The sequence below is a fragment of the Narcine bancroftii genome, chromosome 1 (assembly GCF_036971445.1).
Source record: "Narcine bancroftii isolate sNarBan1 chromosome 1, sNarBan1.hap1, whole genome shotgun sequence".
Taxonomy (NCBI): Eukaryota; Metazoa; Chordata; class Chondrichthyes; order Torpediniformes; family Narcinidae; genus Narcine; species Narcine bancroftii.
The window spans coordinates 111,046,057-111,118,145 of record NC_091469.1 but is presented as its reverse complement, the minus strand read 5'-3'; positions in this window follow the sequence as shown (position 1 = coordinate 111,118,145).

Below are 72,089 nucleotides of genomic sequence, written 5' to 3'. Positions count from 1 at the left end.
TCGAAGGGGATATGAGAAGGCCTTGACAAGAAGTATTAATGAGAACCTAGGGTATTCTATGTGTATGTGAAGAACAGAAGGATGAAGTGAATGAAGGTGGGTCCGCTAAAGGATAAAGGAGGCAACGTGTGCCTGGAGCAGGAGGTTGGAGAAATGAATACTTTGCTTCAGTATTTACAAGAGAGAAAGACTTTGATCAAGGTGAGGTTGGAATAGAACAGGCTTGTGTGCTTGGTGATGTTGAGATTATGAAAGAGGAAATGTTGGATCTTTTTCAAACCATTAAGATTGATAAATCCCTTGGGCTGGACACGATATACCCCAGGTTTGGTGAGGGAAGAGATAACTGCGGCAGTGGCTATGACCTTTTCGCCCTCTTTGGCCACAGGGGAGATGCCAGAGGATTGGAGAATGGCAAATGTGGTGCCCTTGTTTAAAAAGGTAATAGGGAGAATCTTGGGAATTATAGTCCGATTAGTCTAACATTTGTACTGTGCAAAATATTGGAGATGATTCTTAAGGATAGGATCTATGAGCATTTGGGAAAGTACTATCTACTCAGCATGGCTTTGTGAAGGGAAGGTCGTGCCTCACGAGCCTAATTGAGATTTTTTTTGAGGAGGTTAAAAAATGAAATTGATGAGGGAAGGATATAGTACATTTGTTTAGAAGGAATATATAGGTCATCACAACATCACAACATCAAGGTCCAAAGTGCCTGTATTGTGCTGTGTTATTCTATGTTATTTTTAATGAGCTTGATTCAACTGACTGGCCTGTCAACTAATTGCCACAATAGTGGATCCCTATCCAACTACAATTTCTTTCTGTTGATGTAAACTCATGCTCTGCACTCCATTTGCATTCCACAATAAGAAGTGGGGTCTGTAGCATGCATAATCCTGATGGGTCTCGATAGGATCGGTGAGGTGAAGATGTTTCTTGGGTGTTGGAGGGAGTGGGGGTGTTACTGTTTAAAAAAAATAAGGATTTCCCATTTCAGAGATGAGATAGAAGAACTTTTTTTCTCCCAGATGTTAGCAAAGCTTTAAAACTCTCTTCCTCAAATTCCAATAGAGATTTCGGGTTTCAGATTCATTGTCGGTGTACATACATGACATCACATACAACCCTGAGATTCTTTTTTCCTTCTGGCGAGGCAGCATTACTACTTATTGGCACTGCAAAATAAAACCATACATAACATATGCATGTAAACAAATAAAGGAGTGTAAACAAACTGATTGTGGAATACAGAGAGAAAAAAAAATCAATAAAGTGCACTAAAACTGTATACAATTTTCCAGGTATCATCTCACCAGTGTCCAGTGTTCCATGCATTAAATATTCTTAATTTTATTACTCTAAGTCTTTTGCTAAAAGTTCAAAGATCAGCTTTCCTATTTATTTGTCATGGCTGTATGTTAATTATTTGTACTTCATGCTCCAGGATCTTCATTTCCCTTCACAGTTCAATGGCCTCGCTCAGTTTAAATAATTATTTCCTTTTTCATTCTTTTCTTTAAAGTTGCTGATCTCATTTTCCAACATAATTCTCACCAATCCTCTTGCCCATGCAATCTATCTCCATCCATTGCAGGGATCTTTGTATCCTTCTCAAAACTTGTGGACCCACCTATCTTTTTATCATCAGAAAATCTAGCCACAGAGTATTTGGTAACTTCACAAGACAGTAATATAGATTATAAATAATTGAGGCTTTTAACACCAAATCTTGCAATACTAGAATGTATCGCAAGTTATTGATTGCCAGCTTGGAAATAAGTTGCATTCCTAGAGTTATACAGCTATACAATAGGAAACAGGCCCTTCAGCTCAATTTGTCCATGCTGACCAGATTGCCCATCTGAACTAATTCCCTTTCCATGTGTTTGGCCAATATGATCTTTATCACCTAACCCTCTTTTTTTTTGGTTATTCACTCTCTTCATGGCAATATATTGCCATTTTCATGAGGAAAACATCTGCTGGAAATCTTATGCAAACACATTACATTCATTCATTCTCCTTTTACCCTCCATATTTGTTACAGCCTTTAAAAAACATGCAATTTGTCAAAATATTATTTCCTTTTATAAAATACTTAATTATGATGATTTTCTTAATATTTTGTGTCTTTAGTAACAGATACAACATTTTCCTAATATTTGATTGACGTTAAATCATTTGGTCTGTTTGCTTTTTGGATTCTCCTTCCTTAACCTTCCCACATTTGCAGTTTTCTATGCTTTTGCTCAGCATCACGGGAATGTTGGAAGATTGCAACCATCATCTCTCCTTTAATGCCTTAGGAGAGACTATTAGATCCAGATAAGATTAGATCTGGTTCACAGAACAACTTGGAAATTAATGGGCTCAGAGCTGTAAAGGTCTTCAAGGATTTAAGTAGTTCACAGCTGCAAGTGTCTGTCTATATGTCCCAATAGATTTGGAGAAGAAGATAAACAAAGATATTTATTTATAGAACAATACACAGAAGTGCTAGAGAAACTCAGCAGGTCATGCAGCATCTATCGGAAGCAAAGCCTTGATGCAGAGACCAGGCCCGAAAAGTTGGTAACGCTTTGCTGCATGACCTATTGAATTTCTCCAGCACTTTTTTTTTATATTGGATGATAATCACATTGTTTGTAGACATTCCTCTTTAACTATTTATTTACAGAAATGTGCTTGGTGATATGAAGCCATGTCTTTAATGCGTAATGAAACTCTTTACTTTTTGGGCGTTCAGGGTAGCATAATTCCAGGGCATGTGCAATGTGATTTGATGCTGATTAAGGCTCCTTTGGTTGTGGATCAAGGAGTTCAGAGTGCTCGTTCTAACCCAGTGTTGATACTGCATTTACTAAAGTATGAATGCAAGTTCGTAATCACTCAGAAGTTAAGGTTATTTTACTTCAGTGTATGCTTTAAAAGGTTTCTTGGTTTTCACCAGCTTTCTGCAGGAGACCGGGGGAAAATGTAAAGAAACAGCAGACATGGTTATTTTTTGCCAATCCAGAGTGGAGAACACACCACCATCCCCTCTCACCTTACATTTATGCACTCCAGTTTTAGATCCCCCTACCATGGGGTAAAGACTACAACATTTCACTTGATCTTTGCTACTCATGATTTTATATACTTTTGAAAGGTCACCCTTCAACCTCCTATGGTCCAGGGAGAAATATCCCAGCCTATCCACAAAGGTAACACAAGCCCCCATCCCCATCATTGTCTCTGCTCCCTTTCAAGCTTATTTAGACGTTAGAGCTCTTTAGACCAATGCAACTGAAAGTATTATTTAGGCTGATTGTCTTTTCAGGGTGCTAATTAAAATGGTGATAACAGAGCTGGCTGTGTGTAGCACCACAGTTCATTATTATTTGGCTGAAAGGTTTGCCCTTTTGGGCAATGAGAGATAAATCATCACTTGATGTGTTGTGATTAACCAGCTGTACTTTTAATTCAAGTTTGTTCACAAATAGATTTATTTAGATATTTTAAAAAATATATATTTTGCTTTGCTCAGAAGCTCAGAAATCATTTCAGGGAATACGAAAGGCCTAATGTGCAAAAATAAATATGGAACATAAAACAGAACATCTAATAGAATATATATAGTGATACATTGGTTAACTGTCAATTTCATTGACACACATTTGATGGTGAAGTACTGACATGAACTTATGCCTAAAATACCGAATATTTGTGTCAAAAACACATTGTTGAAAATCTCTAAAGGAAATTTGCCTCTATATCTTTATAGTATTTAAACCAAGAATGTCCTTTCGAATGCATATAGGCAACACATGGCAGTTACAGCTATTGTTTTTAGCGTGCCTTCCTTGATTGAGGAATTCATTTAGACTTACCCAGAGGAAATGCCAAAAAAAAGGTTTTTCCTGAATTACACAAACTTTCATTTATACTCTTTGCTCCTCATTTGCAAAGTAGGATGGGACAGGATATACTTTTCCCAAAACAATTAGTGACAAAGCAACCAGGCTGAACCCCATATTTCATCTATCACTAATTTGTCAAGTTAATTGCTTCATGTTTCCAAATTTAAAAAATATGTAGAGTCCATTATAGCAAATTCAAAGGTAAAAGTACTTGAATTGTGTTTTTTTACACACCTGGAGGTGCTCTAGAGTACTCTGTTTTGAAGTAGTACTTGCGTATTCTCAGTTAAAGACTATGCATGATTTAAAAATATATATTTCTGGAACTATAAAATTTACCTTTGGAGAGCAGATAAGCATAATAAAAGTTTTAATAAAATCTCAGACTGTCATTTTATTAGAAGATTCAAAGTGCCACAGTTACCTTGCTGAATGCCAACTGCTATTTGAGGTTGATGTTCAACATGAGTTTATTATCATATACATAAGTACAAGGTACAGATGCACCAAAGTGTTTTTTTTCTAAAACTTGCATTTTAGGGGGAGTGAACATATTAAAAAGATGCCTTGACAAACACCAGGTAGTGAGTCATTAGTTGAATGGCGGGCCACACTGATTATTTTTCAGCGGCATCGGACAAGTGCGGGGGTGGGGCCGGCTGTGGAGTCAGATGGCGGGGGGGGGGGGGGGAGGAGCACCATTTTTTCCTCCACCAGCACTCCCCCAAGCTATGCCTCCGAAAGCTGGTGCCATACCCTTCATGTAAAGATCAGTTGGAGTTGAAAATTTAGCTTGAGATCTATTTGGTGTTGTCTAACGGCTGATGGTCTCTTTTTTCAAAATTCTGAGTAAATTTTACAATTTACAATTAAAAGTCTACCAACTGATTCATTAACAGATTCCAATTTAAATGACAATTTCTTATTAATTAAAATGGCAACAGCTCTTGCTTTAGAATTAAAAGAAGAAGCAATAACTTGACTAACACAATGTCTTTTTAATTTCTGGTGTTCTTTTTCAATTAAATGAGTTTATTGTAAAAAAGCAAGGACTACTTTCAGTTTTTTAGTATAACCCAATACTCGTTTCCTTTTAATCAGTTTATTGAGCCCATTAACATTAAATGTTGCAAATTTTAAATTAGACGTCTTATTTATTTATAAAACTTCCTTGCTCAGTGCAGTGGAACCCCAATCCACGATTAACTGAAATACGATCCTCTCTCCTTAGTAAAGAAAAAGAAGGAAATCCTGAAAAAAAAACATAAATCCCCCCCCCCAAACAAAAATAAAAAAAACTGTACCACAGTACTACCTCCCTCTACTGTGTGGGAAGTGACCAATGCCATAAAGTGGCCAACGACTTCGGAAGGAGAAGTAAAGAAAAACCTACCTCACATGAACAGAACAATACTAAAAGACAGTAATTAAGACAGTTCAAGTATGGTAAGCTTCCTCCAAATCTCTATTGACTTGGTCATCATCAAGGTCAGTTTCAGCTGATTTACGATGTTCCACCTTTTGCACACCATTCTTCTTCTTTCCTTCTTGAACTGGTTGCAGCTGTTGAGAAGAATATTCTTGATCTCCCTGCTGTTTGTTTGGCAAAGAATTAGCGAATACCAGAGCCTCAACTTCATAACTAAAAAAATGAGTTTGAAAGTCTCCATAAAAAAAAAACTTTTAACACTGCTGGATAACTTGTAACCTTTCTTCCACATAATTGCCTTAGCCGGATTAAACTCCTTCTGGTGTCTAATAATAACTTGGCTTAAGTCTGCATGGAAGAAAACTCTACTATTCTTAAGATCCTGATGTTTTCTTGGTTTTTGAACTCCTAAATGCAGAATCATTTCTTTATCCTGGTAACATAGACATCCAATTAAAATGGAGCATGATGGCTGACAAGGAAAGCATATTTTTCTGATCGCTAGAGGAGTTTTATCCAATTCCAAACCATGAGGGATCCATTTTTGAAAAAATTGCATCGGATCAGTATTTTCAAAATCTTCCAGAAGTCCAACAATCTTAACATTATTTCTATGGCTCTGAACCTCGAAAGAATCAATCTTCATTAATAAATTATTCCTTTGACTTTTCCAGCCAGTAAAAGAATCCTCCATCATGTTCAATTTTTCCTTACATTGTTCAACCTCATCAAGTCAATCATAAAGTCCATCCTCAACTTTCTGAACTTTGTTCTGCACCTTATCCACTACTTTTGCATATTTTACCACTAAGAAATTGCTGTTTCATTGACAAAAAAAAAACCTTGACTCATTTCTTTGGGCATAGCTTCAATCTGTTTGGTTAAATAATCAATCTAAGTTCCTTCAGATGGTTTAGATGTAGGCCTACCCTGATATATTGCCATTTCCTCCTCTTCTGTAGCCAGGAAAATATCTTTTTCTTCAACTCCTCTAGCGAGTCTCCTTCATCCTCCTCCATAGATTGAGACGACAGCTCCAGTTGTCCACGGGTTATGGCCCCCTTTCTCAACGATCTCGGATCACTGGATCGGGAGAGATCGGCCAGCCACCCCCCCAGCGGGGTGGAATGTACTTTGCATACTGCACATGTGCGAAGTCCCACACACATGGATTTGTTCCTCCTGATCGGGAGGAAGGTGTCTTTGTGCTCCAGGGCCATTTTCCCCGGTGTTCCAGGGAGTCAGCTGCACCCTGTGTGGCTGCTGTCGCTGGGGTCTTGGGTTGATTGAAGTTGAATCATCAGGCTCCGATTCAAAGGTAGGCCTCACTTCTTCCATACTTCATAGCTGTTTATGGTTAATTTTCTTCAGTTTGTGCTTTAGTTTTTCTCATTTTGACTGTCGATGGTTTTAGTAATACTTCTGACAACTTTTAAAATATTTTTTACTGTCTTAAAAGTTTTTTATTGTTGGGTTTTTAACAATTCTGTTGGGAGAGGTTTTTTCCCATATCTCCCACCTACGCCATCATTCATGCCCCCCAAATGGCTGATAGTCTTAGCATTCCTTCCACATTTAGTTTGGGATCTCAACTAGTTGACAAATGCCATAAGATCAGTGCTAGTTATTCCACCAAATAGAAAATTATTCTCAATTAAGCAGGTTCAGTATGTTGGAAAAAGCTCCATATCTCGGTAACAAAAAAATTGACCACCATGGTTAGAGCTGCTGAACTAAAAATAGAAAATGCTGGAAACACTTAGCAGGTCAGGCAACATCAGTGGAATAAAAAACAGGTAACATTTCATCTGAATTTTTGATTTCCAGCATCTGTAGATCTTTGTTTTATATGTTCATTTGGTCTTTCTGAAAAGCTAACTAAATTCATCCAGTAATTATCCAGGTTTTATGAAAGCCAGATTATCGAATGCTACATGGCACAAGAAAATCATCTTGAAACAAAATAGTCTGTCACCTAATAATTTGTAACAAAGTATGGACTGTGGAGAAAAGGACTGGGCAGAACCATGGCCAAACATGTTGTCTTCTTCATTTTAAATGTTATAATTAGGCTTGTTTCAGCAAGCTGGGCCCACGCAGAGTTTAAATTAAATAAGTACCTCTGTCTGATGTTTAATGACATTTGAAATACTAACAGACAAAGTAATTGTTAGTGAAGCTACAAATAACTGAATGAGCAGTACACCAACACGCTGGAGAACTCAGCAAGTCATGCAGCATTCATGGAAAGGAAAAGGCAGTCGACATTGATTGTCTTTTACTTCCTGTAGATGGTATGTGACCTGCTGAGTCTCTCCAGAATGTTTGTGTTCTTCTCTACACCCCAGCATCTGCAGATTTCTTATGTGCCTCCAAATAACCGAATGAACAAAAGAGCGCAAACTTCGCTTGACAACAGAAAAGAGAAAACTACTACAATATCCTAAAATAAATACAAATGTTAAAAAATGAGTTCTTATCACATCTAACCTATGTGATAAGAATTCAAAACCTTGAAGATTTTAGACATGAAAGTTTTTTTTCCTGACTAAATGTCTTTTCTAGTGTCAATAGTTTGTGGCTAAATAATCCAACATTTATCTAAATTTCCCTTTCATTACTTGAAGTGAGGACTCAAATCCTAGCTTCAGACGGGATGTTTTCAAAGGGTAGTAACATTTTGTCAACTTGTTTTGCAAAGTCACCAGTCAAACGACTCTCATATCTTCTACACACAAAGATCAGATCAGCTGCAATGTAGGAGAAAGAACCAGGAGATCAAGGCTTTCACAGCTCTCAGGTTATAATTTCCTCTTGGAGTGAAACACGAAAGTCCACAGATGCTGTGATTGTAGTGAAAACACAGAAAAGCTGGTAGAACTCAGATCGCGGAGCTTCCTTAAGACATTTTTGGGCCTAAACCTTTCTTCAAGGTAAGAGTAAAATGCAGACAGGCATCTCACTTAAAAGGTTGGAGAGAAGGAAAGAAAGAGCAGGGAGGAGTACAGGCCAACAGACAAAAGGTGTTGATTGGTTATAGATAGGACAGGACAGAGGAAAGGAGAGAATTAATGAGGGGGAGGGGTATGGCTCTCCGAGGGCAGAGTTGGGGAGAAGGAGACGAAGGAAAAGAGAAAGCATTGGGATAGATGAGGGGGAGGGGTAACAAAATCTGGAGAAGTCAATATTAATGGAATCCGGTTAGAGGATGCCTTGTTGGAATATGGGGTGTTGTTCTTTCGCTTTGCGAGTGGTCTCAGTCTGGCAGTGCTTGAACTATGGTCAGACATGTTGGCAAGGGAGTGGATCAGTAATTGAAATGAGTAGCCACTGGGCAATGCCCAATTTTGGGTGGATAGGACTGAGCTGATCAACAAAGCAATCTCCCAGTCTATATCCAGTCTCTCCAATGTATAGGTGGGCATGATGGGAGCATCGGATGCAGTAGGTAACTCCTGCTTCAGTTTAATAATAAAATACACCAGGAAGGTGTATCTATAATTAACTTAAAATATCCATGATCCATTGTAAAAACAAATCTTCTATCTAAGTTACGTAAAACCTCTAGTATCTTGCAATTTAAGCAACTGGCAAAAAAAAATCAAGGAAATTTAAAAAAAAATCAGAATAAAATCATGCATAAAAATATGAGTTTAAAATTGTAAACATTCCCTGAAGTAACACAAAACTTGTGTGAAGATAGGAGCCAATATTCGGCCAGCAGAGTGCCTTAGTCGTGCTTTTCTCATTCCAGCTGCTTGAATAATGTTATGTATAACAGCAATTATGTTGCCCAGGATGAAGAGCTGGTTATGCCACTCTTCACTGGGGTGACTCTCTTAAAGTTTCTCCTTATCCCTACTTAGCAAGAGTCAACCCATTCAATGGCTTCACCTGTAAACTTGGGGTGGGGGGGGGGTGGTGTTAATGTTATTATTTGTCTTTTGGGCAGCTCCATGGAGGGGGAGATGGTTAAATGTTTTCAAATAATTAACTGAAAATAAAGTAAAATGCTTTAAGGTTTATATATTCATGCAAGTGAATTTTGGTCAATGTAAGTACAGTATATCTTTGTCTTTTAAGCTGTTTATTCTTAATGCAGGTGTAATAGGGCAGTGGTTTTTCAACTGTTTTTTTTTTCTACTAAGTATTCCCTATGCCATAGATGCTCTGTTATTAGTAAGGGATTGCTTAAGGTGGTATGTGGGTAGAAAGAAAAGTTTGAAAACCACTGTTTTAATCATATCAAATCGCCTCGTTATGTGCACCGTTTCATAACTCAAAATGAAATGGGCCAATGACAATTTTTCTCAAGCAAAATATTTCAGTAACAATTGGGTCTAGAGCAGTGATTCTCGACATTCCCTTCCCACTCACATCCCACCTTAAGCAATCCCTTACTAATCACAGTGCACCAATGGCATAGGGATTACTTAAAGTGGGCTGTGAGTGGAAAGGAAAAGGTTGAGAACCATTGAGTTAGGCATTGTACGAGTAAGTCTCAAGAAACCAGACAATACACTTATCTGGCATCTACCAATCCACGGTGGGGTTTTTAAAATTGAATTCTATTTAATGAACAAACCAATTTTTTATCATTTTCATATCCATTAAAATCCTCATTAACTCTCCCTAACAGCTATTGTTTCTCTTTTTATCTCAACATCAAACATTATAAAGAAGTGTTTCATAAAAGTAGGAAAACGGAGTCCACTTCTACATTTTAAACAAAAAGAATCTCAGAGTTGTGTACTCTGACGATAAATCTGAAATTTTGCAATATAAAGATTCAGCCATCATATGCAAATGCAGTAAATTAACATAGCAAATTAACACAAAAACATAATGTAACAATAGAGCTGACAGTCCTTTTTTGTGGTGTCAGAGCATTTTGTGTGATTAGTTCAGTAAATCCCAATCCAAATTATTGACAGACCATTTCCAGCTATAGGTACTGCTCACCCTTTGAGTTCCTCTGATTTTTCACTGCTTGCTTCAAAACCTGGTTTAGACAATTCGGAGAATAATTTATGTAAGTTCCGTCAGGACTGGAGGGGACTCAGCTGACTACATCCAGCTCTGGTTTCCCTTCATATAACAGTTGGTGACTGTGTCCATATCTAAAGAAGATACACTTGCTAATGTATTTGTGTTAGTACAGATTTCAAATAGCTGGTGCTTCAGAAATTGCACCATCTCATAAATCATTCCTTCAGAAGTGAAGAGAATGAAGAATACTGGAATAAGAGAAAAAAAAACATCAAAACTATGAAATATCAAAACGTACTGTACATTCATTCTGCCTACAAGGAAAAATATAGATATAAAATAATAATTTATACAATTCTTTCAACATAATGTATATTGAAAAAGGAACAATGGAACAATATATACAATAAAAATAACTGAAATCATTTACTATTATAATTGTTTTGGAATCTGAAGATCATCTGGCAAAGAAAAATCAATTCCTTAGTTGAAATATTAGCATAATGCTTCAGTTTGGACTTTGTCGAAGAATATTATTGATGTAGCCAGTGGAGCATTGTGTAAACCTATCTAATTTCATTTGGTCTCTCAGTGCTTCTGAATTTGTTTGTTACTGACAAGTCCACCCATTCCGTTCTTCCTACTGTTTTGCTACAGATAAAATAGAATGCCTAATATGCTTGTGTTGCGTTGCAAAGATGTAACGAGAAAGGATCTAGAATGTGTGGATTGGAATATGTTGTTTTCGGGCACAGACGTGCGAGGTAAGTGAAAGACCTTCAAAGGTGAAATTTTGAGAGTACAGAGATCAAAGGCACTAAGCATTTTCATACCACTGGCCGAGTGGTGACCCGACTTGCACTCAGTGAAATACCTGGGAATTCAGGTATTATTGAAGGACGTGCTGGCCTTAGCTAAACTGTTCTCTGCTGTCACTGAGCCGGCCACGCATGTGTCATCATGCTCCTCTGGCACTGCTGCGGTGCTGGCCTCACACATGTGCCTGTCGACACCCGCACCCAGAAGTCAACATGGCCAAGTGCAGCCTACTAATCTGCAGGATGCTTTCAATGCTCACAGAGACCAACAAGACATTGCCCAACCACAACCAAAGGGGAGCTTTTGATTCTTACACAGGCCCATAATTATTATAATATGACACTATGGCTGTAATTATAATAATTGTTATCATAAAGAAAAACAAATAATATATCAATATAATAAACAACTAACTATGTAACAATCACAATGTTACGCAGGTCTTCTTTCTTCATCTTTACCACTGCCCTACAGTCTGTGTAGTGGACAAAGTACAAATTCAAAATTCAACAAATAAAGCCAGTTGGTGCTTGTAGCAGTTCCTTCATGAGCCAAAACATCAACCAAGCAAACCTCAGGTCTTCACAGACAGAATAGACACAGCTTTCTGCTTAAATTTAATGTTGTTTGGATTTCTTCGTTTTTCCAGCATTCTGCTTGTCATAGTAAGAATTAAAACTTTTAGAACCAGATTTTGACGACTTATCTGATTCTCTCGATTTCAAGGAACGAGTCTTCTTAATCTTCCCTGCAACAGTTTTGTTTGTCTTCTTTCTTTCCTGCAGTTGGTAAAATTCGAACAACATTAGTTCTTCAAACTCATCAACAGCCGCAGCATTTGTAGAATCCTTCTGTAAAAATAGAGGACTGGTTCCACTTGTGGCTCCTACAGGTGTCTTTAATTGGAACTGCAGCCTTGTCAACCACTCTGACTTCTATTGCCTTTTCCTGCAATTTCAGATCCAATTTTACAACTTCCAATTAGGACTCATTTTCTGATGGTTTATTTTGAAACTTTTATTAGACTCTCTCTCTCTCTCTCTCTCTCTCTCTCTCTCTCTCTGTATTCAGTTCTTTTGATAAGTAAGTAATTTTCTCATTATCTTCTGAGAAGGTAGTAACTTGATCTGTAGTTAAAAGATCATGTGATACATTGGTATTTCTGCTTTCAGCCTGTTTTAGTAAACACGGTTTCTGAATTTCTTCATCTTGTTTGTTGCATTGCTGGAATGCAATTTCTCTTTCTTTCTGCATCATTATTAGCTGGGCCTTCAAGTTATATTCTTGATTGTTTTCTATAGTTAGCTGCCTTGTGTCATTAACCAATAACCTGTTGTCTTTCAAAAGATGATTCTCCTCCAACCTTTTGCATCTTGGCAAGGCTGAATCACTTTCCTCATTTATTGCATTAATCTCTTCAGCAGTCTCTCCTTTCTTCAACTCTCTTGCTCCTCAAACTCTATCCACAACTAGATTTCCACTCTTGTCAACTGCTCTCTGTAAGTTTCCCTTGGTCACTTTCAAAACCAAAGAATCACTGGACTCTCGTCCTTTTTGAAATCCAGTTTTGTTTCCAAGTACAAAGTCAAAAGCTCTCTGTTTGCTTTTCTTGTGACTATTCAACATTTCAAACTCCTTTCTTAGCATTTTGTTCTTTGAAGACAGTTGTAACATATTGTTAGTCACGTGCTCCTTCATTCCATCAGTGAAACTCTCTGCATTTGCCAATTTTGCAGCGTGTTGCAAGATTTCTTCATTAACCTTGTTTGCTATAACCTCTGAGCTACAGAAGCGTCTGTTTTTGTGATTATCCAAAATTTCCAAGTCCTCTTTCAACATTTTGTTCTCGAAAGACAGTTGTGTCACTTTGTCAGTCATGTGTTTCTTTATTCCATCAGTGCAATTTTCTGCATTCACCAGTTTTGCACCATGTTGCACTGTATCCTCTGGGCTACAGAAGTTACTTTCAGATTTGTTTTCAGTCATTTGTTTTAGCCTGTCTCAAATTCAAATTACACAAGAATAATCACAAGCAGTATTTGCAACATCTTCTGATGCTTCATTTTCATTTATTGTCGATGAAAATAATTCCTTCAATATTGATTTCGATACCTTTGATTTGTTTTCACATTGATCTGTTCCCTTTTCTTCAGAAGTGAATTCCTAGTTTACAGTCTTTTGCTGATCCCATAATTCATCCTGTCTCATAACCAAAATCCTGTTAACATCTCTGTCCAAGGGGATTATTGTTTCGTGTTCCAGACCCGGCCATACCATGCTTGGAGAAGATGTGTCCATGGTTATTCATGTTCTGTGACTGTGGTACAAAAGTTTATCCATGAGCATCAAATGCTCTCATTTCCTTTGATGACGTCTTACCATCTGACCTCTTAGATCCTTTTAAGCTGTCAGTACCTTCACTTTATCCTTCTCGGCAACGTTCCGGTTTCAGATCCAATTCTTTCCTTAGCTCCAATTGCTGCCTCTTTAGCTGCTTCTCCTGTTCCATTTGCTGCTTTAATTGTTCTATTCACTGCCTCCTTAGCTGCTCCTCTTGTTGCATTTGCCACTTCCTTAGCTGCTCCTTTTCCCTTTGCTGCTTTATTTGCTGCATCATTAGGTGCTCCTCTAAGGCGTGTTTCTCATCAAGCGCATCCATTTGTGCTTGAAGAGCAGCCAACTCCACCTTAGCTTTTATATGTAGAGTTGAAATAATTGAAACACAGGAAACCCCGGAGCTCACGCCCTTTGCTTCTCCTGCTCCTGGATTCAAGAAATGCGCGTGTACTGTTACACTCCCCAGCAGCAATTGAGATACACATAAACAAATGGGTTAAGTTTAGCACAAAATTTATTAACAAACTAACAATAATAGAATTAACCCAATAAAATTACACCCAAACACTAGCCTTAATGGCAACTCTATATGAAAAACATTATTATATGACGTATGTGCGGGGAAAAAACCCAGACCATTACCATCCAAGCAGAAATGCCCTCAAAAATCACAAAAATTCCCAAAACAAAACCCTCATGTCAGTCACGTTAAATCTGTCAGTCAAGAAGGAACAGCTCACGGATCTGGTCTCCAGGCTTAGGATTATTTGTTTCCTTGCCCACTGGTCTTTTAGTTTGAGTCTGTATCCAGATGACTGTGGTCCTTATAGACTTACAACCCTGTCAGGGGAACTCGAGACTTGCTTGAGTTTTGAATGTGGCAGCAACCACCTTTACTTCCTTCACGTGTGAATTTTCACAGTGACCTCCTGCTCATCACATGAAGTTCACGTCTCCAAAGCCCTCCTTAGGGTTACCAAGTGACCTTCACACAAGTCCTCTCCTTTGGATATGCTGGCTTGAGTGGTCCCGTGACTCCTGTCACAAGAAGTATTCCTCTTGAAAGGGGACAAGAGAGGCACTGGTCAATCCCACACACACACTCTGAGCATCAGAGTTCCCCAAACTGCTGTCAGAAAAACAGTGGTAACACCCATGGACAAAATAGCTCAGTGTTCCTTTTCCCTCTGAAATTACTGGGTAAGCATACTGACATACAACTCCAGACAGCAGTGCTAACACGCATGAACAAAGCATCTCAACGGGTGGCTTGCTGAAGCTGCCGGGTGAGCACACATAGTCATTTTGAATGTCTAACTGCCTGCAGTCCAATCAACTGACTAAACTTTCCAAAACCAATGTGCTAGACTTTTTAAACTGCCCAGCATGAACTTCCAACTGATAATTAAATGATACTGAACATGGTCAATAGAAAATGTAGACCTATAACACATGTCCCAGCAAATCTCCTTTTAAACATGCCCAAAACTACCGCCCATGCTCCTTTGAACACACTGACTCCTGGCTTCAACTGCTAGCTGCAGGCAGAGAGCCAAGCGCACATGCTTATTGAAGGATGTGCTTGCCCTCACTAAACTGCATTCTATCAGCATTGAGCCAGCCATGATTGCGCCACCATGCTCCTCCGGCACTGCAAGGTGCAGGTGTCTGCCGACACCTGCACCCAGCAGTCAACATGGCCAAGTGTGGTCTACTAATCTGCAGGTGCAGGTGAGCTTTTGGTTCTTCCAGGCATAATGGCCTTCATAAGTATAGATTACAGGAGTTGGGATGTTATGTTAAACTTGTATAAGATATTGGTGAGGCCAGATTTGGAGCATTGTCTGCAGATTTGGTCACCTAACTCCAGGAAAGATATCAATAATATAGAAAGGTTGCAGAGAAGATTTTCTAGGATGTTGCCTGGACTTCAGGAATTAAGTTACAGGAAAAGATTAAGCAGATTAGGACTTCATTCCCTGGAGCATAGGAGATTTGATAGAGGTATTTAATATTATGAGGGGGATAGACAGAGTAAATGTAGGTAGGCTTTTTCCACTGAGGGTAGGTGAGATACAAATCAGAGGACATGGGTTAAGAGTTTAAGGGGAAAAGTTTAAGGGGAATTTTTTCACTCAGAGAGTGGTGAGAGTGTAGAATGGGCTTCCAGCTGAAGTGTTGAATGCAGGCTCAATTTTAACATTTAAGAAGAATTTGGACAGGTACATGGATAGGACAGGTATAGAAGGGCTATGAACTGGTTGCAGATCAATGGGACTAGGCAAAAAAATGGGCCAAAGGGCTGAAGTGGCCTATTTCGGTGCTGTAATATTCTATGGTTCTATCAGGTTTGGTGCGTTCACAGAGAGACGAGACTGGACACAAGTGTTACAATCACGCGTAACTTTAATTAACACACAGGATAACAGTGGAGAATGTTAAACAGTACTCGATTGCTATTTCACTTAAGCAACAATGTAAATATTCACCTCGGACCAAGGATAGACTCCAACAATAGTGAACCTATTCTCAACACACTTACACACTTGAGTACACACACTATAAACAGAGACTCTTACACACACCCAATTTTCTTACCAATGGCGGTGTGGATTGCTGCAAGTATTGATCTATTGCAATATTTCAGCTTCAGTATAGTGCATACTTTACCCTTAACACTTCCAGTGATGTCCGCAGTAGCGACCTGGCATGGAATGGTGTCCAGGGCTTGTACCACAAGGCAGAGAGAAAGAATGTGCTGTGCATTGATGTTATTTACAGTGCTCCTAGCCCCAATAATGATCTTAGGTGGTATAAATTACCCAATGGCTGATGTCCAAACTTGATTGACAAGCAATGTGACTTCTGAATAAGTTTCAGATGAGGAGACACGTGACCACCCACAATACACACATTCCAGGCAGGCAGGGAGGTCATGTTTCATCCACACACAACAACTTGCTACAAGACTGAATAGAAAATGGCAGGAAATTCTACTGCACATCACTTTCACCTGTCACATTAATGTATGTACATACTCAAACACACACAAATAGACTTAAAAGGTTTTCCAGGACAGGATTGCCAGCTTCATAAACATTAGTCATACTTTATCCAACCATCCGTTAAAGAGCATGTGACTGAAGTCTGAACCTGGCCTCTGGCTTTTGGGAATCTATGTGCTCTTTAACAATTTTTCTCATATAATTGTTACGAGACTAGAGGATCCTAAAACCTAGCAGCAATTTGCTCACCAAGACAAATGGTTACTTAAACAAAAGTTGCTTTTAATTTTCTTTAAACATCAAAACAGGATCAACTTTAACTTATTACTATTAACTTAACTCCCTTTCTAATTCTAAGCACACATGTATGTAATGTGCATATGTTCAGGAAAGTTCTTTATTTTGCAGTCCACTCTCACTTCTCACTCCTCCAAGTTCACCAGTATCAGGCAATTCTTATACTGTGCACAGAATTTAACATTTATGAATTTTCACCATGTTCTGGTGCTTTAAGGTAAAAGGTTACTGCTCAGGAAGGTTTTTGTTGGTTTCAGAGAGAGATTTGTTGCTCGTTGGACACACACAAACTGATTCCCTCCGATCAGCCACTTCAGAGGGTTTTCGAAGTGATAACATCTTCTTCCAGGTCACCACAGAGTTCCTCTTGCTTTTCTTACTTCAGGAGAAACACTCTAGCTAGCCACTTCCTCTTGTAAGGACCACAAGGGGTTTAACCAGGCTAAACTCAGAACTTACAACCCATCTTCAGAATGGGAACTTTAATAAGCCTGCCTCCCTGCCATGCTGTAGCCTCAAAAGCCACTGCAGTACTGTCTTCTCTCTCTCTCTCTCTCTCTCTCTGTTTGCAAAATCACATGACCCCTCCTAGAACAACAAACTGCAACCAGACAAAGTGCCGGCACTGGAATCAGTTTCACCCTGGGCATCTGTTGCTTTAAAGATAATACTCCACAGCATCAGTCCAATTAATGCCTACTTGTGAAGTCTTCACAGGCACTCTTCAAAGTTTTTGCAGAGTCAATGTGGACATGAAGTCTCTCTTTCAGCAAAGCTCTTGCATTTTGAATTAGATGTCTTTTGTGAAGTGTTTGTTTGTGAAGTGACCTACACTAAACTTCCACAATCTATTTCTTTTAGAGACATATTAATATATAATATAAAATATAATGTAACCCATATCATTATTATCAATATTTATCATTGGTTAGCATAGAGGTTAGCACAATGTTGTTATAGCGCCAGCGATTAGGACTTGGGTTCAAATCCCGTGTCAGGTGTTCGTATATTCTCCCCATGTCTGCACGAGTTTTCCCTGGGTGCTCCATTTTCCTCCCACTATTCAAAATGGATTGGGGATTGTAGGTCAATTGGGCTCATGGGCCGAATGGGCCTGTTACTGTACTGTATGTCTAAATTTAATTAAATTGTTAAAGAATAATGTTGCATTCCACATTCATAACGGAAATTGTTATAGTTGACCTTCCAAACAGGAAATGAAAGAAAATTTCCATTCCTTTTCACACTAATCTCCTAAATTTACTGCCTCATACTGGAATACGGATCTTTGACCATTGGCAGCAGTTTGATATCTCATTCATGTGGAAGTCTTTTGTGTGCAAGTTAGTGAACTTGTGCATGCTTTGAATGTGAAGGACAATACAATTAAACCCAACTTGTGAATGAGCCTTCATATCCTCTGGACTTTCCAGAAGTCAAGGTCAAGAACCTTGCTTAATTGTTCTCCCTTGATTCTATTTTCATTCAGACCAGCTGTATGAACTGTTGCCTTGATCGAACATATCTAATGCAACATAATCCTTCTTAGTTGCATGACTTGGGATAAAATACAATGTGAAATCCATTTATCCATTGAATTTGCAAGAAAACCAAACTCAAAGAGGACACATTTAAACATCTATAAGGTTAACTAGTTTATACCCAAACATTGATAATCAATTAAAATTTGCATAGTGCATGGATAATTTATTTCAGGTACTTTAACTTCATTTACTTTTTGGTGATTATAAACTGGGCACAAGCACAGTGAATCAGCTAAAATATTTTTAAAAACAAAAATAAACAATAGCTATATATCTTAACTCTATATTTCTGGTGTTTTGAATTTTACCTTCTAATTACATCTTAATATGCTTTCAAAAATATTGTTGGTCAGGGGATAATATCAGCCATTACTGAAACTTGTGATAAACGTCAATCACCCAAATTTGTCAGCCATATCTATCTTATTAATGAAATGTTCATGCTTTTAGATAAAATTTTATTTAAAATATATGTAGTTTATGTTTTTTGTGTATTAAAGCAGTTTGATGTGTGTATTTTTCAATTCTGAAAATCTTCATGTAAACAGGCCAACTTATCTACCTGTTTTCCATGAAATTGTTGATAAAAATCTTTGCATCTTCTTCAATTGCCTTGTATATGCCAGAAGTAATATTTTATTACAATATGATGTGTATAACCATAAAATGCACATTATAAAAAAGGTAGCAATGGAATTTAATAATTTGATCTCTGGAAAAGGAAGGTGACCACAGATAAGAAAAGATATGAGCTTAAGAACGCAAATTTATATTAAAAAAAGAGCTTATATTGGAATGAAGAATATATTTGTTTATAAATTGTGAGTGCTGGCCTTGTTTGTTTCACATGAACATAGAACGTAAACCAGTAGAGCAGAGTAAGACCACTTCAGCCACAATGGGCTGATCTACATAATCCTACTCCACAATCATTCTACCCATTTGCTTCCTTACAGTCCATAACATCACCCCCCTCCCCAATTTTTCTTATATCTATGTTCCTATAAAACATAAAACATTGCAGCACAGTACATGCTCCTTGGCACTCAGTGCTGTGTCAACCCATATATTCCTTAAAAAAAAGTACTAAACCCTCCCTACCTTGTACCCTCTATTTTTCTTAGATCCATGTACCTGTCTAGGGATCTCTTAAATGCCCATAATGTTTCACCCTCCATCACCATAGTGGCAAAGCATTCCAGGTATCCACAGTTCACTGTATAAAAAAAAACTTAGCCCTGATGGCTCCCCTAATCTTTTCTCCGTTCATTTTGTACTCATGTGCTCTTGGTGTTTTCTATTCCTGCCCTGGGAAACAGGCACTGACTGTCCACACCTTGCCTCGTAAGACATTTTTCAATTCAGGTAACATCCTGGTAAATCTCCTCTGCACCCTCTCCATAACTTCCATCTAAGAGTTTTATAAATGCTCTGATTGTATCAGTCTCAACCACCACCTCTTGGCAATGCGTTCCAGGTACCCACCACTTTCTGTGTTTTTTTTTAAACAAACTCTGACATATTGCCTACACTTTCCTCCACTCATCTTAAACAGATGTCCTCTGGTATTGGCCTTTGCTGGACTGCTAGCTGTCTACTCTAATGAGTTGCTTCTCATCCTTAGTCACTCCAAAGAGAAAACCCTGACTAGTTCTCTAATCATCCTGTCCAGGGTAAACTTGTACCTCTCACTTTGTTCATTTTAGATTCGTCACAGTGTTTGAGCTACCGAAAGAAAACAGAGACACATGCCGAGAGCACTTCAGTTTATATCAATCTTTATTACTAAATCTAAAGCTGATTTCAAACTACAATATGCAAGCCCTTCCCAATTATACTTATAAACGCCTGGACTGGTCCCAACTGCCGAAGTGAGGCAACGACTGCACACTTGTAGTAGGTTGTTTGGGTGCCGGTAGCAGCTTCTCCACCTCCCCCGACTTGGATGTTGGTTGGAGTCTAGAAGTTCTTCTTCTTGCTGAGAGACGTTTCCACCCCTCAGAGAGTCTCAAACTTCAGCAGTGGGACCATGGCTTATATTACCCAAAAATTGTTTACTCATAGCTTATCTCTTTGAATAAATTATTTACTTACCTTCAAGGTCTCCTGACAGTCTGCGACCAACAAAAGACAACTGCATCTCAGGGCCTCATGGTGGAAATTAGATTATGTCTACTGATTCATATGCATCTCTGGGCCCCATGGTGGAATTAGATTATGTCTACTGATTCATATGCATCTCTGGGCCCCATGGTGGAATTAGATTATGTTTTCTGATTCACATGTATACATTCTTGCATAAGCTGGTCTAAATCCTCCATTACACATCCTGATGTTCTCTTCTGCCACCTCTCATAACCTTCCAGATCATTCCAATAATGGTAGAACCAGAACTGAACGTAATACACTAATGTGATCTAAGTTGAGTTTTATTGAGCTACAACATTACTTTGTGGCTCTTGAAATCAATCCTCTGACAAATTAAAACGAATCCATCACATGCCTTCTTAAAAAAGCCTATCAACTTGTACAGCAACTTTGAGAGTCCTGAATTGGAGAAAGGACAATTTTGAGGAAATGAGGAAGAATCTTAGAAGAGTCCATTGGAATAAGTAATTTTCTGGCATCCAGCAGGTGGAAGGCCTTCAAGGATGAAATTTTGAGAGTGCAGAGATTGCATGTTCCTACCAGGAATAAGGGCAAAGTTAACAGACATAGAGAACCTTGGTTTTCAAGGGATATTTGAGAGCTGGTTAAAAAAAGGAGGGGGGCTATATATGTGGTGTAGACAACAAGGAGGAAATGAGCTACTTGAGGAGAATAGAAAATGTAAGAGAATGCCGAAGGAGGAAATTAGGAATGCAAAAAGAAGACATGAAGGTACTTTGGCAGATAATGTGAAGAAAAATCCAAAGGGTTTCTACAAGTGTATTAAAAGTAAAAGGATAGTAAGGGACAAAATTGGATCCATAGAAAATCAGAATGGTCAACTATGTTTGGAGCCTCACAAAATGGGGGAGATCTTAAACAATTTTTTTGCATCCTTATTTATACAGGGAACTGACCTAGTGAATAAGAATGCAAGGGAAACAAATAGAAGTGCATTGGAACATATGGAGTTTAAGGAGAAGGAAGTGCTTACTGCCTTGCAATAAATAAATGTGTACAAATCCCCTGGACCAGATATGACATTCCCCTCACTTTGAGGGGAGGTGCCAGAACAATGGAGGATAGCTGATATTGTCCCACTGTTTAAGAAGGGCTCCAAAAGTGAATCAGGCAATTATGGACCTGTGAGCCTGACGTCAGTAGTATGTAAGTTAATTGAAGAATTTCTGAGAGGTAGGATATATGGATATTTGTACCATCATCAGCTGATTAAGGACAGTCAGCTTGGATTCTGAGCAGTAGATCGTGTTTAACAAATCTTATAGAGTTTTTGAGAAAATTACCAAGTAGTTTGATGTGGATATTGTTTATATGGACTTAAGTAAGGCCTTTGACAAGGATCCATTTGAGAGGTTGGTTCAGAAGGTTAGGACACTAGGTGTAAACTGAGGTTGTAAACTGGATTCAAAATTGGCTTGGTGGAAGAAAACAGAGAGTGGTGGTTGCTTCTCAGATGAGGTCTGTGTCTAGTGGTGTGCCTCAGGGATCTGTGTTTGGACAATTATTGTTTGTTATTTATATAAATGACTTAGATGATATCATGGTGAATTGGATCAACAAATCTGCTGATGACACAAAGATAGGAGGCGTAAGGACTGTGAGGAAGATTTTCAAACTTGCTGAGGGATCTGGACCACCTGAGAAACTGAGCCAGTAAATGGTTGATGGAATTTAATATAGACAAGTGTGAGTGTTGCACTTTGGAAGAGCGAATCAGGGTAGGACGTACGCAGTTAATGGTACAATCAGAGCATTTATAAGACTCTTAGATGGAAGTTATGGAGAGGGTGCAGAGGAGATTTACCAGGATGTTACCTGAATTGAAAAATGTCTTATGAGGCAAGGTGTGGACAGCCATTGAGGAATGTGGAGGAGCAAAGTGATCTGGGAATATATATGCATTGTTCCATAAAGGTGGCATTGCATGTGGACAGAGTTTTAAAGGAAGTTTTTGGCATCTTAGCCTTTATAATATATAGAAGTTGGGATGTTATGTTAAAGTTATTCAAGCCACACTTAGAATATTGTGTACAGTTCTATTTGCCCAGCAGCAGGAAATCTATCAATAAGATTGAAGAGTGCAGAGAACACTTACTAAGATGTTGCCAGGTCTTCAGGAGTTGTGTTACTGGAAAAGATTAAACAGGTTAGGACTATACTCCTAGGAATGAAGAAGAACGACAAGAGACTTGATAGAGATTTATAAGATTATGAGGGGTATCGTGGATGTGAGTAGGAGGTTTCCACTTAGATTGGGGGAGATAAATATGAGAGGTCATAGCTTTAGGCTGAAAGAGGAGTGGTACAAGGGGAATATTAGGGGAAAGTGTTTCACTCAGAAAGTGGTAGGAATGTGGAATGAGCTGCCATCTTATATTGTGAACATAGATTCAATCTTGAGTTTTAAAAATAAATTGGATACATGCAAGGATAGGTGAAGACTGGAGGGTTATGGAATGAGAGCAGGTCAGTGGGACTAGCCAGTTTTATTGGTCAGCACAGACCAAAAGGGTTAAATGGCCTATTTTTTTCTGTGCTGTAACATTCTTTAGTTCTATGGATCAATGGACTTGCACGACAAGCTCCCTCTGTTACTTCAACATATCTAACAATTCTGCCATTAATCGTGTACCCTGCCTTCAGGTGTGATCCTCCAAAGCGTTTTACTTCACACTTTTACAGATTGAACTCAAACCTCTTAAAGTTTTGTTGCAATTTAGAAAGTAGATTTTCATCCTATCACAATTTTATCACTACATTTTCTACCTTGCGAGGCATCAGGTCGACTTTCCACATCGGAAATATCCGTAAGAGCTTTTCCCAGAAAAATCTAGATTTAGCACAAGCATCTAGGACGAGCATCAAGCAGTTAGTTTCTGGCTGCCCACCAACACATTTTTAACATGCTCAGTTTAACAATCCTCTTAATATTAATTGCAAGATATACAAATGAACTATTGGCAATATTATCATGATCAGATGACCAATGATGTCCACTTAAGGAGAGAAATCAGGGTAGAAGGTATTGGGTTTTGGAGTCACAGGTTGCATGAGAGTTGTCTCATTTTGTAGTGAGAAACCAAAAATCCAGCAATTGCCCTTTCCACCTGACTCATGGATATTGATTATTTTATTAGAGATAAATAACGTTCGTATATTCTTAAGAAAATGAATCTCTCTTGCCACCGATGTTGTTGCAATCACAGAGTATATGCACCATGCAACAGTACTGCAATTCAAGAATTCTTTCGCAATGTCAACATTCATTTTGTTGTCCGAGTGATTTCAGAAAATCATTTCAGTGTTGCACAAGGCAAGGTTTTCCTTACCTGCCATGAGACATCAGCATAAGTAAGTGCCTGATCAGTTCTGTCTGGCACAGCAGCCAAATAAAGCTTTTTGATTGACAGTATAATGATTGAACATTCTCCAAGCCAGCTATTCTTGTTCTCTTTCAAGTTCTAGAAACTTGTTTCCTTAATTGATGATGAAAAATGGAGCTGTTTCTGACTCCATATTGCAATTAGGTTAAGTATGCCCAAATCTATTCTGTTTCATGTCATATTTGTCCTTCATATTTAAATGGCCAAATTCCTTTTGGCTCAAAAAAAAGCATTCTCTCTGCAATTAATGATTCACAAACAAAATTACAGAAATTATATTATGCAATTTAGAATTTCTACAATGCATGATATAATCAAAGGAGAAAAGGGTTTTATTTTTCAATTTTTCTATCAAGACATTTTACAAAGTCTCTTTTTTTTCTGGCCTCCTGTTGCTAACATTAGCTTTAGAGACTCCAATCAATTTCCAGCAGATTAATTTTCATTCAAGACAGGGGTGACAATGCCATCAGGAAGGTTTACTGGCAGGTTATCATTATATGTGGAATTATGTATGTGCAAGTAGAGCTTTATAGATCATTCTTTACATGTAATTTCTGAGGGAAAAAATAGAAATGTGTACATTTATTGTCAGCCACATTGGCAGTAAGGTCATCTTTAATTACCTCGAGAGGAAAGTCATTAAGATGTGTTGGAGCTTTGGAAAATCATGAAGTGGGATAAGTTGCCAGGACCAGGCGAGATGTACCAAAGGCTACTGTGGGAAGCAAGTGGAAGATTACTGAGCTACTGGCAATGATCTTCACATTATCACGAGGAGATTTGTGGGTTGCAACTCTTGTTCCCCTATTCCAGAAATGGAGTAGACATAACCTAGGAAATTATAGACTAGTGAGTCTTACTTCAGTGGTGGGCAAGCTGTTGGAGAAGATCCCGAAAAACAGGATTTATAAGCATTTAGAGAGGCATAATCTGATTTGTGATAGTCAGCAGCATAGAATCCAAGGATGCCTTGCTTTGTGGATTGAGAAACGTTGTGGCTGTTACGTGACAGCACTGCCCCCTACCCAGTCAGAGGATACATCAGCTGTCAATCAAGATTTGCTTTTGCCCCACACATTAGTGCATTTTCTCATGTAAATGACATAGACTGGACTCTCCAGCCTGCCTGTATTTGGCCTTGGGCCATTGGCTGTTGTAATTGTGTCCTGCTAACGACCTTGGCTGGACTCTCCAGCACTGTAAAGGTGCCATGTCTTCTTTGTTCTCTCCTTTTGCCATTTTTGGACCACCCTGCTTCACTCCAGGCCTAGAAATGTGGAAGGGCACTGGAGAAACTGTTGGTAAGATGTGCACTGTTAAAAGTGTTTAATTTTTGTCCCTTGTAGCACAAAGCCATGTCTGCACTGACTCAAGGAGTGGTGAGACATCATAATGAGTTTTCCTCGATCATTGTATATGTGGGTGTATGGATGTGTAGGTGTGTGGGTGTGTGTGTGGGTGTGTGGGGGGGGGGCGGGGGGGCATCTGTTATCATTTCCCACACTTGCTTTCTGTAAATAAAATCCTTTCCCATCAGAACTGTGTGTCCAGAGTCCTTGCATTTGAGACCTACCAAACCTGTTTCCTCACTTACAACACCTCCTCCTCCTTGTGAAATTTGTAAACGACCTGGATATGGAAGTGAAAGGTGGATGACATGAAGGTTGATGGTGTTGTGGACATAAGGAAGGTTGCCAAAGTTTACAGAGGGAGATTGATTGAATGTAGAGCTAGTCTGTGAAATGACTCAAAAAAGTGTGAAATGGTAGGTCACAGTTGAAGGCAGGATACATCATTAAAATATCAGAATATAGAAAGCAAAAGCAGCATATAGGCTCCTTGACCCTTGATGTTGTGCTGACCTACATATTGCTGCCAGAAAACAATACCATTCCTACCTCATAACCACCCCTGGCAAGGCATTCTTGGCACACACAACTCTCTGTGTAAAAATGTATGCTTGAATGCTCCCCTAAACTTTCTTCCCTTTACTTTATATAAAAGTCCTCTGGTGTATGCTATTTCTGCCCTAGGAAACAGTTGCTGGCTTATTTATACCTCTCAGAAACTTGTAGACCTCTATTAAGTCACCAATCATCCTTCTTCGTTCCTGAGCGAAAAATCCCAACTCTGCTAACCTTGCATCATATAATTTATTTTCCAATCCAGGCAACATCCTGGTAAACATCCTCTGCACCCACTCCACAGCTTCCATGTTCTTCTTATAATGAGGAGACCAGCACTGATCACAATATTCCAAGTGTGGTCTCACCAGAGATTTGTAGAATTACCACATGACCTCTTGACTTCTGAACTTAATCCCCCAATTTATGAAGCCCAGCATCCCATGGCTTTTCTTAATTATCCTATCAACCTATGTGGCAACTTTGAGAAATGGTTGTTGTCTTCTCAGTTGCTGATTAAACATTTGTGTATTTCGAGCAAACTTAGTTTTTTTATGATGAGATTTCAATTCATTCTACTTTGTGAAAATGGGATGGAGAGCAGTTGATGAAGTTTTAATGGGCAAACATTGCATGCTCCTTGCACTCATCTGTCCATTAAGTGTAAGATCATTGAAAAGGCCCTCCAGTAAGACCATGTAGTATGGTTGGCCAGGTCTCTCGTGATGAATCATGATTTAAAGCTCGGATCAAGGTGGAGAACAAGGAAAAATAATTAACTGACTCCTCCAGGAGCACTTGCTGATGAGAAGATTGTCACAAACTTTGAGGCAACTTCTCCTTTCTGATGTCCTCAGTGAAAGAGAATCTACTCTCTGTTCAAACATTTACATTTAAAAATATAGTTGATGCTATTGACAATAGTACCATCAGCCAGTTTACTGACTTTCAAAACACGACTGTGAAAACATTACAAATATGTTTGATTTTGGATGTTATTTTCATAATAATATGGCTTAATTGCACTGAAAATATAAGATCGAATGGCATGCATGTTCATGTCGTTAATCAGATTACATTGTAGTAATTAAAAATAAGACAGTGTGATTCATATTCGATAGTTATGCTGATGAAGCAAGCATTTTCAGTGTGTTTATAAATGTGATTAAACATAAAATGTTTTGCACTTGCTTTGTATTATCTTCATTATGGCATGAAATATTCATGAGATTAATATTGAAGGCAACTTATGACAGAAATTTCATTCATGCTGTAAGCTATGAAAGGAACATTGCTCAAATGGTTAAAATGACAAAATAAGCAATTTCATGTATGTGTTTGACGTTTCATTTTCTGCTCAAGACTACAGATTAAAGTTTCTTGACAGGAACTAGAAAATTGCTTTGTTTCCATTTTTTTTCATTCTTATTTTTTTCCCCATCAATATTTTGATTTTAAGTCTTCCAACATCCATTTCTTTATTATATGTGATTCTTGCAAAGAGATTTGCCAAACATTCTTCTAAAAGAACCTAAAAAATGTTGATTCCACTTTTTGATTGAAATGTTTCTTCCATCACATTGACATTTGGAGATGGTGATAGCTGGAAGTGGGCAAGTGGGAGCTTCCTCATGGATTGACTTGCTTATCTCTGAAACTTTTGAGGAGCCTACAGGCCCTGAGTAAGACAAAAAACAATACAAGGTCCGAAGTCATAGTGATATTGTCTTTTGAGGCTCAACAAGCCATTCAACTCTCAAGGCACAAAGTTTAATTGAACCAATACTTGATCAAAGCTCACGTAATAGTACATTTTCAACTCTGGTCATTCATAGCATCTCCAGTAAATCTGATTCTTGACTAAACTGACAACCTCACATCCTAAGGATCTTTCTGCTATAGCCTGAGACTTCAATTGTCAATTTAGAGCACTAGACATACTTAGCCACCAGGAGCAGTCTAAACATTACCTTAGTTTTGCACATTATAAAGACGTGATTGATGAATACACCTGAGAAAGCCCTCAAGGTTGTTCAATACTATATCATGCATCCAGAGATTAAAATACGAGTTGAACCTCCATTAAAAACATATTGCTGTAATATGACTTTACTATCTCTCATGTTCATTTGGCTTTTTTTAACATTTGTAATCTTTAAATTTATTTGAATATGCAAAACTCGTACTGAATTCTCTCTCTCTCTCTCTCTCTCTCTCTCTCTCTCTCTCTCTCTCTTCCTTCCCCTCCCCCCCTCACTCTCTTAGAGAAAACCTGTTTTGTCTTTGTTCTCTCTCTGCTTGCAAAACCTTCTTAGAACAGCAAACTTCAACCAGACAGATTGCGGCACCGGACCCATTCTTCTGTGCCTGTTCATCTGTTGCTTTCAAAAGAATAATCCATTTACACAGCATCAGTCCAAATAATACCTACTTGTGAAGTTTCTTGAGCCTGGGATCTTCTATTTGCACCTCCTTGTGAAAATCTTTAGGAAAGCAGTTTTATTGACTTTACAAAGGCCCTGGGGTTGGAGTGTCTGGTTTGGGCAAAGCTCTTGCATTTTAAATGTGATTTGTTTTGTGACCAAACCCCCACAATCTATCTCCTCCAAAGACATTTTATATGCATTATAAAATATGATATAATCCATCACAGGCACATTCATAAATATTTAGCAAGGCACGTTGGACTGATTGTTGGTGATATTTACCATCTCGACCTCAGCATCCTTGATACCGACCGGGTTGCTTGCTTCACACTGCTTCCTGTAGTTGATAACCGGTTCACTCATTTTGTTGGCATTGAGTGAGTGTTTGTTGTCCAACAAACAATCAGTTCAAAATGGCATAAACAGGAATTTTGTCAATGAGGTCACGCTCCAAGCATTGGAGAGGAGCAGTGGGGTGAAAGAAGATAAAGTTGTACGATCAGGGATCTGGCATTTGTTCTGGGGAGACAGGCTAGGTTAAGAAAGGGGCAGTGACGGCCACTGGATTACTTCAAAATTCATGATTTTGGACTTTCTATTCTTGATGAGTCATCAGTTTTTATCCAATGGCCGAGGGAGAATGGAATAATAATCTTGTTACAATAACAATACGCTTTCTTCTAAAGATATTCTTTAAATGAGAAAATAATATTCTAGAAGCATGCTAATTATATTGCTATTTACATTCATTTATTAAAATGTTAAAAGAATACATTCATTGAAACTTAATTCATGATGTTAAATTATTTAACAACCCTGAAACCAAAGAAAATAATGCATTACCTTAAGCCTAAGTAACAACAAATTAATGCAGAAAATATGCACAGACATTTTATGGTCAATAAGAAATCTAAGTTGGGCAATAGAAGTAAGGTTTATCTCTGAAATGCACCAAAGAATATAAGTACAAACCATTAAAAAATCAATAACAAAAGTGGACATCAAGCAAAAGTAGCATTACAGTGATGTTAAAATGCATAGTCCCCACTGGTAAATCCATTTATTGATGTTTCTCAATGTGTTTAATACAATCCACTGTGGCATATATAAATCTGATCTGAGGGTTTCAAACCTTCAGTGCTAACCTTTTGCAATTTAGCAAGAAATATCTATGGAGAAAACTTGGAAAATATAGATGAAAACTAATGTTATAGTCTGGCTGCTTTTGTGAAGGTCAATCATCTTTTTTTGTCTGTTACCCTTCCTTATTAGCCAGTAAATATGTAGAATGGAGCCAGCAGTATTTTTATCACATCAAAGGCCAATGGAGGACCGTTCCCTGGATGGTGGTCCAATGCTCAGCAGCCCAGACCATGAGGGATGTGGGCACTGAGGGGACAGCAGACAGGTACCAGGCATCATAGTGGGAGAACACCCACCTGCTAAACAGAAGAATGGGAGAGAACTCTACAGGCTAGGAGACCAGAGTAGTGAACCAGTGTGGGGCTTTATGGCCAAAGGTCTTACATCAACCTGGTGGTTGCTAGTCACTGGCTTCTGGGAATTAGGTATTGGGTCCAGGACTTATGAGCTGCTGAGGCTCCTCCTAAATAGGTCTGGGGTGCTAATAACTTCTCAATCACATAAGGAGTTTGGAACCATGAGCTGAGGAGTGTGACTTGGATGCTTTGAACTCGGTCTCAATGCTGGATTGGGCAGGAGACCTTGAGGCTTTGGAGGTTACGTGAATGCAGGGAATGTGGCATCCAAAGAGATGGATGGATTCACAGACACCCAATGTCTCTGAAGGGACTATCTTCTGTTCCCTTTCTCAGCTTGAGAGTGGAGCTTAATTAGTGGTGTCTCTTTGTTGTGCCTTTCAGGGCAAACGATGGAAACCAGATTTCGTGTATTTTGTGTACATCCCACTAAAAGGAACCTTGACTCTTTCAAAGTTTGAAGTTCAGATCTATTATCAGAGTACATACATGTCATTACATACAACCCTGAGATTCATTTTCCAGAGGGCAAGGCAGAATTACCACTTATTGGGAGTGCAAAAAATAAAACTGTACTCAAGAAGATACATAAAGAAAGAAATATAAACAAACTGACTGGAATACAGAGAGAGAAATTAAAAAAACAATAAAGACCCTGATTGAGTTTGTTGTTGAGGAGTCTGATGGTGAAGGGGTAGCAGCTGTTCCTGAACCTGGTGGTGCGAGTCTTGTGGCACCGACACCTCTTTCCTGATGGAAGCAGCAAGAACAGAACAAGCGCTGGGTGGTGTGGATCCTTGAAGATTGCTGTCGCTCTTCGACGACAGCGTCCCCTGAAAATGTTCTCGAATGTGGGGATGCTGATAGTGTGATAGTGGGGCATAGACACTTTTTTGGGTTTTGTCTGTAATGTCCTGGGCTGTATCCATCACCTATGCAGGGCTTTCTGCTCAGAGGTATTGCTATTCGCACACCAGTGTGCTGGTCTGGGTTTGACAAACATACTTACTTCTACAAAAGTTCTCAAGAGCCATTGCTTCTCCGTGTGCTTTCAGCGAGACCGTTTCCAGGGCACAGAGGTGATTGCAATCATGCTCTTACATAAGGTCCACATTTTTGTACTCCCGAAGAAAATGATGAATTGCAATAAATTATTGGTCATTTGAGCAGATTTCCTTCATTGCTGATTCAATGAGGCCATTTTTATGTAACATAAAACCACTTTAGACAGAGCCCAGCACAGATTAGAGTGGCCAACCATTTGGTCATTGAGTCTGTATCGTGAATTTCTCGAAGCTGCCACATGGTGAAGTTCTTTCTGTTTCAAGATTTCTTTATGGTCATGTGTGTATTATACAAAATTTGTTTACTTTTGTTTGCAGTAAAGGCACATAAAGAGGCACAATTAGTCCAGTGTCCACAGCGATAAGAGAACATGAAGCAAAGGAGTATCCATTCAGAGACACCAAGTGTCCATGGATTTGTCTCCTGTGCTCTTGAAACCTCTGCAGCTGCATGACTCCTGTTCATTTTGGTGCTGACTCTGAGCTCCTAGTTTCGAACCTCCAATATGTTTAGGAAGCTGCTGACACCCGAGGCCCCACTGAAGCCTACCCTCATTAGCCCCAGTCCTAATACCCAGTTCTCACAAGGCAGAATGCGGCAGGCCACAGTCTGGTGCATGTCCTTGGCTAAAGAGCCCCTCATTGGTCTGTTGCTGTGGTCACCTTCTATGTCGGGTCCCTTACCAGGCTTCACCTTCTTGGTAGGAGGAGGAGGATGGGCAAAGGGGAGGGTGTTCTCATAGACCAATGTGGTGGCCGATGTCTTAAGAAAGCAACCTCTCTCCTCAAAAACCCACACAACGCAGGCCATGCCCTTTTAACTCTGCTACCATCTGGAAAAAGGTACAATAGCACGCAATAGCACAAAGACAGCTTTTTCCCTGCTGCCATCAGATTCTGGAATAACAATGAACCAAAGACACTGCCTCACTTGGACTTTTTCTTTTTCTTGCAGTATTTTTATTTATTTTGTAAGGTGGTTTATCTAAATATTTGCACTGTAACAGATGTTGTGACATGTTCATGACAATAAATTCTGCTACTGATTCTGTATCTATCCACTGCTCCATAAGAGCAGTGTAACAGTTCCTTCACCCACCCTCCATGTTCCATGAGTTCATGCTATTCATTTTAAAGCCTTCTATTGTAAATGTTATCCTTCTATAAATGTCAGCACACACTGTACTTGAACAATTATTTTATTTTATGGTGACTAGAACTGCATAGATGCAACATGATCTGAACATCTTTACTGCTACAATGCATTAGAATGTCTCAGAGCCACTCGATTAGAAATAATTGAGTCACAAATACAAATCCAGCACACAGGCGAAATAGCTTTCAGGGCTCCATTTCTACTTCATATGAACAACTCAAGGATCATCGTGAATAGAGTGTGGCAACCTCATTTGTGTCTTGGTTAAATTATCAATGGCAACAGTAATAATCATACCAGAAAATGACTGTGTGCAACATGTTTCAAGCCATTTTAATGTCAAATCTTTTTCAACAGGATTTACCAGGATATTGCCTGGATTGGGAAACAAGTCTTATGAGGCAAGGTTTGCAGAGATGGGACTTTTCACTTTGGAGTATAGAAGGATGAGAGGAGACCTTACAGAGGTCTACATGATGATCAGAAGCATAGATAGGGTGGATAGTCAGCACCTGTTTCCCAGGCCCGGATCAGCAAACACCAGAGTACAAATGTATAAAGTTAAGGGAGGGAGACATCAGCAATAAGTTTTTTTTTCACAGAAGTTGTGGGTGCCTGGAATACCTTGCCGGGGATGGTGGTGGAAGCTGAAACATTGGGGGGATTTAAGAGACTCTTAGACACATGGTTGAAAGAAAAATAGAAGGTTATAGGGTCGGGAGGATTTAGTATTTTTTTTAAAGGAAGGGATACATTGGTCGGCACAACAATGAGGGCCAAAAGGCCTGTAATGTATTGTCCTATGTTCTATAGTGTTAAGCTTCATGAGAGAGTCAGTTCTTGAAGTATAACTGCTATTTTCTTTCATCTCAGCCTTCTGGTTGGTGAGGTGCATGGATTGTTGCTGGGCTTTCTCTATCACACTTTAGTTCAATTTATAACATGTTTTTATTACTGGAAAATACTCTTGCATTGTATTAAAGGATGTTAAAGTATTTTAACCATGTTCTTTTTCATTTGAGGATCAGTGTAGATGTGAATGCTTTTGAAAATAAAGATTAGGAATACTTTCCAGACAATTCATTAAGAAGTTAGAACACTGGAAATCCTGCTGACTGTGGGAAATAATCCATAAAATTCTATTTTAAAAATCATGACTTGAAACAAAAAAGCATCTCTTTTCAATAGCATTGACATGGGATAGTTGTGGATGTGTAATATTTAATGTGGCCCCATCATTTCACCCCAAGTCATGATGGTGCAGCAGTCTTGGGGCAAAAGTCTGACAAGAATAGAGAGCAAAATATAGCAGATGGACTAGGATTTGACTACAGTGGGGAAGGGTTAGAGTTGAAGCATGATGAACTATAGAATGCAGTGCAAGGAAACCTGGATAACAGAGCATAGAGCAAAAGAATGAAGGATAGAAGTGAAACCTTGGGGTCATAAACATTAGTGAAGAATGTAAGAGGATGGAATTTTATAATCCTTCATAATAAATAAATAAGTTTACAACTTAAGTGCTTAAAAGTTTACATAATGCCTGAGTTGAGAGGAACTAGGTTGCATCAAGTATCCCAAGACAATTTCTTTGAATCTAGTTTCTAGCTAGAATGTAGTAATTGAAATTTTTAAAAAAATGATCATGCTGGAAATGTGAAATAAAAACAGAAAATGCTGGAAAAACCCAAATGGTCAGGCCACATCCTTAAAAAGAAAACAGGATGTAAAGTTTCAGTTCTGGGATACTTCATCAGATTCCAGTGAAGGGACCCAGTCCTGGAATGATAAATGTTTCTCATTCCACAGATGCTGAATGACCAACTGATATTTTTTATTCTATTCTGCTTTATTTCCTTTGTCCAAGTAGAAATTTGGATTCAATAAAATTTTGTTAAATCTGCCTCATTTGATATTTTGGTCATGTCAGACTGACATATTTTCCACATTATTGGATTTTGTTCTTACACAATACACTTTAAGTTCATCTTTTAAATTATTACCAATATAATCACACATTTTCTGATGAACCCTGTAAGGTCAAAAGAAGTGTAGGAATTGGAACCCTGATCAACCTCCAAAGAGGTGAGAAGCCAGGTGAATTGTAAGAGTGAACAGGAGCCAGGTCCCTGCTGGTTTTTCAAGAGATCAGAGCAAAAATTACACCAAGGGCACAACCCACACTTTTGATCCCTGCATTTTCTCCCCTGTCTGCTTCATATTTTCCCTTCACCTCCCTCTAATTGTTTCCATTATCTCCTACCTTACTTATCAAATTCTAGCACTTTCAACCTTTGAGTCCCCACATATTATCTTCTGACAGCTGTCTCCACCTTCACCTTTGCCTCCCCTACCTGGAAACATCTGCCTACCTTTTTTTTCTTTATCTGCTTCCACCTGTCACCACCCACCTGTCTTCATCTCCCAATTGCCTCCCTCCTCCTCCTCCTCCACCTTGTTCCACGTAGCCTTGGGACACATGTGAGACTGCAGATGCTGTCAACCCTTTGTCCTGATGAAGAGTTCCAGACCATGATGTTGACAACTATTTTCTCCCTCATTGATGCTGCTTGACCCATTGAGTTCTTCCAGCAGATTGTGTGTTGCCTTGATCCCTGGTTACTTCTTGGTTAACCTGTTATTTATTGGCCCCTGCCTCACCCCTTCTCTTCTCATTATTCTGTCAATCCTCCCTCTCTGCTCTCAATTCTGATCTTGGCCTGGAAACTGACAATTTCTCACACCCCCCTTCCCCACAGAAATTGCTAATTTCACTGAATGTCAATAATTAAGCAATATGTTTGGTCAACACCAGTTAACAAATTCAGTGTTATTTTCTAAATCATCAGATACTTTTTTTTGTGGGGGATAGCAATATTTAACTCAAGAAGGTATGCTGAACTATCCTCCAAGAATTCATAAGCTTTGCTTTGGCTTGGCTTCGCGGATGAAGATTTATGGCGGGGTAAATGTCCACGTCAGCTGCAGGCTCATTTGTGGCTGACAAGTCCGATGCGGGACAGTGGTTGCAGTGGAAAATTTGTTGGTTGGGGTTGGGTGTTGGGTTTTTCCTCCTTTGTCTTTTGTCAGTGAGGTGGGCTTTGCGGTCTTCTTCAAAGGAGGTTGCTGCCCGCCAAACTGTGAGGCGCCAAGATGCACAGTTTGAGGCGATATCAGCCCACTGGCGGTGGTCAATGTGGCAGGCACCAAGAGATTTCTTTAGGCAATCCTTGTACCTCTTCTTTGGTGCACCTCTGACACAATGACCAGTGGAGAGCTCGCCATATAACACGATCTTGGGAAGGTGATGGTCCTCCATTCTGGAGACGTGACCTACCCAGCGCAGTTGGATCTTCAGCAGCGTGGATTCAATGCTGCCGACCTCTGCCATCTCGAGTACTTCGATGTTAGGGATGAAGTCGCTCCAATGAATGTTGAGGATGGAGCGGAGACAACGCTGATGGAAGCGTTCTAGGAGCCGTAGGTGATGCCGGTAGAGGACCCATGATTCGGAGCCAAACAGGAGTGTGGGTATGACAACGGCTCTGTATATGCTAATCTTTGTGAGGTTTTTCAGTTGGTTGTTTTTCCAGACTCTTTTGTGTAGTCTTCCAAAGGCGCTATTTGCCTTGGCGAGTCTGTTGTCTATCTCGTTGTCGATCCTTGCATCCGATGAAATGGTGCAGCCGAGATAGGTAAACTGGTTGACCGTTTTGAGTTTTGTGTGCCCAATGGAGATGTGGGGGGGCTGGTAGTCATGGTGGGGAGCTGGCTGATGGAGGACCTCAGTTTTCTTCAGGCTGACTTCCAGGCCAAAAATTTTGGCAGTTTCCGCAAAACAGGACGTCAAGCTCTGAAGAGCTGACTCTGAATGGGCAACTAAAGCGGCATCGTCTGCAAAGAGTAGTTCACGGACAAGTTGCTCTTGTGTCTTGGTGTGAGCTTGCAGGCGCCTCAGATTGAAGAGACTGCCATCCGTGCGGTACCGGATATAAACAGCATCTTCATTGTTGAGGTCTTTCATGGCTTGGTTCAGCATCATGCTAGTTAATATTAATAGTGACATTCTTTTTTTTCCCTGAATTTCGATTGTTTGCTACAATTTTCTCGACTTTGAAGCCATATGTTTGTAAGAAGATGGTTTCAAATTGTTTGCAGCAAATGTTTGAAGTTAATGAAAACAGTGGAAAGTTGAAAGGAAAAAAAAGCAGTCAAATTAAAAAAGACCACTTTCATTTGCAAACAGCTCAGTCAATATTGACTTGATATATTGGGCTACTGTGTACAAAACAATATTAATCACCTGTTACTTCTGTCATCTGATGTACATTAGGCAAATAGATGACCCCACAGATATGTAGATGTTTTTAGTATGATGGCACAATATTTTCTTTTAAGTATAATTAATGAAGCTGTGATTTGCGCTTTCTTCAGAGCTCCTCATGAAATGCCAGAAAGACATCTCAAAATCTTTGCAGATTAGATTCCTCTGAACGACCATCCACTCTACTCACACATTAGCACAAACGATTAAAGAGTTGATTGTGCAGAACTGTATATATCTGTCTGGATGTAAAACATGAAAAATTAACATGAACATTTTATGCAAATATTGAAAGGAGTGAAACACAAAAGTCCACAGATGCTGCAATGGTAATAATAACACAAACATGCCGGAGAAACTCAGCCGCTCCAGCAGCGGCAACAGCAGGGAAAGATAAATAACCAGCATTCTGGGCCAGAGCCCCTCATTAAGGTATGAGCAAAATGCAGGCAGGTGTCTGAACAAAAAATGCTGGAGGAGGAGGGAAGAGAGGGCAGGGGGAGGAGCACAGACAACAGGCAAAGGGGCATAACTAGACATGGATAGGAGGACAGGAAAGGTGAGTATTAATTGGCGGAGGGAGGGTGGCTCTGTGAATGCAGGGCTGGAGGATAGAATAGAGAGGTAGAGAGAGAGAGAGAAAGAGCTAGAGGAGAGGGTTATAAGGAGAAGGGAAGGAAAGTGATGTGAAAGGGGCAGCTATCATAAACCAGAGAAGTTGATGTTAATGGCATCTGGTTGGAAGGTGACTAGGCACAATATTCGCTGTTGTTCCTCCAATTTGCAGGTGGTCTCAATCTGGCAGTGCATGAGTGTGGTGATACAACCACTGGAATGTTGGTGACTGCCTGCACCTGTCTGCACTCCTGCACTGCCTACTGCAGGGGAAACCCATTGTACCTGCAGGGAGGTAACCTGGGAGATTGACTTCAACTGCTCCCTGCCAATCACCACCCCCACATAAAGGCTCATGCCAGCTCTTGGGCAGGAGCAGAGCACATGGAGCCAGAAAGGAGACATGCATTTTGTGCAAGTTTTAAGCTAATTAAAGCCTATAATATAACCTTTTGTTGTTTGTGATTGTTTGTTTGCACTGAAACACACCACAATTTAATTAGCTTTACTTTAATGAACTATGGAGAAATTTCTGAGCATAGAGAAGCTGGATATCGTCCCCCAATGCCTGGAAGCTTCAGCACACTTCAAGATCTGGAAGCATGTGATCGGGGCAATCATCCGCACTCAGGCAGAGGTCATCAACTCAGACCAGAAGAAACCCGTGGTACAGCGCATGAAACTGAGCCCATTCACATTCCAGGTGATCTGTGACTGCACCAAGTACGAACCAGCAATGGGCATCCTGGAAAGCATCTACCAGCCCCCAGTAAATGTAGTCTACTCCAGATACCTGTTTAGCACCAGGCTACAACAGTAGAAGCTTAACTTGGGGCACTGCATGAACTGGCGTGTCCATGCATAGCCGAGACCATGCTGGGGAAGAGGAATGACTTATCTGGGATGTGTGTGTGCGAGACGTACGATCAAGGAAAACCCGGCAGACACTGCTGGAAGAAAGCAATACTTCCCTCACGAGGATCATCGATATGGTCGTAATGAGACCATGGACAGATATATTAACATGCGAATGCAGCGGGAAATCAAAATGGGTGGGTACTGGGAGATCCCCGCTATTGCAGTGGGCAGAGAAAGGTGCTCAATGAAGTGATCTGCGAGTCTGTACCCAGTCTCTTTGATTTAGAGGAGGCCACAACAGAAGCACCAGATGGAAGAGCTGAGTTGATGGCAGTAGAAGGGAAGTCACGTGTTTTGGAGGAGGGTATCTTGGATGATCTCAGATGACTTTCCTGGGAGCAGATTTGCTGGAGATGGAGGAATTGTGAGAGAGGAATAGAATCCTTACACGATCTGTGTAAAATCTGTGCTGATCAACTTACCAATCTATTCATGAATATTTTCAACATCTCACTCTAGAAGGGCATAGTGCCCATCTATTTCAAACTGGTGTCAATCATATCGGTGCACAAGAAAAGTGTGGTAACCTGCGTAAATTACTATTGACCAGAGGCACTCACATCAACAGTGATGTGAGGAAAAATATTAAAATTGTTCAACAATATTGAAAAGCTGGTGTTGATGCATATCAGCTCCTTTCTGAACAGTGACATGGATCTGTTCCAATTCACCTATTGTAGGAACAGGTCTATGGCAAATGCCACCTCACTAGCCCTACACAAAGCCCTAGAACACCTGGACAGCAAATATGCATACATCAGGATGCTCTTTATTCACTACGGTTCAGCACATTACATCAACCCCTGAAAAATTATCAGCATACTCCAAGACCTAGGACTCAACACTCCACTGTGTTATTGGTTGCTAGGTTTCCTCACCTTTGGACCACAATCAGTGAGGATTGGTAAGAACATTGCCTCCACAACTTCAATCAGCACTGGAGCATCACAGGATTGTGTTCTTAGCTCTCTGCTCTACTTGATTTAGACCTATGACTGTGTGGCACGGTGCAACAACATCATCATACTTATCAAACAGTGCAACAACAATATCATCTACAAATTCACTGATGATACCATGGTAGTGGGTTGTATAAAAAGGGATGATGAGTCAGTATATAGGAGGGAGACTGAAAACTTGGCTGAATGGTGCACCAATAACAAACTTGCACTAAATGTCACCAAAACCAAGGAGCTGATTGTTGACTTCAAGAAGGGAAAACCAGAGATGTATAATTGAGTGATCATTAGGGGATCAGAGGTGGAGAGGGTGAGCAAATTTAAGTCTTGGGAGTCACTACCTTGGGGGATCTTTCATGAACCCAACACAGTAGTGACATCATGAATAAAGCATATCAGCTCCTTCCTCAGGAGGTTACAGAGATTTGGTATGACACCAGAAAGCCTGTCAAATTTTTACAGAAGTGAGGTGGAAATGGTGCTGACACGTGTGTGGTGGAAATGACGCATCATTGCCTGGTATGGGGACACGAATACCTCTGAGCGTAAAACCCTGCAAATGATAATGGGCACAGCCCAGGACATCTCAGGCAAAACCCTCGCCAGCTGGGAAACACTGCCATCAGAGAGCAACAGCAATCATCAAGGATCCACACCACACAGGACATGCTCTGTTCTCACTACTACCATCAGGGAAGAGATATAGATGCCACAAGACTCACGCCACCAGGGTCAGGAACAGCTGTCACCCCTCCACCATTAGATTCCTCAACAACAAACTCAATCAGGGACTTTAGTGACTGGGTAGAAGGAGGCACCGTCTACCTTTCGCCCGGACCGGGGCCGGGACCGCTGCTGCTCTCCCTGTGCCCGGAGTGACAAACGAGATGTGCTCCACACCAGGGTCATGCCTAGCGCGGAATGCCACACTGACCACCGGCTGGTTCGCTGCAAGCTCAACCTTCACTTCAAGCCAAAGCCCAGGAACAGTAAAGCCCCCAGAAAGAGGATCAATGTTGGAAACCTGCAGTCAGACGAAGCGAGAGGAAACTTCCAGGCAAACCTCAAAGCAAAGCTCGACGATGCAACCCGCCTCACGGACCCGTCCCCTGAAACCCTCTGGGATCAGTTGAAGACTACCATACTGCAATCCACTGAAGAGGTACTGGGCTTCTCCTCCAGGAAAAACAAGGACTGGTTTGACGAAAACAGCCAGGAAATCCAGGAGCTGCTGGCAAAGAAGCGAGCTGACCACCAGGCTCACCTTACAAAGCCGTCCTGTCCAGAGAAGAAACAAGCCTTCCGTCGCGCATGCAGCCATCTTCAGCGCAAACTCTGGGAGATCCAAAATGAGTGGTGGACTAGCCTCGCCAAACGAACCCAGCTCAGCGCGGACATTGGCGACTTCAGGGGTTTCTACGAGGCTCTAAAGGCTGTGTACGGCCCCTCACCCCGTCCAAAGCCCGCTGCGCAGCTCAGACAGCAAAGTCCTCCTCAGTGACAAGATCTCCATCCTCAACCGATGGTCAGAACACTTCCAATCTCTTTTCAGTGCCAACCGCTCAGTCCAAGATTCCGCCCTGCTCCAGCTCCCTCAACAGCCCCTAAGGCTAGAGCTGGATGAGGTCCTCACCCTGGATGAGACATATAAGGCAATCGAACAACTGAAAAGTGGCAAAGCAGCAGGTATGGATGGAATCCCCCCAGAGGTCTGGAAGGCTGGCGGCAAAACTCTGCATGCCAAACTGCATGAGTTTTTCAAGCTTTGTTGGGACCAAGGAAAACTGCCTCAGGATCTTCGTGATGCCACCATCATCACCCTGTACAAAAACAAAGGCGAGAAATCAGACTGCTCAAACTACAGGGGAATCACGTTGCTCTCCATTGCAGGCAAAATATTCGCTAGGATTCTACTAAATAGAATAATACCTAGTGTCGCCGAGAATATTCTCCCAGAATCACAGTGCGGCTTTCGCGCAAACAGAGGAACTACTGACATGGTCTTTGCCCTCAGACAGCTCCAAGAAAAGTGCAGAGAACAAAACAAAGGACTCTACATCACCTTTGTTGACCTCACCAAAGCCTTCGACACCGTGAGCAGGAAAGGGCTTTGGCAAATACTAGAGCGCATCGGATGTCCCCCAAAGTTCCTCAACATGATTATCCAACTGCACGAAAACCAACAAGGTCGGGTCAGATACAGCAATGAGCTCTCTGAACCCTTCTCCATTAACAATGGCGTGAAGCAAGGCTGTGTTCTCGCACCAACCCTCTTTTCAATCTTCTTCAGCATGATGCTGAACCAAGCCATGAAAGACCCCAACAATGAAGACGCTGTTTACATCCGGTACCGCACGGATGGCAGTCTCTTCAATCTGAGGCGCCTGCAAGCTCACACCAAGACACAAGAGAAACTTGTCCGTGAACTACTCTTTGCAGACGATGCCGCTTTAGTTGCCCATTCAGAGCCAGCTCTTCAGCGCTTGACGTCCTGCTTTGCGGAAACTGCCAAAATGTTTGGCCTGGAAGTCAGCCTGAAGAAAACTGAGGTCCTCCATCAGCCAGCTCCCCACCATGACTACCAGCCCCCCCACATCTCCATCGGGCACACAAAACTCAAAACGGTCAACCAGTTTACCTATCTCGGCTGCACCATTTCATCAGATGCAAGGATCGACAATGAGATAGACAACAGACTCGCCAAGGCAAATAGCGCCTTTGGAAGACTACACAAAAGAGTCTGGAAAAACAACCAACTGAAAAACCTCACAAAGATAAGCGTATACAGAGCCGTTGTCATACCCACACTCCTGTTCGGCTCCGAATCATGGGTCCTCTACCGGCATCACCTACGGCTCCTAGAACGCTTCCACCAGCGTTGTCTCCGCTCCATCCTCAACATCCATTGGAGCGCTTTCATCTCTAACGTCGAAGTACTCAAGGTGGCAGAGGTCGACAGCATCGAGTCCACGCTGCTGAAGATCCAGCTGCGCTGGATGGGTCACGGCTCCAGAATGGAGGACCATTGCCTTCCCAAGATCGTGTTATATGGCGAGCTCTCCACTGGGCACCGTGACAGAGGTGCACCAAAGAAAAGGTACAAGGACTGCCTAAAGAAATGTCTTGGTGCCTGCCACATTGACCACCGCCAGTGGGCTGATATCGCCTCAAACCATGCATCTTGGCGCCTCACAGTTTGGCGGGCAGCAACCTCCTTTGAAGAAGACCGAAGAGCCCACCTCACTGACAAAAGGCAAAGGAGGAAAAACCCAACACCCAACCCCAACCAACCAATTTTCCCCTGCAGCCGCTGCAACCGTGTCTGCCTGTCCCGCATCGGACTTGTCAGCCACAAACGAGCCTGCAGCTGACGTGGACTTTTACCCCCTCCTTAAATTTTCGTCCGCGAAGCCAAGCCAAAGAAGAAGAAGGAGGCAGTACTAGAAAATGAAGCATAAATCATGGCATGTTGGGAATGGAACTGATGATGGCATCAGAAGGAGAGGTGAGTTAAAAATTACATGGGGTATCAAATTGATGCTTGGGAATGGATTGAGGTGGTGGTCAGTGAGGTGATGTAATGATTTGGTTATAGATGAGGAAAGATGATGGTGTGGGAGGTGGTGATCAATGGGCTCAGATGAACTTCAATAGGAAAGGTGCTGATTGGTGGGTTGGGGGGTAAGTATGATGTTAATAGGTGGGATGAGATTGTGATCCTGGTACTGAATGTGGGATGGAGAGCAAATGATGTATGGGGAAAATAGTAAATGATAGGGAGATGGTGATTGATGGAGGGGAGTTGCTGAGTGTTTGGTAGATGGGGGAACAGTTGAGATCATCTTGGGGAGCTGGGGAGGTAGATCTGTGTGGAAGACAGTGATCATGGGTGGAGACATGATGATCGATGGGGAACAGGAGTGATCATAGGGAGGAGTGGTGTCAGGATAATGATCCATGAGAACAGCTTGTACTGTCAGAAGACAATGTACATTTTTTTTTTATTGGAAACATGAAGAATTAAGTATCTATTTAAATAATTTAAAATTTTAAGAATTATGTTAAACATTTGAAATATTAAAAATGCTAAACATATATTTTTTTTAAATTTTACCTTACAGGTAAGGAAGGAGGCCTGTTTTTAAAGGTGTTTTGAAGTCAATTTTGCTTGTAAGTTTGAAAATACACAAAATCATTTTGAATGATACCTTCAGTGTTGTAATGAATAACATCAAAGGACATGAGGCTGATAAGAAAGGCCATTTAATAACAGTGAAAAGAGAGAGAGAAACTAGTTCTTCTGTTCATAGGATGTTGGACCTTTGAATTTAATAATAATATGGCAGCTCATTTGTATGTGGGGTATCCAAAAGTTGTGCATTCATAATCTGGGTCAGCCTTTAATGTATATTAAAGATTCATATTGATATTAAATTAATAACATGAAGAAAATCATATTCCTACATTTTTGAACTGAATATTTTCAGATATATATCTGTGAACTAAGTCAGTTGAAAGGGATTGCATCATTTGTGCAAGCCAAGCCTGGTGTAATGGTGAGCGGAGTCTGGCACCTCACTTCAGGCGGGTCTGAAACCAGGCTGGGCTCAATACTGGTGATGGAATGGGAGGAAAGCCTCACCACTCTCTCACTTCCAGTGTATTTCACACTTCCAATTGGAATTTGCAGATGACATCCTGCATGCACTAACAATCCAGTGCAGCTAGAGAGGAGTTTCTGGAGAAAATTCAATGCCATTCAGCCTGAGGCTTCCAGCTACATAGCTTACTATGGCACTTAACTTTACATCATAAGTCAACTTGACTCTTAGTTATCTGCCTTTCTGATCCCATTCATGGTAGAAATTATGCCAGGACCATGTGTATGATTTACTGAGGACATTTTTGTGTGAATTTCACTTTTTTTCATCCTCATTGTGCCTCCAATTCACATTGTGAGGGATTAAAGATGAAGCACAAAGTATCTTAAATTCTGGTAAGGATTTAAATGCTAATTTCCAGTGGGGAAGAAGCTTGGAAATGGGTGGTGAATTATTTGGATCCCAGAACATGAAGTGGACTATACTTGCATTCTGAGACACCAGTTAATAACTATACGGACAAGCACTTGATTCATCAAGGCATGGAAGGCTACAGACCTTGTGCTAGTAAATGGGATTGAATGCAGTAGAAGTCCAACAATCAAGATGCCAGAAATCTGGACCATCCGAGAATCTGGACTTTTTGAAAACTCTCAAACTTGTTAAATTTAGTGGGCTTTTGAGTGCGTGCGTGCATACGTAAGCGCCACAGACGAATAATGACAAGTGACCACGCTCATTGACTTTATTTTTCTTTCAAACTGCTTGTCTTGATAAAAGAAGCATGCTGTATTTGCTAATGAATAAACATTCAAAATTTAGCTGGTCATCTCTTCTTTATTCCTCCTTAAATTTGAATTTTAAATGTTACCGCCCAAAAATCCGTAAAATCTGAAAATCCACACTAAATCAATTCCCGAGCAGTCCAGATTTTCAGACTTCTACTTTAGATGGATACTTGTTAGTTTATAAGGACATGGTGAGCTGAAGAGCATTATCCTCTTCTGTATGATTCCAATGGGAAAGGTGATCAGCAAAAGTCAGTGGGGAGATGGACTTTTGGTCACCATTGAAAATCCACAGATGGATTTGGAAAGAAATATGTACCTGCTTGTGACTGCAAAAAGTCCAAAGCAGATATTCAAACTATTCAGTGAATTGAGCACGAATAGTTCTCTCTTCCAAGCCCTCGAGGAGATTTTTACAAATGAAATGAACCACTTTCATGAACTGCGGTTCTCCTTCTTAGTCCTGTGGATGGGATGAATAACCTTCCCTCGACCAAAATTATGCAGAAATTAATAAAATGGGAAGGGAATATGTAGTGAGGGTAGAAACACTGTTGCCATTTTGACCTCCCATCTGGTGTTCGTGCCTGAGGGGGTTAAAATTGACTGGCATTTTTCTTCACGTGTGGTTATTTTAAGCCGCCACTGATTCACAATGTGAATTGGAGGCGCAATGAGGATGAAAAAAAGTGAAATTCACACAAAAAATGTCCTCAGTAAATCATACACATGGTCCTGGTATAATTTCTACCATGAATGGGATCAGAAAGGCAGATAACTGAGAGTCAAGTTGACTTATGATGTAAAGTTAAGTGCCATAGTAAGCTATGTAGCTGGAAGCCTCAGGCTGAATGGCATTGAATTTTCTCCAGAAACTCCTCTCTAGCTGCACTGGATTGTTGGTGCATGCAGGACATCGTCTGCAAATTGCATAATGATGTGAATAATGATTTTCATATATTGTTGCGAAATAAGTTACTAAAGAAGTGCATAAATTGCATAACATAAGCACAATCCAGCCAAGGCTTGCCATTGAATCAATGTTGTTTTTGACCTAGCCATACACTTATTTCAGCTTCCCCCCCCCCCCCCCACTGAAAAGAGGATGGCATGTAGTTTCACAAATAATGCACTGGGATTTTTAATTCATCATACTTAACAAACAGTGCAGGCTTCAAGAAACATCATGCTATATATTTTATGTAATAAACAAAATGTTATGTAATGAACTTCATGATTTATTCTTACTGGCAAGTCAAGAGTCATTTTTATATATACTCTATGTGCTTCTGAATATTTTTCATCACCAACGATTCTTTGAGTAGCTCAAATGGCTGAGTGCTTGATTACAAAAAGGTCATGGATTAAGTTCCAGACTTTGATGATCAAAATATCCTTGCCTGCTGAATGTTGTCACTTCTCAAAAGTGGTGCTGGAAGTGGAATCACTCAAAAAAAAGTGTCTCTTGGGATAAATAGTTTTTAATTAATGTCTGTGCATACTGAGCTAAAGACTTGGCAGTGGGATTGATGGTATTCATAGCCAACTCTACCAATCATTACCATTGAATTATCTCAAAGCATTTCACACCTTGGATTGTATTATTCCCTCTGAGGCAGAGAGGGACAATACTAGAATGAACAAGCAGATTTCTGGTTTAATGAAAAAAGGTATTTTTGTCTGTCCTTGGACTTGGTATTAATCCTGATTCTGTCACTTGATAAGTTATGAACCAGATTCTCTCAGGGGAACATTGACCAGACTTCACTTGATGCACAACTGACACCTTTTTTACTCCCAGCCCTCAAAGTGAGGGGTCCAATGGAGCAGAGGTTCAGAGATTAAAACAGAAAAATGCCAGAAATATTCAGCAGGTCTGATGTGGGATAAGAAATGAAACTGATGTTTCAGGGCAAAGGCGCTTCATCAATACTGGGAAAGAGATCAAAGAGGTTCATAAACCTGTAGGGAAGGTGATGAGGGAGAGTTACCTCTCTGATTGGATGAAACTGGGTGATCATGGGGATAAGATGTTGTAGAGCGCATCAAAAGAACCAAAGACTTGTTGATCCAAACCAAGGCTTTTATTAACTAAAAGACTGGAGCATATCACATGTATGTTGACCAGTCCAGAATGACCTGGTCTGGCTAGGAGCAATCCTTTAAGACCTGCCAGTAGGTGTGGCTACACTCTCAGCCAATCACAGTCATCCTACACTTCTTCTTTCTTTGGCTTGGCTTCGCGGACGAAGATTTATGGAGGGGGTAAATGTCCATGTCAGCTGCAGGCTTGTTTGTGGCTGTCAAGTCCGATGCGGGACAGGCAGACACGGTTGCAGCGGTTGCAGGGGAAAATTGGTTGGTTGGGGTTGGGTGTTGGGTTTTTCCTCCTTTGTCTTTTGTCAGTGAGGTTGGCTCTGGGGTCTTCTTCAAAGGAGGTTGCTGCCCGCCGAACTGTGAGGCGCCAAGATGTACGGTTTGAGGCGATATCAGCCCACTGGTGGTGGTCAATGTGGCAGGCACCAAGAGATTTCTTTAGGCAGTCCTTGTACCTCTTCTTTGGTGCACCTCTGTCACGGTGGCCAGTGGAGAGCTCGCCATATAACACGATCTTGGGAAGGCGATGGTCCTCCATTCTGGAGACGTGACCCACCCAGCGCAGCTGGATCTTCAGCAGCGTGGACTCGATGCTGTCGGCCTCTGCCATCTCGAGTACTTCGATGTTAGGGATGAAGTCGCTCCAATGAATGTTGAGGATGGAGCGGAGACAACGCTGGTGGAAGCGTTCTAGGAGCCGTAGGTGATGCCGGTAGAGGACCCATGATTCGGAGTCGAACAGGAGTGTGGGTATGACAACGGCTCTGTATACGTTTATCTTTGTGAGGTTTTTCAGTTGGTTGTTTTTCCAGACTCTTTTGTGTAGTCTGTACATCTGTACAGATGTACATATACACATTGGTGATAGAATCTGTACTCTCACAGATTTAAACCAGATTATCTGTTCAATAAGTGAATGGGCACAGTAGAGAGTGAGAATATGGACAAAATAATGTAGAATTGTGAAATGCAAATGCAAATGGAGGATGTATCCGGCAGGTGAAGCTGGGTATTCACTTCACTCCTCAGAGAGAAAGGAAAAATATACAAGCTGAGACAATATCATACATGGTTGTTAGGTACAGTTCAGCATGGTTAGTGTAGCAGTTAGTGCAATGCTATTACAGCACCAGAGACCTGAATCCGGTGCTGTCCATTAGGAGCTTGTATGTTCTCCTACTGATCTGTGTAGGCTTTCTTTGAATGCTCTGGTTTCCTCCCATTCTCCAAAAACGTAAGTGGCATTTTGTGAATTGGGTGTAATTGAGTGGAATGGGTTTAAATAGGCAGAATGGGCTTATAAAGATTTTTAAAAAACACAGATGGAGAAACTAAGCTTGTGTTAAGTTTCATTGTAACAATACAGGAGGCCTTACACTGATGGGCCAAAATGAAGGTGAGATGGAAAATTATGGTGGAAGGTAATGGGAAACTCAGACCTGTGGACTGAACTCAAGTGCTCTATAAAGCAATCAACCAATCTTTATTTGGTCTTCAATGTATTGTAGACCATATTGTGAGCACTGAGTGCAATTCATTAGTTTTAAAGTGGATCACTGCTTAATTGGGAAAGACTGTGAGGGTTGTTACATTGGTGATGGGAAGGGGAGAGGTGAAAGGGAAGGTGCTTCTTCGAATGTCATGAAGGGTAAGTACCAAAAGAAGGAGAGTGTTGGGGACAGAAGTATAAAATTTACCATCAAGAAGAAGAGTCAAGGAGAGGATGTGTCTGGGCATGGAATTGCTTTGAATATGGTGGAATTGCAGAGAATTATCTGATAAGGTGAAGAGTTAGGACCAGGGAAACTCAATCCTTGTTCTTTCTGGTGGAGACATGAGATGTGGTCAAGACTTTGCTAACTATGGATGGAGAGGAAAACACAGTTCAGGAAGTATTTCTTTTGTTAATTTTGCAACATTCTCTTGACTATGTTCTCTCTCTCTGCATGGCTCCTATTCACTCATTGACCAGATAATCTTGTTTACAGCTTATCCCCATGATCACCTGAGTTTTATCCAATCAGAGACATAACTCTTCCCTACATTCCCTGTCACTTTATGAGTTCTTTCAGCTCCTTCCCAGTTCTGGTGAAGCATCTTCAACCTGAAACATTAACCCTGTTTCTTTTTTAATAGACTTGCTGAGTGTATCCAGTTGTTTATAGTTCTGCACAGACTAGAAGGGCCAAAGGGACCTGTTCTGTGCTATAGTGTTCTAAGGTTTCTGGTTTTATTGTAAATTTCAGGCTCCTGCAGGAAGTAAAAATGTTCATTTTCTAATACATTTTCTGGACAGGTCTAGAGTACTTGCTGAAGTACCTTCTTGAATGAATCCCTCCATTGGCACCAAAAGATATGTCAAGATTGTTACCTGTGGAAGGTCCTCTTTCAAGAGGTAGCTATGCCACCTGGCTGACATGTACGTTAAAATGAACTTATAATATCTGAATAAGGTAAATCAATGATTTTTTTAAATTACATCATCCCATGGGTTATGGGGATTGGTTATATAAAGTCATGAAGGATGATGAGAATTCAAAATGATCGGTTTGGCTACTTCTGCAAATATAACCTCAGCTGCTGCTATACATGATGCTGACTCATGACTGCACTGCCAGATTTAGTTCCAACAAATTCATCAAGTTTGTGAAAGATGCCACAATAATGAGTTGGCTGACAGAGAGGAGGGTGGGAGGCTCGTAAAATGGTGTGAGAACAACAATGAGTCTCAACATGGACAAGACAAAGGAGATGGTTGTGGACTTCAGAAGGACGAAGCTCAAATTCTTTCCACTACTCTTCGATAGGGTGGGTGGAGAGCACAAATTTCCTTGTCGTGCATGTAATGGGCAACCTATCCCAGAACACCTCTGGATTAGTCAGGAAGGCTCAGCAGCACCTATAGCTTTGTTTGGAGGTTGAGGAGTGCAAGGCTACAGGCCCCCATATTGACAACATTTTAATAGACCACATACAAGAGTGTCCTATCTGGCTGCATTATTGTGTGGTAACTACAAAACATTGGACTGGAGGTCAATACAGATCAATAAAATGGCCGAGAAGCTCACTGGGATCTCCCTTCTATTGTTGATGTTCACAAGCAGCATTACTTAATAAGACTCAAAGAATTATAGATGATTCCCTATCATCTATCACACAGTATCCCTGACCCACTACAATTAGGAAAGAGGAGCAGGAACATCAAAATCCAGATTGCCAGGCTGGGAAATAGCTTTTTCCCCACAGGTTGTGAAAATGCATGTGTGCATGTGTGTGCGCACCGCGGTCCAAAGAAACCCTGTTTCATCTGGTTGTATGTGCTCAGTCAGATGATACTAAACCTGAACTGGAAAAGGATCAGTGTCAGTTGTAGAATGTCGTGATTGGGTTCAGAGTTGGACATGTTGGCTTCAGCTTGCCAAACGCTAAACTGCAAGGAAACGCAGTTCACTCAAAATTAATATTGAATAACCACAGAAACTGTGAAATTGTCAAAGCAGATCGGGAAGCCATCAGAGTAAAATTAGTCCTCGATACCAAAAACACCAGCTACTTTGTTTGCACTATATATTCTGACTGAATGGTGTACACTAGCTAACTAAAGACAGACCAAGGTCCATATTTCCTTTGGGTACAATGGAGAGAGAGCAAGAACCCTGCAGACTGAAGAGTTACTAGTTCAGAAGGCCTCAGGCATGTAATAAAAATTGACTGGGATAGACAAGGGTCCATCTTCATAACTGGTAAGAACTCTGTCATCAGGTGCAATGTGCTCTCATGTTGCTGTATTTGGAGCAGGTGCGTTAAAATGCCATTCCTCTGCCTTGACAATAACCCAAGCCATTTTTCATTCCATCTGGAGATCCAATATTGACACACCCAATGGGTCGTGATGCCCAAATCCCCAGGCAACAGGGGGAAAAGTATATCAACCTTATCATTATCCTGATAACCACCTTTGTATGTGGCTGCATCAAACTTTGCACAGAATTGAAGTATGCAAGTACCATGTGTCACTATATGCTGAGGTTCTACTTGACGCTGGTATTGTAAAGAATGAGCCTGACCTAATTGCCACACATTGTCCCATTCAGTTGGACATTGCCATATTACCTTTTCTTTAAAAAGTTCAATCAAAAAAATACTTTTGACCATTTCATTAGGCAATATTCTGCAGGCCTTGCAGGAAGTGGGAAAGAGGGATCTTGTGGGATGATTCTCTGAGCAGACTGTCATATACCTCATGGAGTGAATCATGGAAGTCTGTAGATGCTGTGATTGTAGTAGAAGCACAGAAATGCTGGAGAAATTCAGCAGGTGATGCAGAGTCCATAGGAGGTAAAGCTATATTACCAATGATTCGGGCATGAGCCCTCCTTTTTGTCAAAAACAGTGGCGGATTAACCATTAGGCTGAGTAGGCTGAAGCCTAGGGGCCTGGAAGGTGTGATAGCCATGCTCCTATCAAGGTACAAAAACTACAATCAAGCCACACAGTACAATTCAAACAGATGTTATTCGAATAATGCTAGTGGGAATGAGCAGTCATTAGTGTTGGGTTGACAAGGTCACCTCACTAAGACTGGTTGGTCTCATTCAAAGAACAGTCACAGGGTACAATATTAAGGCATTTTCCTTCATACAAATTGGTATCGTTTCTTTGAATGTATTATTACAACTTATGTTTTGCATTTTGCATCTCCAAGAGATAGGGAAATGGTTTGTTGTCAATCATTTATTCTTAATTAAGAGACATCCTTCTTGTATACAAAAATCAACAGAAATCTGGAAGGGTTGCTCTCACTACACCAGTATCCGTTCTCTGCCATCCTGATTTCTGGTTTCCAATTAACACAAGCAAATTGAAAGTTTCACTCTCATCTTAAATTATTAAAGTTAACGGTGGTGGCCAAAACTTCTGGGCAGAAACAATGTCAACCAGGGATTGAGTGGCGTCGTCATTGTTGCTGGATGCTTATTGCAGCCTTTGATAAACAGGTTAGTATCAATCAGCTGCATTGGGACAAGAAACTGTTTATGAATGGGCTGCGTTTTGGCAGCTCGTTGACTCTATCCGTAGTTTGTTAGCTTTATTGTGTTAAAAAAAGATATCTGGATATGAAGCCGAAGAGGTGAGAATTGATTCCTGTCTGAGAGGTTTGTTAGTTCTTTGGAAGCTTCTGACTGAGTAAAACTTATGCTGGTTTTCTTATAAACGATTTTTGTAGCTATCTTATAAACACAACTTTCTACATTTCCACATTTATCTTATGAACACATTTCTACAAAGGTAAGGGGGCCCATCAAATGACAATAGAAATAAAAGATACAACAACAGAAATGTTATTTTAGTGATGCCAAAGGGAACAGAAATGTTATTTTAGTGATGCCAAAGGGAACTAAGCCACAATATTAGATGAGTTTTAAAACTACAATAACTTATATCTTTCAACACTCCTGTCAATCAGGTTTCACCAATTGACTGAAATCAAAAAACAATATGCCCACTCAGGTCAGTTGTGGTGGGTGCTCAATGCGGGACCAATGGCTATCTTTGTTACCCATAATTCCCCATGCAGCTGGAACCTCTCTGTCTGTGCCAGCACCAGGGATATGCACATGCCTGTCCTTGCCTACCTTTTTCTATCTGTAACTATGTATCCAATTGTCATTACAGCATTAATTCCAACAATTGTAATCATAATCAGGTTGAGTGCTATCTCTACGCTGTATCTAAAACACAATTCTGAGCTTTCTGTTTTTACCTTGTGTAATTTTTGCAGCATAATGTACGGCTGGTGCAAGAAATTGCATTGCACCAGTCTATATCTGCCATTAATGACTGCTGTCAGGCTGTCCCACCATAGGTCAGACCAGCATTGTTTATGAATTGTTGTTCATAAGTCTGACACCCATCTTTGTCTCGATTTATGGAGACTCAGTTTCAGGCCCTCATTTTGGAACAGGAGATGCATAGCAGAGATGAATTTACAAGTGATCCCCTTTCTAATTAGAGGCTTCGTGTCACTACACACCGGAAGGATCACAGATGGGCCTAATTAAAGTAAGATCTTAATTGAAGATAGCAGAAGATGGTCTTATTTGATAAATCAAATTTGTTTTTTAAAAATTCCTCAAATGACATGAGTTTCCCCTTCTGGCACCAGGTGTCCAGGATCTTGTTACCTATGGTCATAGGAATTAATTTATTCTGGGTTAGGGGTGTTTTGGGGATAACCCTACTTTTGACCCAATAATCTGGTTTATATTTTGCCACGTTTGAATTATGTGCTTTAGTATAGGGCTGGCTGTATTTTGGATTATTGATTTAATATCCCATTTATATATATAATTTCTGCTGCTATCTTCTCCCCTACCGTGTGTAGACTAATTTGTGCCCAGAAGGGTATACCGTCCCCCTCAAAGAATGAGGCGATAAACCTTTATTGGGCCACCCAATAATTGTATATTTTTTGAATTCCCGGACCCTCATTCATCCTAGACTATAATTCCAAGTCAATTTCTCCATGGAGACTCTAGCTATCTTATTCCTCCAAAGAAACTGTCTGACACATCCATTAAGTGAGTCTGAGGAATGGCATGGACAAAGATTGAAAAATATATGGTAGCCTTAGGATCACATTCATTTAAAGGCAGTTAACCTGTCCATCAGTGTTATGAGCAGATTTGTCCATCTATGTAGGTCCTCCTCAGTCTTTCTAAGCAGTGGGAGATAATTCAGTTTATATAAATTTTGTAATTTCTTGTCCATCCTTATCCCCAGATACTTAATCACCTTTTGTGACCACTTAAACTTACTCTCTAGTTCATATTCCTCAAGATACCCTTTTGTTAGTGACATTATTCACCTTCATCATAATTGATTTTGTATCCTGAGCATTGACCATATTCCTCTTGTATAGTCTGTAACCTGGTCAATGAGCCTATCAGTTCTGTCAAATATATCAACTCATCTTCAGCAAATTAATTAATTTTATGTTCTTTCTAGGCCACTCTAAATCCTTTGATGCCTGGATCCTGACAAATGGCTTCAGCTAATGGTTCAACAGCTATTATGAATGGAGCCAGGGATAGCGGACCACTCTGTCTACTTGATCTGGTCAGTGGGAAGGCTGAAGATATTTTCCCATTAGTGACAGTTTTGGTCCTAGGTTTATGGTATAATGACTTAACCAAATTTATGAAAGATTGTCCCAACCCAAATTTTTCCAGCTCTTTAACAAGGAAATTCTACTCCAGTCTAAAAAAAGTTTTTTTTCCACATCCAGTGACACAGTTATCAATAACTCCAAAAACTAGAAGTTACCTGACTGATAGAATTTTATTACCATAAACAGAAGACACATCTCATGTTGCCGACCTGAGACCTGAGCTATGGCATTGCCTCCTTTATTAGGGGAATCAAGGGGGAGGAGCCACAGGTACAATCAGTAAGGGGTAGGCCAGCCATACACATGCAAACAGTATTAACAGTGGTTCTGGCACATTCACCCTCTTTTAAAAGAAGTCCAGCGGGGTGAAGAGGATTCAATCTCCATCACAAATTCAGTCAGTGGGAGGTGTGGCAAGATGGCATAGAGGACAGACGTGCAATCCAACCCTTCCTCAGCTAGTTTTTAAGTACCCATTTTTAAAGTTTATAAAAGTAATTAAAAATTGTATTTTTTTTGGAACATTAGTGGGTTATAATGGCTACTAATGTAAAAAAAATGAAAACTCAATTGCAGAAGAAACTATCTTTTAAGATTGCTGAAGAATTGAGGCCTACCGGCTTAACTGAAGCCATGGAGTCAACTTCGGGAATTCCCAAGGCACAGAGGACCCCCGCCCAGCTGAATATGACACCGGCGCCGATCCTGCTTTCGCAAGATGGTGCTGGCTCGATGACAAGCTCGGTTGGTGCCAAACCACGCGCCTGTGATGTCAGCCACACAGGTGACTTGGCCGAGAGAGGAGCCCATGAGCCCGCACTGCCGTCGGGTGGGCCGGGGATGCGCAGAGTGGTGTTGGAAGCCGCTCCTGCGCAGTTCCTGGCCTTACTGGGCATGTGTGGTGCCTCGAGGGTTCAGGAGTTGTTGGATCAAGTGTGGGCTGTAGGGGAGGGGGGGGGGGCGAGCAGTGGCGTCCAAAAGTGGTCGGGGCACTGTCGTCAGGTGTTCAGACCCGCAGCTGCACCGGAAAGGGACCGACGACATTTGAAGAGGAAGAAGACTTACCTTTACTGGGCAGCACGCAGGAGCAACTGGAAGTGGAAACTAGAGAAGGTAGGCCTCAAAAAGAGGCACTGAAATCTGGAATGGAGTCTATGTGTGCTGTTTTGGAAGGGATTGCTTATCAAATGAATAATATATTTAAACAAATGACTCAAGGATTTTTGGAAGTGACATCTAAAATGAATACTATGTCTGAAGATATGACTGCAGTTTAGAGTGATGTTAATAAATGTATCAAATCAGTGGATACAGTGCAAGAAAATTAAAATAAATGGAAACAGCTTTTTTTGAATGTAAAAATCAGGTTGAACGTAATAGGGAAAAATTGGAGAAAGTGGAAGATTCTTTTGTGGATTGGGGAATTCAGAAGAAGGAATTATTGAAAAAAATTGATTCACTGGAACATGAAAGTCGAAGAAATAATGTGAAGATTGTGGGTCCTCCAGAAGATATTGAAGGTTCCGATCCAATAATTTTTTTTTTAAGAAATGGATTCCCGAGATGTTAGGCAAGGAGTTTTTTTCAGAAGGCCTAAAGTTGGACCGGGCACATAGAGTGTTGCGGAGGAAACTGCTTTCAGGACAACCACCAAGAGCAGTCTTAATCCATTGTCTGAAATATCAGGATAGAGAAACATTACTACGGTGGGTGGGACAGAAGGCCCGAAAAAGTCAATCTCCAATGATGACTCAAAATAAGATCTGAGTTCAGGAGATTATTAGGCGACATTGGGAATTCAATTCGGCTAAAGAAGTGTTGTGGCGGAAGGGTTACAAATTTGCTTTTCATTACCCTGCAGTGTTAAAAGTCTTTTAGGGTAATTTTCAATCTCCATTTTTTGAAAATGACCATGATGCATTAATTTTTGCTAATTCACTACCAGAGTTGCGAGGAAATGGTTGATTTTCACCACCGTCGCCTAAAAGGAAGACAAATAGACATGGAAATGGCAATGGGAATGGGAAGAATGGGAGAAATGGGAAGAATGGGAGAAATGGGAAGAATTGAAAGAAAGAGGTGTTAACTCAAAGTCTTATTGACATTGAAGAACCGGAACAATAATTGGGATTGGAGTCAATGGGTTGAATATATTTATTATATTTGATTATGTTGATGTGAAAAATGTATTTATGGCTGGGGGGGTGGATGGCACTGAAATCTTTGATAGTCTTCTGCCACTAGTGGGGTTTACCACACCCAGTTTTTTTTAGGGTGTTACTACCTTTGGGTAGTTTTTTGGTTAATAAAAAAAATCGTTTTGGAATTAAAAAAAAAATATTTAGGGGAAGGATAGTGATTTTAAGATATTATAAGGGGAGTGATTTGTAGTGAGTGATTATATTATTAATTTGTAGGGATGTCTAATCTGAAATTTGCAACTTTTAATGTTCAGGGGTTAAATTACCCGATTAAGCAAAAATGAGTTTTGGCTTATATTAAGAAAATGAAAGTCAATATTGCTTTTTTGCAAGAAACACATTTGATTGAAAAAGAACAACTCAAATTGAAGAGAGATTGGGTTGGACATGTGTTTTTTTCTACATTTAATTCTAAGGCAAGAGGTGTAGTGATTTCAATTCATAAGAATTTGCCTTTTGAGTTACAATCTATGGAAGGAAATGCTGGGAGGGTTTTAAGGGTGAATTGTAAAATTTTTGCTGAATTTTGGTCTTTGCTTAATGTTTATGCACTTAACCAAGATGATGAGCATTTTATTTCTGATGCTTTTTTGTTGTTAAATCAGGCTAATGAAAATATTTTAGTTGGGAGAGGTTTCAGTTGTGTTCTGGATCCTTTATTAGATAGATCTCCAAAAAGTATAAAGAAATCAAAGATGTCGATACAAATTGGGGCCTTGATGAAAGACTTAAATTTGGTGGATATTTGGAGAAGGGTCAATCCTATGGAGAGGATTTTTCCTTTTATTTGTCTCGACATGATTCATTTTCCAGTATAGATTTTTTTTTAGTATCGGCACATTTACAAGGAAGAGTATTACAGGCAGAATATAAAAGTAGGATTATATCAGTCCAATCTTTATTAGTTTTTTCTTGTGTAAGTTCAGAAGTGGTACGTTCATCTTATAGATGGAGATTTAACACAATGTTGTTGAAAAAACCAGAGTTTGTTACCTTTATTAAAGAACAGATCACTTTGCTCTTGACTGAGAATGCTAATACTGTAGATAGTCATTTTGTGTTATGGGATGCACTAAAAGCTTATTTAAGAGGACAGATTATTAGTTATACTACTAAAGTTAAGAAACAGTATATGGCAGAGAGTTTAGAATTGGAGAAGCAAATTGCTGAATTGGAGAAGGAATTTCAGAAAGATGTGACAAGATAAAAAAGTGGTTTTGGCTAATTTGAAACTACATTATAACACATTGCAAACTTATCAATTTGAGCATTTAATTAATCAATCTAAGCAGTGTTATTATGAGTTGGGTGAGAGAGTACATAAGGTACTTGCATGGCAGGTAAAGATGGAACAGGTTTCACGGATTATTAATGCTGTTAAAAAGAATTCAATAGTTACCTATAAACATCAGGAAATTAATAACCAGTTTTATTCATTTTATCAAAAATTATATACTTCTGAGGGGAAACAGGATAGTGGTTTTATTGAATCTTATTTATCTAAATTAATGTTACCAGCATTAAAGGAGGAAGATGTTGTGGAATTGGAAGCTCCGTTTACAGAATTTGAGATTAAGAAAGCAATACAGGAGATGTCATATGGAAAGTCACTGGGGGATGATGGATTTTCTGTGGAATTTTATAAAATTTTTAATAAAGATTTATCCTCTGTGTTTGAGGAAGTATTACAACAAGTAATTGAAGAGCATGAGTTTCTAGAATCTTGCTCCACTGCTTTAATTACTGTAATTCTGAAAAAAGATCGAGATCCATTGTAAGTATTTTCATATAGACCTATTTCTCTACTGACGGTAGACTATAAAATTATAGCAAAAATATTAGCAAATCGACTTTCCAAGTATTTACCTAAATTTATACATATTGACCAAACAGGTTTTATTAAGAATAGAAACACATCAGATAATATCATTTGATTGATTACTTTGGTCAATGCATATCGACAGCAGCCTAACCATCCAATGGTGGTTAAGTTTGATGTGAAAAAGGCCTTTGACAAGGTTGAATGGGAATTTTTATTTAAGGTGTTGGAGAAGTTTAAATGTGGCCCTTTTTTTATTGGTTTGGTTAAAGGTTTACATACAAACCCGATTGCCAGGGTGGTGACAAATGGTCAAGTTTCATTACCATTCTAATTGATGCTTTCGACTCGACAATGGTGTCCATTGTCACCAGCCTTGTTTGCATTGGCTATTTAACCGTTAGCTCAAACAATAAGACAGAATGAACAGATAAGAGGGATGAGAGTTATGGATGAAGAATATAAGATTAACTTATTTGCAGATGATATTTTGATATATTTGACAGACCTAAAACAATCATTGCCACATCTGCAGGAATGTTTATTGCTATATGGAACATTATGTGGATATAAGGTTAATTGGGATAAGAGTGAAATTTTGCCACTTGGAGAAGGAGATTATGCAGAATATAAAGATATTATAAAATTGAAATTGTCTGATGAAATTAAATATTTAGGAATAATTGTAAATGCTGATTATCAATCTTTATATAAGTTAAATTATGTTCCTTTACTAAAAAAGATTAAAGCAGATTTAATTAAAGATCTCCCATTTACTTTCATCGGTCGAGTTAATTGTATTAAGATGAATATTTTTCCTCAAATTCAATATTTACTTCAATCAATACCATGTCCTCTTTCAAAGGATTTTTTTCAGGATTTAAATAAAGCCATGAGAGAATTTTCAGGGAAAGGTAAATTATCATGGGTAGCATTATATAAACTTACTTGGAAATATGCATTAGGTGGGCTTCAATTGCTTCATTTTCAAAATTATTATGAAGCAGCCCAGTTGAAATTTATTAGTAGATTGATGAATTTGGACCAAACCCCAGTTTGGGCGAAAGTTGAGATGGCTTGCATTTCTGAAATTGAGGTGCATCAATTTATATATCGATGGAATATAAATTTGTTGTGGGAATATAATATGCTGATATTAAAGTATTTATTAAAAGTGTGGACTAAAAGAAATAAGATTTTAGGATCAAAAGGTAAATTGTCAATTTTAACCCCATTATATAATTATCAGCTTATTCCTTTTTCAATATTTAATAATTATTTAAAGAGTTGGGATTTTAAGGGTATAAAGACATTGCAGGACTGTTTTGTAGAAGGACAGCTTCTTTCCTTTAATCAGTTGAGGGAATGTTTTGATATTGCTGAAAATTCTTTGTTTGTTTATTATCAACTTTAAGCTTTAGTGTAAGATATGTATAGTAGAGAGATTACTTTACTTGTATTGACAGAATTTGAATCATTGATTTCTTCTATTCCAAAAAAGGGATATATTTCTGTTATGTATCAAGTGTTACAAGACAATATAGATAAACCAGAATGAGAGAAGTCTAAGCTTAAATGGAAAAATGATTTAACTTTTGTTTTTTCTGAAGATTATTGGACAGATATGTGCTACGACAGTGTAACTAAATTGATGAATGTACGGTATGGAATGGTTAGTTATAATTTTTTACATCAGTTATATTTAACTCCAGAGAAATTGAAAAAATATTGTCTTAGTAACTCGGATTCTTGTTTTAGATGTGGTGTATGTACTAATACTTTTTTACACGCTGTTTGGTCTTGTGTTTATGTACAACCATTTTGGGAAGAAATTAGGTTAATTTTGGAAAAATTATATCATTTTAAGTTACCATTAGATCCATCTATTTTTTTAATGGGTTACATGGTTCCTTTAAAGTGATTAAGGATGGATAAATTTCAAATTGCATTTATACGTTTAGTACTGTCTGTAGCTCAAAAATGTGTAGCAAGTACATGGAAAGATAACACAGTGATTAACATAACGTGAATGCATAATATATTGTTATGGAAAAGTTACATATAATTTGCATGATAATTATTCTTTTTTTGTCAATAAGTGGTTACTGTATTTGGAATATATCCAACTGCACGAAAACCAACAAGGTCGGGTCAGATACAGCAATGAGCTCTCTGAACCCTTCTCCATTAACAATGGCGTGAAGCAAGGCTGTGTTCTCGCACCAACCCTCTTTTCAATCTTCTTCAGCATGATGCTGAACCAAGCCATGAAAGACCCCAACAATGAAGACGCTGTTTACATCCGGTACCGCACGGATGGCAGTCTCTTCAATCTGAGGCGCCTGCAAGCTCACACCAAGACACAAGAGAAACTTGTCCGTGAACTACTCTTTGCAGATGATGCCGCTTTAGTTGCCCATTCAGAGCCAGCTCTTCAGCGCTTGACGTCCTGCTTTGCGGAAACTGCCAAAATGTTTGGCCTGGAAGTCAGCCTGAAGAAAACTGAGGTCCTCCATCAGCCAGCTCCCCACCATGACTACCAGCCCCCCCACATCTCCATCGGGCACACAAAACTCAAAACGGTCAACCAGTTTACCTATCTCGGCTGCACCATTTCATCAGATGCAAGGATCGACAATGAGATAGACAACAGACTCGCCAAGGCAAATAGCGCCTTTGGAAGACTACACAAAAGAGTCTGGAAAAACAACCAACTGAAAAACCTCACAAAGATAAGCGTATACAGAGCCGTTGTCATACCCACACTCCTGTTCGGCTCCGAATCATGGGTCCTCTACCGGCACCACCTACGGCTCCTAGAACGCTTCCACCAGCGTTGTCTCCGCTCCATCCTCAACATCCATTGGAGCGCTCACACCCCTAACGTCGAGGTACTCGAGATGGCAGAGGTCGACAGCATCGAGTCCACGCTGCTGAAGATCCAGATGCGCTGGATGGGTCACGTCTCCAGAATGGAGGACCATCGCCTTCCCAAGATCGTATTATATGGCGAGCTCTCCACTGGCCACCGTGACAGAGGTGCACCAAAGAAAAGGTACAAGGACTGCCTAAAGAAATCTCTTGGTGCCTGCCACATTGACCACCGCCAGTGGGCTGATAACGCCTCAAACCGTGCATCTTGGCGCCTCACAGTTTGGCGGGCAGCAGCCTCCTTTGAAGAAGACCGCAGAGCCCACCTCACTGACAAAAGGCAAAGGAGGAAAAACCCAACACCCAACCCCAACCAACCAATTTTCCCTTGCAACCGCTGCAATCGTGTCTGCCTGTCCCGCATCGGACTGGTCAGCCACAAACGAGCCTGCAGCTGACGTGGACTTTTTACCCCCTCCATAAATCTTCGTCCGCGAAGCCAAGCCAAAGAGAGAAAGATTTAGATGTACTTTGATGTATTACATATTTTTCCTTTTTTATTAGCTCTCCTTCTGGCTGATGGGGTGGGAGGAGTATATATTTTTTCTTTTTTTTGTTTTTTTTCTCTGTGTTTATGTTTTTAATTTTATTTTTTATATAAAATTATATAAAATTACTTATATTTGATTGTATATTGTTTTTCCATTAATGATTTTTACAAATAAATAAAGTTTTCAAAAAAAACCCAAATTTAGTCAGTACAGTGGTCTTGTCCACTGTTGTGTCCATCATAGTACCAGCTGTGGCTCAGCTGTTGACACCTGGACGGTGTAGTAATTGTAGGTGGGTGGGGTGTCTGGCGACTGAACTAAGACAGTGGGGCTGGGGTAGGGTAGGTTGACATATACTAGTTGGTTGGCCAGAGTCCTTGTGTCTCCTGCATGTGCCAGGTCCCAGATGGACACAGTGTCGTTGAACTCATCTGGGTATGTCACATAGGCATATTGGAGGTTGATGTGGAGGTGGTGGACTCTTTCAACCAGTGAGCCAGTCTTATGGCTTCTCACATGCTTCCGGAGCAGGACTGGCCCTGGGGACATCAACAAGAATGGCAGCATGGTCCCCTACATGGACTTCCTGGGGAAGGGAAAACAACTATTTATGTGGGGTGACATTGCTGGTGGTGTACATGAGGGATCTGATTGTGTGGAGCACTTCGGGAAGGATCTCTTGCCAGTGGGAGACAGGCAGCCCTTTAATCACAGGACTTCCAGATGGTGGCATTCTCCCTTTCCACCTGGCCATTCCCTTGAGGGTTGTAGCTGGTGATACTGCTCCTGGTGATATTTCTGGACAGCAGATATTGGCACTTCATGAAAGATGACTCCCAATTGCTGTGAATATAGCCAGGGCTGGTTTTAGGAGCTGCAGGGCCCAATTGGAAACATTTTTTTGTGGGGCCCCAGGTTCGCACCCAAAGTCTTTAGAATCTTAGAGATATAAATAATGTTTATTATAGGCTCTATATGTCTATGATAGAATGGAAAGCAATCAAAATGTGTGCTTATAAAGTGCATGTGAGTTATTGGACCAAGAGGATCTAAGCACATTTTAATATAAAATTGCATACATGCAAGCCTACAGGTAAAGAAACAAAATGTGTAGGTTACCTCTTGTCTGATTCATTTTTCTTGTACTTGATCAATAGTTTATTCAGCAGATAATCTTTGCTGCAATTCATAGCAACTGAGCATAGCTTGCAAATCCTTTTTGGAATTCTCATGCTCATGTTCGGCCAGATATTAAAACCAAAAGTTGCAAGTTAACTTGCTGCATTATTGTCAAAAAGCTTGCAGTAATTACAGATTCACTCGATGCAGAATATATTAGTTATGGATGATCTAAAATTTCACCATTTGGCAGTTTTCTTTTGTAGTGAAATTTTGAAAAACGTGATCCACTCTAATTTTGGTGGAAAATCTTCTACAATAATTGTAAGTGATCCTATTTTCACTAAATGGTCCCTGACACTCTGACTTTTCATTTCTGACCATGTTGCAGGATCATCTGTTAACTCTACAGGACTGGCAGATTTTGAATTCCTGTTCTCCCTGGCCTCACAGGCACCAGCATTCATATCAACGGACGAGCTTCCTTGTTTGTCAAATTCAACACTTTTGAAATGGCTGATATCACTTTTAGTAAATAAATTCACACTTTGATTGTCTTGCACAACTTCTTCAGACTGGCTTCCTTCAGTGTTATCATCTGTGGCTTCGCTTGCTCTTCTGCATTTTCTGAGATAGGTTTGCTGAAATACTTCTCTAATGTACCTTCCTCCTTTTCTGTTTCGACTTTCTTTGCCTTGGCTATTGCCCTCTTCTTACTACCTCTTAAATATTTTCTTCCAATGTCACTTAGTATTTTACTCATATTTACAGGAAGCACAGAATCCTTAAAAAAAACCAACAAAATATTAAATGTGGATAGCTTGTTCACAGAGTGGAATCACAGCTAAAAATGGTGTCGCAATGTTTGTTGACATTAATTAAGTGTCATTAGTGGACATGCTCAGAACTTGAGCATCAGTGCGCTAAATCTATATTTCGACTGAGTTTTACAAAGTTCGTTATTTTGTGCGATCTGGTATTTTGGAGGTCGTTATTTTGGACTTCTGCTGTACAGTAAAAAGATTTCAAAACATAAGCAGTATAAACAAACACTACTGACTTTATAAGAATTCAGAAGAAAATTAAAATCATTGCTATTCTCTATAAAACCTGCAATATGTTGTTGTGTGTACTTGACAAGACTAGAGTAGATGTTACCCTAGCGTGGGGCCCCCCTTAGGTGCGGGGCCCAATTGGGAGCAATTGGTCTAATTGGCTTAAATCTGGCCCTGAATACAACAAAACAGGGTGAAGAGGATGTGCTTTAATGATGGTGGCTGTTGTCGTGTCCGGGCAGGGAATGTCAAATGGGGATCATGAGTACTCATCGATGATGTTGAGGAAGTACACGATGTGGTTAAAAGAGGGCAGGAGCCCCTTTAAATCCATGCTCAAAGGGGTGGGTGGCCTTAATCAGGTGCAACCTGTCTGGCTGGTAGAAGTGTGGTTTGCACTCTGCACAGACCTGGCAGTTTCTGGTTATCGTCCTGATGTTCTCAACCTAATAGGGGAAGTTGTGGGGTTTGACAAAATGGAAGGACCTGATGACCATGGGATGGCAGAGGTCATTGTGAGGGCTCTATCTGTGCAGTGGCACAGGTCCCTTGGGACAGGGCATCTGAAGGCTCGTTGAGTTTTCCAGGCTGGTACAAGATATCATAATTGTAGGTGGAGATTTCGATTCTTCACCTCATAATCTTGTCATTCTTGATTTTATCTCACTGCTTGTTATTGAATATGAAAGTGACTGCATGTTGGTCAGTCAGCAGGGTAAATCGTTTGCTGGTGAGATAGTGCCTCCAGAGTTATATTGCCTCATGATGCCAAGGCCTCCTTCTTGATGGAGGAGTGCCATATCTCGGGGCCTTGGAGGGTATAGGAGAAAAATGCTATGGGTCTGCTCTCTTGGTTAAGTCTGGCAGCTAGGGCAAAGTTGTACGCCATGGTCTCCACCTGGAACAGAATGGATTCATCCACAGCATGCATCGTGGCCTTGGAAATATTGCCTTTGATGTGGTTGAAGGCCTCATGGGCCTCAGCCAACAGGAAAGGAGATGGCATTAATGAGGGATGAGACTTAACCGCATAGATGGGGACCCAATGGGCATAATAGGATAAAAAAACCCAGGCACCTTTTTAGGGCCTTGAGGCTGTGGGGATGTGAGAGCCCCAATAGGGGGCAGATGCTATCGGGATCATGGCCAATAACTCCATTCTCCACGATGCAGGTGAATATAGCTAGGCTTGATGTGCAGAATACACATTTATCTTTGGTGTTATATGGCGAGCTCTCCACTGGCCACCGAGACAGAGGTGCACCAAAGAAGAGGTACAAGGACTGCTTAAAGAAATCTCTTGGTGCCTGTCACATTGACCACCGCCAGTGGGCTGATATCGCCTCAAACCGTGCATCTTGACGCCTCACAGTTCGGCGGGCTGCAACCTCCTTTGAAGAAGACCACAGAGCCCACCTCACTGACAAAAGACAAAAGAGGAAAAACCCAACACCCAACCCCAACCAACCAATTTTCCCTTGCAACCGCTGCAACCGTGCCTGCCTGTCCCGCATCGGACTTGTCAGTCACCAACGAGCCTGCAGCAGACGTGGACATACCCCTCCATAAATCTTTGTCCGCGAAGCCAAGCCAAAGAAAGAAGAAGAAGATGAGGTTAAGACTTTGGCTGTCTGGAGGAATTTCTGGAGGTTGGCATCATGGTCCTGCATTTTTTTTTTAACATGTGCCAAGACTCACTTCCTCTTCACCTATTCATTTAAGCCATTGACACTGATACTTAAAAATGTAACTCTTTCATCCATCTCATCGCCCTACTGTTATTTTCCAAGATTCCTTCCCTTTACCTCCCTCTCAAGACATTTACTCTTCACCCAGTCCTTTTGGCTCTGCCGACTGTACTCAAATAAATTCTGGAAAACTAAAACAAAAGGTAAGAAAGAAACAAACAAATAACATATAAATTTAACACTTTTTCCCCCAGCACCTATTCTTCCCTCCCCCCCCACCCCGGCAACAGCTCGAGAACTTTTGGCGCCACTTCCCTTTCATTCTGGATCGTGCTCATTGCACCCATCTTCTGACCTCGCCGTCTTCATGGTCACTCTGGAGCTCACAACAAACATTTTCTCTCTTTTAAAATGTTCACGAAGTGTAATACTTATTTCTATAATATTTACATTATTTGAAACCAATTATTTACAAGGTCTTTTGCCTTCAATCCTTTCTCTTGCCATCTCCCTTAGAGGTTTTATGGGGCAGCAACTAGAGTATTTGCATATTTTAGTGCCTCTTTGGCCTCCGTAAAGAATTTCCTTCCACTCCCAGATAAAAGTACCTTCAGGGTTGCTTTATACAATAAAGTCGATCTAATTCCCTTATTTCTTAAGATTTATAAAGCTGGGCCAAATTCTTTTCTCTTTTTTAAGAGTGCCGTGTTTATATTTGGGTAAAAGAAGGATTTTACCCCCTTCAATTTTTGCAGGGCTACCCCTTTCTCTTTCCCCCAAAACTGTTGCACGTAGGATATTTTCCTTATCCTGATATTTCACGAGTTTAATCAAGACAGAGCAAGGTCTCTGTCTCAGACCTGGCTTTGGGAGGGGAGATCGATGAGTCCTTTCTATCTGAAGGCCCCCACTATTTTTTCTTTCCCCAGTATCTCTGGGATCTATTCCCTGAAGAACATTATCAGGTCCTTCCCTTCTACCTTCTCTTTTACCCCTATCATTTTTATATTATTTCTTTTATTAGATTTTCGTATGTCTATTTTTCCCCGTACTTTTTTCTTTCTCTATTACTCAGACATCCCTGTCACTTTCCAATCCTTCCATATTGTCCTCCCCCCCCTTTCAACCCTTTCTTTTACAATAGTCACCCTCCCTGACAATTCTCCCACAGCTTTCCTGACTTCTCCCATTTCCATTGATAGGTCTTTTTAAACTTTCCTTATTCTGTTTTCTGAAGCCTTCACCATCATTTCTTTAATATCCTTCATGAAAGGTTCCAGTTCCTCTCTTTATACTGTCTTGTTTTCTTCCCTTCTCTTTTGATGGTGTCAGGCCACTCTCTTCATCTGTGTTGCTTCCCAATGCTCCTACGGCTGCCTCAGAGCCATCTGGACTGCCACAGCACTATGACCACTGTTCTGGGATTCACCCCATTTTACAGGTAGGATCACTTTGGTGGTACTGCCTACACCTTTTCACTGCTCCCTTTCGGTGCATGGTCGATGTCACCCATGCCTCCCTTCATCCCTCTGTCGCTCCCTGTGCCAATGCCGCCTTCAGCCTTTCTGTCCCTCTGCACGCAGGGCTTACCTACCAGTGAAGGCATCGTCTCCTCTGTGGTGGTGTCCACACTCTTTTCTGGGCCCATCAGCACTTGTAACTCGGCACCTTCAGGATCTCGGTCAGGCGATCTAGGTGGCCCGTCCACTTGCAGGGTGGGTCGCATCTCTGTCCTGTTCTTCTCTGCCTCCAGATACCTCAGACAGACTCTGCCATCTTCACTGCCATGAGGCCGCTGCTCTTGATCATCGCGGGGCACTTGAGCCGGAATAAAGAAGAGTCCACTTGAATATCATGGTTCAAAGGTTTTCTTTTATCGGGATATTACTACTCATTTGTTGCCAAGAGGAGACAGTTTAATTAAATTAAGAGAAGTCATTGGGAAAAGGGAGACGTTTACATTATGTTATCTAGTGATGTTGAAGATTATACTACCAGATGGCAAAAATAAATTCTTTATGGATTGCAAACAAGCATCAGATTTTGTGGAAACTTTTAGTAGGCTGAGTAAATGAGAGGAAATTATTTGGAATGAGGCAATGACTAGTAAATTAGAAGCTTTGTATTAATGTAACACCTGGGAGATGAAGGGTGCTAATGAACAACAAAATGAAGTAAAACAGAGACTAAATATGAAGGAAGAATATAAGAATAGTCCATTTACCATTAATATGCCTTTGAAGAAAAGAATTATTGTTGCTGGAGTGGCTGAAGGTTTTGTTCTTAAAAATGAAGAGAGGCCTTTGATTCAGAGAATTTTGTATCTGGTGTGATGACCAGGGCCCATTAGAGTGTTGAGATGCTGGAAGGGATTTTTTTTTAATGTAGTCTTCTTAACATTCTTCCCCATGGCTTTAATGTTTGTTTGCTTCTTTTTTTTTCTCTTTTGAAATCTTTTTTGGCTGTTTCTTTTTCTTGGATTCACTTTGTTTTCCCTGGAGCTCCAGGTTTTTGCTCCTACTCCTTCCTCAACTTCACGTAACTCTCTGGAAAACTAATGTTAACAGAATTGTTTGATCTGATTTGGACTTCATGTATTGTGCTTCTTTGAAATAAATATAAGCTAAAATCCAGTCTTAATACATGGGCCAAGGATTCGAACCTGTCTCCCGGTTCTTTTCTGTGCATGCAAACAAAAGCGTCATGCGAATGCATTCTCTGAAATGGGCAGAGGATTATCGATGAGGTGTTTCCTGACAGCCTCCTCAGAAATTAAATTAAGGACAAAGTGCTACAGCCTGAAAAACAAAGCAATCTTTGACAGTCACAAAGCAACCACTGATCGGATTCAATGTCGAGACCAAAAAATATCTAAATAGGTAATTTTCATACAAATTAGCGTGGACATTAGTGAAGTCTATATCCAATGGACTTTTAATAAAATGTAATTTTCATCTGATTATTTGCAGTTTTTAATTAGAACTTCAAAAATGAAGTAATAATGGAGTGGAAAGTGCCAATTGTTTGATAGATACTTTCATAATTGTTGAGTGAACATTGAATCTAACCAGAGGTTATAACCTTCATGGAGAGGTGCATTATTGTGTTGAAATGAAAACACCTATTGTTCAAGTTGTTATTGCCAATTCTGGGGAAAAAGAAATCCTGTCATTATATGAAGGTAGCAAAATCGTCTGATTAACGTTGAGCTGCATTATCAGATGGAAAAAAGGCCGCACGTTATATGAGGCCAAAGTAAATTACTTGATTCCAATTAGTGTGTGAACAGAAGAGCCCGTGTTTTGATCAGATGTGACTTGACAATGTGCTGACGCTGCTTAGCAGCGTGATCAGTTACTTTGCGACCCTTGGTACTACCAAGCACACGACATTTCTAAATTTTAATCTGGTATTGCAAACCACTTTGTGGCTGAATAATGTTGAATTAATTTGAACTTGAAATATCATTGATGGAGACATTAAAGTTGAGACAGGAATCCAAAACATAATAAAATGTGTAGTTGTTTTGGTGACACTAGTGCTACAGGTGAGCTACTGTTGTTTCAATTTCTTGGCTTCATCTGGCATTAAGGAAACAGTAATATGGTTGTGAATGGTAATATAGTCATTAAAGTTGGCTGACTTCGACGATCAACGATTCTGTTGCAAGTGGCAGGAAACATTATGTGCAAATCACAGTTAGTTCTAAGATAAAAATGGGAACAATTGCTATTTTAACTTTGACTTGCTCAGTCTGCAGGAGCCCTCCAAATGACCTTGGCCCCTTCCCTCTGTGCTTCCCACAGGCCGGGCTGGTGCCAAGCTCGCTTTCTATTGGCTCACTGCCCATTCGATTATGTGGCCAGTGATGCGCATCCGCTGTCAGGCTACGCCACACGCAGAGCAGCGGGTGGGCGAGAAGAAGCAGCAATGTGCGCCATCGCGACACCTCCAGCACCATCACGGATTGGAGTGAGGCTGCTGCTCGGCCCTGCAAAATGGCATCCCAGCCTTAAAGTGTGTTTTCATTGCAGAGGAGAGAGGGAGTGAAGGAGCCGGGCACATATCAGAAACAGCGAAGATGCAGGAAAGCCGTGGGGTCGGGGGCACTGCCAGGCCCTCGAGGCAATGGAGCTGTAGTGGCTGCAGAGTTACTCCATTCAGCATTGATATGTCCAGAAGCAGTGACACTAGTGAGGCATCTGCAAGTCTTTGGCTTGGCTTCGTGGACGAAGATTTATGGAGGGGGTAAAAAGTCCACGTCAGCTGCAGGCTCGTTTGTGGCTGACAAGTCCGATGCGGGACAGGCAGACACGATTGCAGCGGTTGCAAGGGAAAATTGGTTGGTTGGGGTTGGGTGTTGGGTTTTTCCTCCTTTGCCTTTTGTCAGTGAGGTGGGCTCTGCGGTCTTCTTCAAAGGAGGTTGCTGCCCGCCAAACTGTGAGGCGCCAAGATGCACGGTTTGAGGCGTTATCAGCCCACTGGCGGTGGTCAATGTGGCAGGCACCAAGAGATTTCTTTAGGCAGTCCTTGTACCTTTTCTTTGGTGCACCTCTGTCACGGTGGCCAGTGGAGAGCTCGCCATATAATACGATCTTGGGAAGGCGATGGTCCTCCATTCTGGAGACGTGACCCATCCAGCGCAGCTGGATCTTCAGCAGCGTGGATTCGATGCTGTCGACCTCTGCCTTCTCGAGTACTTCGACGTTAGGGGTGTAAGCGCTCCAATGGATGTTGAGGATGGAGCGGAGACAACGCTGATGGAAGCGTTCTAGGAGCCGTAGGTGGTGCCGGTAGAGGACCCATGATTCGGAGCCGAACAGGAGTGTGGGTATGACAACGGCTCTGTATACGCTTATCTTTGTGAGGTTTTTCAGTTGGTTGTTTTTCCAGACTCTTTTGTGTAGTCTTCCAAAGGCGCTATTTGCCTTGGCGAGTCTGTTGTCTATCTCATTGTCGATCCTTGCATCTGATGAAATGGTGCAGCCGAGATAGGTAAACTGGTTGACCGTTTTGAGTTTTGTGTGCCCGATGGAGATGTGGGGGGGCTGGTAGTCATGGTGGGGAGCTGGCTGATGGAGGACCTCAGTTTTCTTCAGGCTGACTTCCAGGCCAAACATTTTGGCAGTTTCCGCAAAGCAGGACGTCAAGCGCTGAAGAGCTGGCTCTGAATGGGCAACTAAAGCGGCATCATCTGCAAAGAGTAGTTCACGGACAAGTTTCTCTTGTGTCTTGGTGTGAGCTTGCAGGCGCCTCAGATTGAAGAGACTGCCATCCGTGCGGTACCGGATGTAAACAGCGTCTTCATTGTTGGGGTCTTTCAGCATCATGCTGAAGAAGATTGAAAAGAGGGTTGGTGCGAGAACACAGCCTTGCTTCACGCCATTGTTAATGGAGAAGGGTTCAGAGAGCTCATTGCTGTATCTGACCCGACCTTGTTGGTTTTCGTGCAGTTGGATAATCATGTTGAGGAACTTTGGGGGACATCCGATGCGCTCTAGTATTTGCCAAAGCCCTTTCCTGCTCACGGTGTCGAAGGCTTTGGTGAGGTCAACAAAAGGTCAACCACTGACATGGTCTTTGCCCTCAGACAGCTCCAAGAAAAGTGCAGAGAACAAAACAAAGGACTCTACATCACCTTTGTTGACCTCACCAAGGCATCTGCAAGTACAGCCTGGAGAAAGGGTTCGGCAGTGATAATGTGGGGTTGGGTGGGCATGGAGAAGGAATTGGTGCATTGGGAAATCACTGCAGCATTGAGAGGTTGATTGCATTTTTGAGTAGGTAAAATAATCTCAAAGATGTGTGTCAGGTGTTTAGACAGGTGTACAATTTCAGTGCTTGACAAAGGAGTTATTTTCTGTAGATACAGCACTGTGTGGGTGTTCATGGCCCACGAATGCCCCCCCCCATCCATGATGCCAACCCTGGGGGGCCTTATTAAAGCTCAGCCAAGGGGCTCGGGTGGGGAGTTAATCTGCCACTGGTCAAATACCTCAAAGCCAGAACTCACTAACAAACACCAAGATCTTGTCAAGTTTCAGCTCAAACAGTTGTGGATGGAGGACTCTCCGATTCAGAGTCTGTACCAGTGATATACACTGAGACAAACGTTAAGTTCTGCTGGAAGTTTATTAACTTTGAAAGACACACTTTAGTCTGCCAGTACAACAAGATGGCCACGAGGCAATGCAACAGACAACCATATTTCAGGTTGCAAGATGGTGTTCTGAGGGATGCACTGAAGCTAATGTAAAGGCATTGTAGCAAAGAACAGTAATCTCAGATCCTCCGCCACTAGATGATGAGGAGCTGTATTCTCTGTGAAGCCTCTTGAGGTTTGTACCGTTCCAGAAGACCACCAGTGGTAATGGTGCTCTGCAAGCACAATGCGCTAACAGGACAAAGGTATGAAGCAAGTAACACTATGAATGAGTAGACTGAACAATGTCGTGCCCGCCCTTTTTTTTTCTGGCTTCTACCTTCTTTCTTACTGTTCCTGGTAAAGGACATGAATGACCTGATATATTAACTGCTCATTGCCTTCGATGGATGTTGCCTACCCATTGAATGTCTCCGGACTTTTGCTCCTGTTTGATCCGAATGTAAAGAAAGCTATGTACATTCTTTTTTGTGTTTTTTTTTGTATGTATTTTTTATGAATACGTTTATCTTTGAATTTTAAGAAAAAAATATTTCCTCTGCTACCCCTGCCTTCGGATTGGGGCATGAGGGTTTGGAGAGGGTTGCCACTTCGATGTTCTTAATATAACTCAGGCAAAGATTCCCACACCCTTGTGGTGTTCTGTAAATCTTAATTAAAAGAGGCATTCAGAGGCCCTCTCAAAAGCAGCTGCTGTATATGGCCAGGAATGAGGAAAGCAGTGTGGGCAATACCACAACACTTTCAGTAGCTCAGGAGTTGCAATGTTAGATGCTAATTGAGGACAATTTCTCCTTGCTTCCAAGATTTTCCTCCATTTCCTGTCATAAATTTCCATTCCTAATGTGTGCATCACCAACTGTACTCTTCTGCCACAAGCCTTTGGCTCTCCCTCCACATTGCTCATAAATAAAAACGAGTACAGACTCCAATTCCTGTTACAAAAATGGTTCAGTAAAAACCACAAATATATTTGCAAATGGTGTATTTTTGGTCAGCCCCATTACAGGAAGTATATGGAGGCTTTGGAAAAAGTATTACAGAAGAGAAATGCTAGGATTCAGACCAGAATCAGAATAAGAATCGAATCAGGATTTATTGTCATGAACAAGTCATGAAATTCGATGTTTTGTGACAGCATCACAGGGCAAACATACATGTTATAACCATCTTACGACATTACTATAAAAAATAAAATAATAACAATAATTGTGCATGAA